This window comes from Malus sylvestris, chromosome 5 (assembly GCF_916048215.2).
Source record: "Malus sylvestris chromosome 5, drMalSylv7.2, whole genome shotgun sequence".
Lineage (NCBI taxonomy): Eukaryota > Viridiplantae > Streptophyta > Magnoliopsida > Rosales > Rosaceae > Malus > Malus sylvestris.
The window spans coordinates 22,698,020-22,770,108 of NC_062264.1; the positions used below are offsets into that span (position 1 = coordinate 22,698,020).

Below are 72,089 nucleotides of genomic sequence, written 5' to 3' on the forward strand. Positions count from 1 at the left end.
CTATAGCCTTGGCTTATAATCCAATTATGCACCAAAGGACAAAGCACATTGAAGTCGACATTCATTTTGTTCGAGAAAGGGTTGCCAAGAAGCTGCTTCAACTTCAGTTTGTTTCTTCCAATGAACAATTTGCCGATATTCTCACCAAGGGATTGTCTACTCCATTGTTTCAGACACATTGTTCCAATCTCAGGTTGAGTAAACCTCCTCCTGTGATTGAGGGGGGATGATAACAGTATATAAAGCAAGCTTAACAGCTTGTGACCGTGTGGTTGTAATAGTGACAAGTGTAGTCATCTTGTAATCATTGTGATAGCTTAGAAAGTAAGCAACCTAGTTAGATATATACTCTACATAACTATCATTGTAATGATGTGAAAAAATTAGTGAAGTATCAAATACATTCTCTGTATAAAATTCTCTCTCTCTCTCTTCGAATACTGATTTCTTCTTCTGCAAGAATACATCCCTTCTATACCTGTTGGTATCTTTACATAGGGTTGTGTTTACCTAATCTTTTGTTTGTAGAAAGTCTATTTCTTATAACTAACCAAGCAGAAAATTTAACTTTTTGTGGTATATTAAGTTTTCATACTTTGTGTAGCAAGTCTTTGAAAGGTGCACTGCGATCCTTATCAATTTGATTTAATAGACAAACATCCATTTGGAGAAGGTCTTTAAATAAACTCATCCTACTTATTCTGTAGCGGGATCGGGATAGCTAATAAACTCATCCTCCTCATCCTCCTTAGCCATTTTTTACTAACCTTTTCTTGTTATATTGTTGAGGAAAATTATAATTTTTTTTGTTGTGTATTGGTTATACTGATAGAAATGTGCTCTTATTTTATATGAAGGTTAGTTTATTTTGTCACTTTTTCTCACTATTTACGTGATTTCAAGAATATAGTTTTTATTATTCAATAAAGAAAACAATAAAAATTACGTATGTGTATATAAACCCGTAAGCACATGAGACTGTGAAGATATAATTAATAACTTAATAATTAATTGCAGTATTTGCAAAACGATCGCTACTATCACATGATAGAAGGCACGTTACAAACTTTTTTATAATTAATTGCAGAAACTGCAAAACCGTTATTACTGTCACACGATAGGCGACACATAACTAACTTTATTTAATTAATTGCAAGAACTGTAAAATGATTGCTGTTCTTTAGAGAAACCCTCCACCAAGACAAGGGTTCCAAGCACTGAAAGGCCAAGTAGAAGTGTTTTCATTCAACCCACCACCAGTGCTACTACTAGGCTGATTTGCATAAGTCTGCATCATCTGATCATAAGGCCCTGCAGCAGTATTTGAGGAAGAGCTCCCTACGAAAAAGTTATTATTATTATTAGCGGTCTCGAAAACTTGGGGCAAAAGCATTTTGCCTCTAGTCTCGTTCACTTTGCACCCGAGCTCCTCCATATAAGTTTTTAAAAACTCAAGCCTGTCGGTCTCAATCTCTTCTAGTGGGCACTCCCACCAGTTCTCTGACATACTCTCCTTCATTGTTTGGCTTAAGTTGACCCCGAGCTTTTTTTCGTTGTCGACTAGCACCATCACCTTCGTGAGGTCTTGGCTCAAAACATTCAAACTCACGTTCCGGTAAGCCTCAAGCATCTGTTGCATATCATGACCCATGGTCAGCTGGGCGAGTGAGAGTCTGCCCTCAAACCTATCAATTAACGTCTCAAAGCACGGGTGACCAAAGGAAAAGACTTTCTTGCCCGGTGAGAAGACCATGAGGGCAATCTCTACACCACACAGGGTGCAGAGCTCACTGGCCTTTTTGAAAAGGCCATTCCTCCTCTTGGAGAATGTGACTTGGAGACTAGCCTCATTCGTAATCTTTGTCATTGGCACTCTTTGGCGACCCCTACTCGTCCTAGCCATGGCTAACACACTCGATTGTTGGGTGTAGTTGGTGGTACTGAGGGAGGTATTTATTGTGTTTTGAGTACATCGAATTTGGGACTGAGGGAGATAGGTGTCTCTAGCCACCTAATAAGTTATTAGTCTTGGTTGTCATTGTTCTTTCTTAATTTGTCTTTAGCATAGATGGTAAATAAATAATTAATTTTTATTGGCTAATTATTGACTCATAGTCATTATGACTCATTACAGTAGGGAATATGATTGGAGTACAACTTTTTTAGAGAGCTCTTAAAGAAAAATTTGATAATTTTAACAAAAAAATTGCTATAAAATAGAGAACATAATTGGAGATGCTACAATGCTTTCTAGCACCCACCAAAAAAGGATTATAATTGATATTTATCTTGTATTGATAATGAAGTTATAATAATACGCTATTAAATATAAAAGCTTGTCATTAACAATTATAGCTTGTATCATCATAAATTAAAAATTAAAGTAATATTGTTTAAAAATTTTACCATTAATTTCTCTTAAACAAATCGAAATTTTACACTATAAACACATGGGTTAAGATTCCTGGACCGGCCCTTTTTCTAATTGCTCTTGGGGTGCCCACATTCTTCCAAAATTTGTCTGGGCCTGCAAGTTGAGTAATAGCCTAATCTGATCCAATTGCTTAAAATCTGCAATTTGAGTAGCAGCGTTTCGGCCTGTGGCGCCTTTTCGTGCGACGTGTTTGAAACAAACCGAACAAGACCTATAAATATGAGACGGTTTTTCCTTCCCCTACGAACCTTTCGTTCTGAAACTCACACTCACTTCAGTCTTCAGGGTCTTGATCCTCTTCTTGTTTTCAATTTGGTTAATTTCTTGACGAATTACTTCTTTTACGTCGCTGTAATTTCTTTTTTTTTTTCTTTTTTTTTCACACAAATGCAGATACAGAAGGTGCCAATTAATCTGTACATGCGATATCAGAGTCACAATGGTGGAATCTTTGCTTCCAAGGGTATTTGTGTAAGTAATCAAATGAACTCCGTTTAGGTTTGTTCCAACCCATGTGTACGTTCTTAGTTTCCTGGAAATTAATCAATTAGTAATATAAATTTGTTTCTGTTTACTACAGGATGGTGTTTGGTTACGCTTATCCGGCGTATGAGTGCTATAAGACTCTGGAGAACAATAAGCCAGAGATTGAGCAACTTGTATTTTGGTGCCAGTACTGGTATGTATGGATAATCACTTTTCATATTTTGAAATTATTTTGATCATTCATTTTTCTAATTGATATTAGGGTTTCTCGTTCGATATGGGTTTGTTTTGCAGGATACTAGTTGCTATGCTTACTGTATTGGAGAGAATTGGGGATGCCTTATTTGCATGGTAAAGAATTTGCTTACAAAACTCAGCAATATTTCTAGTAATTTTTTGTTACGTACAATGAAACTTTCATACACTTTTATACAGATGAATATCTCATATAATGCGTGTGGGGAATAGTTAAAATGAACGTAGCTAGTAAACCTATGTGTTGACTTGATATACATAATTGATGCTTTTCAGTTTTAAGCCTATTCATCTAATAATTATTTACATTGTCACATTAAGTCGAGTCTCATAATTATATATTTTAGTACATATATACGATATTATCTAAGGTGAAGACCATAACATAACTTTTTTATTATATAATTTTCTAGTTTTTGTGATGTGAATTTAGTGTTCCATAGGCGTTTAATTTCCCATTATTGACTCACTGTTCTCCATCTTTTTTTTCTTTTTTTTTTAAGGTTACCAATATACTGTGAAGCCAAATTGGCATTGTTTATATATCTCTGGTCTTCTAAAGCGAAAGTAAGCATCATCCTCAATCCACTGAAATTTATCGTAGAATTAATCATGCTTTTTTTTTTTATGAGAAACATGTCTTTGATGAGGTCGGGCTACTCTCTATATTGTCAGTTGGTTTTATGATACTGAATGTTTTAATTAACTTTGCAGGGAACGAGTTATCTTTACAATCACTTCTTCCGGAATTTTGTTTCACAACATGAGTTAGAGATTGATAGTAAAATATTAGAGTTAAGGGTTAAGACTGGGGATATTGCAAACTACTGTTGCCAAAAGGCTCTGAGCTATGGCCACAAAGGTGTTTCTGAGATTTTTCAGTATGTGTCTTCCCATTCGGCGTCACAGCCTCGTCGCGACCAGGTTTGTTGATGTTACCCTAGCTAGTGTTGTTTGTTAGGGTTTTGCTGTAAGAGAAAAAAATTTATGTTTAAAGACCACAGATACATGTTTCGTGTACATAATCAACATTCGCAAACAGTGTGGCAAATGAACATTTTTATATACCAAATAATATATATAATAATGTGAAGGTATATGGAAATTTCATGTAATCTTGTTGTCTCTGCAGAAGCAAGACGAGTGTACTGAAAGAGTAATTGCTTCCGGCCAGTCTGAAGCTGAAGCAACAGACCAAAGAACACGAGAAAGCAAATTTGAAGATAAACCAACTGAATCAGTGACATCGACTGGAAATGGAATGCCAATTCCCCCCAACAGAAAACGATGGTTAAGAAAGTTCATGAGATGATGCGTACGTGGGAATTAGGCATTGGAGGATATTCCAGTCTGCATCAGCCTTTACATATATATGATGTGTGTGAAGATAGAAGTGTAGACGTAATATGTACCTAATTGACAGCATCATTTTTTGTATGTATAGGTAATGATATTAATAGACATTATCATTACCAAGGTACATTTTATATAAAGAAATTAATCGGAAACTGCGTATGTCTATAATGTGTATAAACCATAAAAGTTTCAGATTGTGAAAAGCATTTGTAACTTAATAATTACCTTTATCATCGGCAAAGTGATTGTCACTGGCACATAATAGAAGACACGTGACTAGCTTTTATAATGAAGGGAATGTGTAATGTATAAACCATAAAGTGTCAGGATGTGAAAACATTAGTAACTTAATAATATTTCGTCCGCAAAACGATCGTTCCTATTACATGATTAAAGATACGTGAATAATTTTTATAATCAAATGCAGCATCTACAAAACGAACGATAGTTGTTGTCACTTGATAGAGGCATGTGAATTTTTATAATATGATCGTATTAATCTTTATGAGGATTCTTCCAATGTATGCTTGCAGTTGTAACCTATAATATGTCTCCAATACAGTGGGCTTGAAATCCAGATATTCTTCTTTATAGTTAAAAGTTAAACCATATATGCATGATTAACTGCGTGCGGTTGTCATACTTTTCAATGAAAACTAGTACTTGAATACTCTTTCTTGAAAAAAAAAAAAACAAAACAAAACAAAACAAAACAAACACCCACACACAAAGGAACTACACCGAATATCATTACACAAAACAGATATCATTAGATATGACATTATACTTAATATTGCAAACTCAAGAATAGTATGGTAAGTTGGTACTAGATAAATTAATTTTCTAATTAAATCAGATGCCAATTCTTATAAACCCAATACATCCAAGCACAATTTTTTAACCCAACTTTCACATACCCTTTTTTATATTTGTTTCTTTATTGGATCCAAACGAAAGTAGATCGGTTAACTTCATTTTACGCCACAAGATCTGGTGGTTATTTGCAAAATGAGTCACTAGATTTTAAATTTTGCATATCACATCACGTGGTTTCTGAATTGCACCAATTTAACTTCTCTGTCAATTTCATTGTCTAATTAGACGTTACGTGTTGATATGGCATAGACTTGCTAATTAGACGATGAAATTGACAGAGGTTAAATTTGTACAATTCAAAAATAAAGTGGTGTAAAATAAAAAATTCAAAACCTCGTGATTCATTTTGAAAATGACCCCTATATCTAATGGTGTAATTGTAAAATGAAGTTAACCCAAAGAGAGATGTTAAGGGGACTCTCTCAAAAGTGAGACTCCCAACCACTTCATGTTTTTGGCATAATTTTGTGTGCCAACATTATAAAACATTGTGCAAAAAACACGAGGTGACAGAGAGTCTATGAAAAGTTACTTTAAAAAAATTTCCTTAGCATTTCTCTAATTCAAAATAAATTTCCAAAAGAACAGTAGATGAAAGACATAATATTTCATTAACTTGACTAGCCAATAGGCTTATTTGACATCTGTTCTTCATAATTTGAAAGCAATAAACAAAAATAAGACCTAACAGGACAAAACAAACTAACAGAGAAGACATAACATAACTCTCTCAAATTGGAACTCTATGATGTCTCATGTTTTTCTGAAATAATATTTTATAATATCGGCACAAGAATTGTGCAAAAAATATGAGATGATGGACAGAGAATCCCACTTTTGAGAGAGTATCTTTAACATTTCTCTTAATCAAAATCATAACTCTCTGTTTTATGCCTCCGACTTAATATTTAAAACCATCATAACCTCTTCATGGAAAGCCTCCACCACGATTAGGGTTGCATGCATCGAGATGCCAACCAAGAAAGTTGTTATTTAACCCAGCATTGCTAGTGCTAGCCTGATCTACAGAAGCCTGTATCATATGATCATTGCCATTTAAAAGATCGAATCCAGCATTCTTAACATTAAAGTTAACCAAATCTTGGTGGCCTGAAGCCCAACAACTCGACTAGATGAAGTGCTTGTTGGGTTCTTGGTAGACCTGACATTCGTGTCGTGTTTTTCGTGTTCGTATCGTTTTTGTGTCATACCTGATATCTTAACAGATCGTGTCGTGTAACACCTGTTAAAATAAACAGGTAAAATGACCCGACCCGAAATCGACCCGATAATATTAACAAGTAATATGACCCGACTAGTTACTCGTTAAGGAAAATATATTTTAAACCAATAAATAATCAAATGAAAAACATAATACTAAATAAGTATATACATACTATATTATCACATTCAAAACATAAAAACGCATTTGTCTTTTAAGTATTACATATTTATATACCCAAAATAAGAGCATAATAATGACACACCCCGACCTGGAAAGTCCATTTGGACTCCAAATCGAGTTGTGTTGGCCGACACCAAGAGGGTGACGAAGCCATAAAGTATAGTGATGTGGGAAAAATGTGAATAAATTTAAATCTAAAAGTGTCTAAATACGAGAGTGCCTTGTGAGCATAAATGAACTCATTTCACAAGTGATGTCAAAGCATAAGTAAAGTACAGTAAAGTGGATTGTGAGTCATATCATTGAAGGTAATCTCCAATACCAAGATTTGCCCTGAATCCTCGTCGATAAGAAAGCTCAGCTAAAAAAACCTGGAGGGTGGAAACACAGCAAGGGTGAGTGGCCCTGGAAATAAAATTTTAATAAAAACCTTCTAAATCATTATAACCCCTGGTTGTAACACCTATATAGTTTAAAAGATCATACCACGTATCAATGTAAAATCAAAAGTATATCAACAGTAAATCCATAAATATACCACGACACAGCATCTCATGAGCAATATAAATAATTATGTGCTCAATAAATCAATGCTAATACATAAGTCAGAGTCACCTATAGTGACCTGTACGACTCACCCATATCTCATCAGCCAATGCTAGCACATAAGTTGGATTCACCTACAGTGACCTGTACGACTCATCCATATCTCATCAATCAATGCTAGAACATAAGTCGGAGTCACATATAATGACATGTACGACTCATCCATATCTCATCAAGCAATGCTAGCACATAAGTCAAAGTCACCTATAGTGACCTATACGACTCTTAGGCAACCTGTACAACAGTGTCGGAGTTGTCTATATAGCTCATCTACGCATATGAGTCGGAACCACTTAATTTGGTCTGTACAACAGGCTGGGTGTAAATAAATACGCTCAAGTGCTACGATCACGTCAAGGCTAGGCCCCGTCCTCGGGCGGAGCACTAACACCGAGGTGCAGGATAATGAGCATTAAATGCATAAAAACATAACCATACACATTGAAATCACTATCATCAACATGTATTCACTTGAAGCTTACCGAGGCATCCACAATGTCATATGGCATAACCACTTTAACATCCCAACATTCTTAATCAGAACTAAACCCAGTGATAGACGAGAATAAAATCATGGTTAATCTTTATGTTGTTAACCATCATAACTTCTTTCCTTAAAGAAACCAAGTACCATGTTAAATTTGGATTGTTTTATGGCTGCATCTAACTGTCTTGTTAGATTACCTACGTACCCTCAAACGGGATCAAGCCATTCGTGATAGGAGCATATTTATGCAACTTAGTTAGCTTGTTTTCTTGCATTTTCATAGTTAGTTTGTGTTTATTATAGTGGTTTAAGCTATTTTCGTGTGTTTGTAGGTCCCATATGACAAAGTTGGCAAGAAAGTGCAATTTGGAGCATTTTGAGGCAGTTTTGGGCATCAAATGGATAACTTATGAATGGAGCAAGATGGATGGATGAATTTGAAGTTCAAGAGGCTAGGAATGAGCTGAAAAGAGTGAAGAAATAAATCCAAGACAAAGAAGATAAGGAATTAGCTCAAAAGAAGGAACATTATCCAAAACCTTATCCAATCTTATCTTATCTTATCCTTGCCTAATCTAGCTTTATCTTATCCTATCTTATCCAAATCAGTTTGTGCCTTAATTCTAGCTATTTCTAAGGGATAATTATGCATTTAAACTATATATTTCAGATTCTAGAACCCTTATCCTTCTACAACCCCTAAATTGGTGCTAAAACATCTTTTCTAGAAGCACCTAAAAATATAGCACCTCCCCCTTTCTAGAAGCTCTAGAACCTGAAATCTCAGTCATTTTCCCTCTTGAATTAGGCCAAATGTATCCCTCTCCTTGTAGGAATTGATGCCGCACCCTTGCTATCCTCTTTCCCTTTGGTTTCTGATTGTTTTAACCCATTCCATTTGGGTTTTGGTTACACAATCCTTATCCCACTTTAATTTCAGAAACCTATCCAAATCCTTAGGGATTTTGACATGTATTCCAGCCTATAAATACACTTCCTTGCTGTCCAAATCATTCACCACCCTCTACCATATTTTTCTACACTCATACATCCCTCAAACACATTCACCCCTCATTGTGCCGTGAGATTGCAAGGAAGGAGAAAGAAGAGAAGCCTTTGTGCCGTGCCTATGCCCAAGCCTTTGGGAGTGCTAGAGCGTTCTTAGGTGTTTTCCATCTTTTACTTTCAATGTTTAATTTAAGCTATCTTTGTTTAATTGCGAACATGAGGAACTAATTTCTTTATAGTTGGAGGTGAATTCGAAGCCATGATTATATGTTTTATATGAATTGATTTCATCCAATTATTGTTTTATGAATCCTGGATGTGGTTTACTTATCTGTTTTATTAAGAACATGTTCTTGTGTGTTAATTGGGGATGCATACTTAGTTTGCATGCATGAATTTGATGCTAGAATATATGGGATTTTCACCTAATCGTTATGCACTTATATTCATGAGTAGTAAAAGTCGTTAGTCATGATTGTGTTAAGTAAATCCTAGGCAAGAGTAACATGTTTTTCATAGTTATGAATGCCTCGTCAATGCTTATGGTTTCCATTGAACTTAATGATCTTTGTTAAGTGTTTCTATCATGCGTATTCCATAGTTAGGGAACTTGATAAAGAATAATTTGGTTGTGATGCGTTTTCCATTCAATTCAATGAATCTAGGGAAATCTGAGAAATAATTAGTTTAATACAATTAATTTGGGGCATTGTCATTCATGGTTTGTCGAAAGAATAATTGGAAATCGATTCGTATGCATATGACATGTGTGGAGAAAGAACCCTCTAACTAGCCTTTCACCATTCTTTTTCATTCAAATTTGTTTTTCTTAAGTTTGTTTTCAAAGTTTATGTTTTCAATTTCAATTTCGTCAAAATAAAGCCCCTTTGTTTTAAGTCTTGTTTTTAGAGTCAAAACCAGTTTTCTTTTAGTTGTTTGAGTCTTTTAAGTTCTATTTTCGTTCAAATCACTTGTTAGGTCTAGAATTGAGTCTTTTTTATCGTTCCTTACTGTTTTGAGTGTTTTGAGTCTACAGAGTCTAGTTTAGTGTTTTTTAGTCTTATTTGTGTTGATTAGCATCCCTAGTTAATCCCCGGTCTAGAACGATCCCTACTTGCTTAATACTACAATTGTCATCAATAGGGTTTAATTTGTGTGTCAACTTAATTTTCACATCAATTCGTAGTTCAACTTAGTACTTCAAAGCATTCACAATGATTATATGCCGATAATATGCATATAGATATACCATAATGCAATCTAAAACTCAACCATACCATAGTATTTTAACATATATATATATATATATATATATATATATATATATAACATGGCATAAAATTCTTAGAACAATTTAAAAGTATTTGTGGAATTATCAGTCATATTTATATACGATAAAAGGAAAATACCCACTCACCTGAGGCCCACGCTACGACTCCCTAATACGAAAATCGAGACATCACGAACCATCGTCGCCTATAACAATTATCAAATCATATCTCAGAGTTCTCATCGATAAAATACGTAACTTACATAAAACATATCCCTAAGTACGTTCTAGAATGATTTGGGACCCATTGACCAAAAGTCAATCGTCGATCAAAGATCAATGGTAGGGTCCACAACCCTACGTAACTCTATCCAGAAGATCCGCATCTTAGATTTTCGATCCGTAACTTCCAAAGATACACATTGTGCTTCTAAAACATCATACTAAAGTTTCATTACGATCCAACGGTTGGATCTCCTCCAATTGCCAATTCAAGTAGTGGTCAACGTTTTATTTTACGAACTTACAATTCCAATTTGGGAAGATCCGTACGTCAAATTCTCAATCCGTAAGTTTCTAATATCCTCAAATATTACGTACTATAATGTATTAAATTTTTATGACGATCTAACGGTCGAATCGTCGGTTGCTGTAATAATCAAGTGGCGGATCATAATGGGACTAAGTTCAAACGACATAATTTTGTCAATCGGACTTCACAAACAGAACAAAGGTATTCAAATTTAGCCTAGGAAGGTCAGGGGACCCCTCGGCCCACGCGTCGCCGCAAGTGGCAGTTGGCCGCCCCGACTTGCCGAAAAATTCAACTATTTCTAAAAATTACCAAAATTCACAAAAATGAAGATCTCAAAGAGAGGAACAACTTTCATACATGACACAAAGTCCAAAAGTGAACAGAAGATAGTCAATTTTGCCCACAAAGCCGGTGGGTGCCTAAAGCTTCCCAGTGTCAATTCGTCATCTACGGTGGTCCAACAGGGTCAAGGTTGGTTGGATTTTCTCCTGAGATGATGAGCTACAAAGCCCAAGTGGTGGCATCGGCCATTGCTTTGCTGATTCGCCGGAAAATTGAAATGTGTGGCTACACATGGTTTTGACGCGTCGGATTTCATGGCTTCGCCCCGCCATATGTGGTGGTTTATAAAGGTGGTTTTGGTTTGGTTTTGTAGAGGGGAATGAGAGCTTCAAGACGGTGGTGGTGGCGTCGAAAAACTCCATCGGATTTGGCTGGAATCGACCTCGGAAAATGGGTGATCGCGCAGGTCGTTTTGCGTTGGGTCACAGTTTTGGGGGAGCTGAGAGCTTCTCTCTCTCTCCTCTCCTCAATTTCTGATTGGTCCCTTATTTTCTTACTTAAATCTGAATGGTTACCACTCCCACATGGTGGGAGTTTGAATTAATTTATAACTAAACTTTAAATAACCAATTTCGAACGTCTGTAACTATACCGTTATAATCCAGACTCGCAAATGGCTTTCGCCTATACGCTCGTAGTGACGAGTACTACAAGGATATGCTAAAAAAAAAAGTCCCACGTATTTCTAACCGATGGTCAACGAAGGTTAAAATCTTTGCCTCAAGGGGCATTTCCATAAAATCACTAATTTAAAATTTATAAAACTTAAAATTAGGGACGGGTTATCACAATAATAAATAAAATAATAATAAACATTAGAACATTACAAAATATCAAATGTTCAAAAGATTTGCAAAATTAAGGGAGTTATGTTTCAAGGTTTGGAACCTTGCACATTTTCTTACAATCAAACTCTTCAATTTTCATCAATCACCATGGGAAACGGTATTGGAACTTTGACTTGATATATTGTCTTCAAAAGTTATATTGATGATATTTTCAGTGAGGCTTTCTACATTAGCACTCTCTTCTCATTTTATCATATGGCTATTGTTTAAGTAAAGTCTTTAATAGTTTTTTAATTAATGTAGAAGTGTGAAAAATAAAGAAAAAATATATAAACGTTCGTAATGACAAACTTTACAACTTTCGTGAAGGGCTTAACTTTGAAATGTGCCACTATAATCATATAAATCATAGATCAAAATTTAACCGTCGATTGTTGTTTACATTTATGCTTCATTTTTCTCACCAAATTTTGTTTTTTTTTTTTCAGATTTTGTTTTTTGAAAACATGATCTATTAGAGGATACAGGAAGATGAATGGTTCGAATCGTTGATATTATGTTCAGAGTTTTACTGTTAATGAAAATATTGCTTGGTGTTTATAAAGTCTCGACCAACTATATAACATTGACTCATATTTCAATTAACCGTAAATATCTATCAAAGATCCGAACCGTTAGAAGATCATGTTTTCAAAAAATAAATTTTTAAAAATAAAATTCAAGATAAAGAATAAAGCGTAAATGACAATCGACAGTTAAATACAAATTTAAGGTTTATGGATTATAATGTCGGATTTCGAAGTTGACCCCTTCATGAAAGTTGTAAAGTTTTTCACTACAAGTGATTGTATACATACATATATATATATATATATATATATATATATATATATATATATATATATATATATATATATACATTTCTTACACATCTATAATAATTATTATTAATTTTATTACTTTTACACTCAAATAAAAAATAATATTTATGACTGTTTGAAGGGTTTTAAAAATTTAAACGATAATGTAAATGTAACCATTGTCTACTCATAGAGGAATGTTGAATCCCGAGTGTTTATATATTCTTTCACATTTTTCTTACTTGTAGGGATGTCTTATTGCCTATACTAATACTATACTAGTTGATTTTAATTTTGGATAACAACATGTTAAGTAAAATTTATCCTATTAATGATAATAAGAAACTCTCATAATAAAAATAAATAAATGAATAAAACTTAATTTTTTTAACTTATATAGAATAATAATACAAAAATATATATTTAACATAGAATATACCAATATATACAATATGGCTATTGTATTTTATAATAAATTTTTTAGTAATTAAACATTAAAATTATAATTTATTTTTCTTAACTGGTCGAAACGAATTACCCACGTGTTACCCGCGTGTATACCCTTCAACAGGTCACCCGATAATGACCCGATTAGTTATCGTGTTGACCTAAAGTCCGTTATTTTCGTGTCGTGTCACCATGTTGTGTAAGAAACTGTCATGTCTAGTTTTTGGGCCTTTTATTAGGATAAATTTAATTCAAATAATAATAATATGCAATAAAAATGATAATAAATATACAATATGTAATTCGATTATATATTTAGTTAGTCGTAATTAATAATGCTACAAGAACAAAGGAAAAAGAAATTAAATTAGTCGAATCCTCAGCCACTTGGGTACTGCTTTGTAGGATCATCCTTCTGTTTACATTAATCTTCTTCTTCATGACGATTCACGAGAAAACTCCTCAAATGTTGAGTTTGTAGGAGCTTTCACACTGATACACCAATAACGAAAGATGGAGTGAGGGATTCGATTGTGCTAGCAAGATCACTCATTTGGAATAATGTATTTGAGCGGCACACTATGGTGTTTTGGCATAGAATTTTTCTCTTTTTTTTTCTTTTTTTTTTTAATGAGGGACAAAACTAATTTCACTTAGCTTATGAGAAAAAAAGACAAAGGGTATATATAGACCCCTCGCTGCACCCCCTATGCTGTACCTCCTTTAGGATTTAACATTTGCTTCGTGCCTTGTGTCAAGCCCAATGACTTGCCCATTTTGGGCTTGGTACTTGGACCCCTTTTAATTAAGTAAACCCAAAGTTTATTTTAATTAAAACATGTCCAATATGCCCAAATAATAAATCCAATATAACTAACAATCAATTATATTTTATCATCATCCATGTAACGTCGTTAGTACTATCATAGGTGTGTGACCTCTTAGGTTCTAACTAAAGCCGACAATAAATTAATTTCATTCCACAAGTCAATAGTGACACCTAGCAACATGTTATGCCCATCCAGATTAGATAGAAGTAGTTGTGATACAATCAAGGTACTTTTTCGAACTTTGATTGTAGTTACAATGCAATACGATCCTTTTATCATTCATATCCCGATCAAGAATTATGTGATATGGATTTATGTCAAATCACATGTAGTCTTCTATGATCACCCTGATGTATCTCATGTTGAAGCAGTTCTTACAAGCATAGCTTGATCAATAAGGACTCTGCCTGGGCAGAGATTTCTGAGATGGATTTTCAAGTGTCTTTGAGAGATATCTCCTTTTATTGAACAATTACCAAAATGTGATAGATTTCTTATTGTGCATTCATATATCCCATATATGCTCATCTACATGAACCCAATCAACACATTATCACGCTCTACGAAGTAATGAGGGGCATTGAGGTGAAGTCAAAGTTCATATATATGAGCACAAGATATGCAATGATGCCTCATGTCTAAGAACTATTTGCATACTGCAACCAGAAGCTTTGTAACGTTTGACACGTGGTAAGCACCCATATGTTCAAGCTTCTTGGGTGGTCAATGATAAGTGAACTTGCTCAACAAACAATCACATGTATGTCCACCACGTGTCTAACACGCATAGTACGAGATCATACTAACCTTATGCCATATATCCTGACCTTTTTGGATAGTCAATGTCCAGTTGACTTTTCAAATAGCTAGGAACTTTACTTAAGGACGAAGTGACTATGGAATACAAATATCTTTGCCCTGAGCTTGTTTAGAACGTTGCTTCCATGCATACCTTAAATCCTACAAACTTATTCGCAGTATATTATCTCTACAATATAAAACCAAAACTCGTGAATTAATAATATGAAGTTATTGCATAATATCCAATATCAAAAATTGACATTCAGGGCACAACTCCAACAATATTCCCCACAAAAAAATTAATATTATTAGCACCGTTTAATGCTTGGCCAGCAAGCATTATGCATTTAGCCTCACCACTTTCTTTGCACCTCAGATCTTCCAAACAAGTTTTTAGAATTTCCAACTTGGCATTCTCGATCTCATCTAGCGGTCACTCCCACCAGTGATCCACCGTGCCCACATTCTTGGCCTGGTCATACGACCATTGAGCTTTTTTTGGTATCGACCAACCCAAACATCTTTGTGAGGTCATTGTTGAGCTTATTCAAGGTCACATTTCAAAACGCCTTGATCATTTGTTGCAAATTGAAACCATGGCAAGTTGACTGAGTGACGGTTTGCTCTCGAACCCATCAATCAACACCTCAAAGCATGGGTGGCCTAAGAAAATTAAAGAAAATTACCTTCTTGCTCTGTGTGAAGACCATAAGGGCCATCTGTATATCACATAGGGTGTATAGCTCACTAGCTTTTTTTTTTTAACAAACGATATTATCTACACTAAAGGGGAGGAGGGTGGGCTTAACCTCACAATATGCTAGCAATAATGTGGTTCAAATTTGCCTTTGGCGAGAATAGAACCTAAGACCTCTCACTTACAAGTAAAAATGAATACTACTAGACCATAGTACTAAGTGACAGCACACTAGCCTTTTTGAAAAGGTCATATCTCCTCTTGGAGAAGGTGACTTGGAGACTGGCTTCATTCGTTATCTTCCTCATCAACACCCTTTGGCGACCCCTAATATTTCTAGCCATGACTAACACTAGAAATTTATGGTTGAGGGGGCCGAATTTCCCTAACTAACCTAGATAATTATCATTCTTTGTTGTCATAATTTTACTAAATTCATATGTAGTTACTAATATACTAGTTTGGATGAAAATTGAATTCCTTTTTCTGTTAGCACACACGGTAGGCACTTCATGAATTTTCATTTTATTCATACCATGTTGAACCAATTATACCCATTTCTTACTAAGACAAAACATGGATGCATAGGGAATTAAAGTGCTAGATAATATTTTCCTAGAAAACCTAATCTTATCTTCTTAATTAATTCTTATCTAGGACGAATATGCTTTTAATTTAAGGCATATTCGTCCAATAAGGAGTAAAGGAAATAATTGAGAAAATTGTAGTAATGATCCTTCAACTTTAATTCAATTGAGCAATGGTCCCTCAACTAAAAATACATGACCATTGGTCCCTTAACTCATAAAAAAGAGCATCTATGATCTTTTTCGTTAACTCCATCATAATTTCATCAAAATAAGTTATGTTAGAAGAACCATTGCTACAGTTAGGTTAAAGTTGAGGGACCATTGCTACAATTTTTCTCATTTGGTTTTCCATATTTGCCCCTCAATTCAGTCTCATGTGTGTGACATGTGACTCATTTTCACAGAAGTTCTAACTATTGGTGGGTACAGGCCGAGCCGGGCCCAAAATTGAAGGAACCGGACCGGACCCGTTTGTAAATAAAACGGGGCGGGGTAGGGCGGGTTTTGGATTTTTCAAAATGGGATTCGGACCTAACCGGACCTTTGAAACGGGCCGGTTCCTACGGGTCCCCACGGGTCTTCGTCATCCTCTTCGTTCCTCAGCGTCTCCGCCGACGCCTTGAGAAATTCCTCCAGAGACTGTAACCCATCTGTTGATCCCCTGCTCCGCAGAACACCAAACTCCCCAACCCCTCACCTTCCCACAAAAACCCACCCTGTTTCCCTGCCTATTCAATTTCTGTATGCATTTCCATCATTTCAACAATATTATTGTGCAAATTCTCAGCAACAAAATATGCAGCCTTCTTCCCACCATGTCCATCATACACCCAAAAAAATGCCTACAGATTTGCACCAAAAACAAAATCAATTAAAACATAAAAATAAAGTAATACAAAAAAATTATTTACAGCAAAACCCATAAATGATTAGTACCTATATCTGTGAAATCCCACCGAAGCAGACGACTCCGTTTTGCAAGGTGAAATCCCGGAGCAAGAAACATAGACCGACGATTTTACAACTCAATCAAACAAACACACTCTCATACAACCTGTTAGTACCCATATCTGTGATTAATTTCAACATGTTCAGACGGTAATAACTAAATCAGAACCAACCTTCATTGGTTTGGGCATTGGCAGAGTCGAGCTCAAGAAGACCTCGGTCCAGTGACAGAGTCGAGCTCAAGGTGGTGGAGGAGATGACGAGGCGAGACGGCGAGAGAGAATCGAGTCCGAGTTCGAGGACCAGTAACAGAGCTGAGAGTTGAGCTTGAGGAGGATACCTAGTCCTAGGGTAAAACACTAAAACAAACGATTCAGATGTGAAACTAGGTTCCTCTTCGATCTTTTCCGTCCATTGCAATTACAAACGGACAGGTCCAGGTACCCGTTTTTCTATACTTTTGGAACCGGCCAGAACTTAAAATTTTAAAGCCCCGGCCCACCTTGCCCCGTTTCATTTTTTTAAAATTAGGAACCGGCCTGTACCCGTCTCGACCCGTGGTTCCTATACCCGTTTGCCCACCCCTAGTTTTAACGGAGTTGATGAAAATGACCATGCACGTTTTAAGGAGTTAAGGGACCAATGATCATGAATTTTTAGTAGAGGGACCATTAGTCCAATTGGATTAAAGTTGAATGACTATTGCTATAATTTCCTCGAAATAATTTGGCTGAAATTTTTAAAGAAAGCAATTTTAAGAAAACATTATAAATCTTGAAATTTAAGGTGTTTAGGGAGGATATAACAATTAAACCTAAACTTAATTGTGATGGGGCATGGAATGGGAAGAAAGGAAGAGGGGCGGCGCCGGGGAAAGGGGTGGGGGGGGGGGGTGGAGCAGCAAGGGATTTTGCTGGGTTACTGAAATTTGCAGGGGGCACGCTGCAGTGTGACTCAGTGAAGATGGCAAAGATGGCAACAATTCGCGAAGGTCTCCGGGCATGCTGTAGGGAAGAAGTGCATGACTTAATCATTACTAAATAAGGAAATGAAACTTGATGCTAGTGCGGAGAGTTTAGTTTATGATATTTGTATGTTGAGTGAATGTGTTTGTTCCGTGAAGTTTTTGTTCTCGCCGGGAGAAGGCAATAAAGCGGCACACTCCGTGTTGGTGTTTGTTCTTAAAGAGGGAGGCTCGTCCGAGTGGGATTGTATTGGTCTTTTTTTCTGTTTAATACTTTAGCCGAGGATGTAAACCCTTCGATTCGAATTTAATATTATTTATCTCTTGGACAAAAACAATTAAACATCATATTCTTGTTAAAAATTTAATTAACTGAATGGTACTTTGAATACAACTAGGGACAAATGTTTTAGGTGGCACACCGCCTTGATGACTTTGCAGTCAAAGGCAGATGCACACTGCCTGAAATCTGAAAAATATACATGAGAAGTTCTTTTGAAGATCTCCGAATGTTTTATACGGGTCTCTTTTGTACCTATTAAATGTTTGATGTAATACCTGTTAAGCATATTTCAACAAGTTGGGTCAACAACACCCAACAAATTCTATCAATATCACTCATTAAATTGTTTCAGCATATGTCAAGATTTATTGACATGTGCACAATATAGTCTGACTAACGACAACAAGCTAACCAACTGTTCGACAAAATGCCTTAGCTTATAAACTGAATTTTTTTTACGCGCTTCGCGCTTTGTTTGTATTTAAAAAAACTTGGACCTTTTACCAAAAAAAAAAAACTTGGACCTTTATTATTGGGATCCCCAAAATTTGAACTTGGATCTGCCACTCCTCGCAGTAGTATTCTAATACATACATGAATAGAGGACTTAATTATGTGTTTTTTTTTTTTTTTGAATGGAAGATGATATCATTAACTTGGGAAACTTACAAAGTGTTTTGGATTTGGAGATTCTGAATAACACTAGGAGGCTCCTCAACCCAAACTACTCTTGTGTCTCGATGGACAACGCTACCTTTGCCAAACAATGAGCAATGCTGTTATTATTCCTTTAAACGAAAATAAACTTAGAAATAGTAAACAAATCTGCAATATGAAGGACATCCCCCACTAACAAATCCATCTCCGAAGCACAATCCACACAAGTATTAATGATGGAAATTGCTTGAGATGAGTCACTGTGAACTAAAACCTTCTGTATGCCTCTATACGTGTTGGGTCCAACGGTCACAAGTGATCTCAATTGTTTTTAACTTGAAATACCACATTTTATAATCAATTTTCAATGAGAGCATTAATTTTGTTTAAACGTACGCAGTTTTAAGTCATCAACTTATGCAATCTCTTGAACAATGAACATCTCGAATATATTTTTGTCAACTTTCTTATTAGAAAATTTTAATTGGATTTCTTTAAGTGACCTACAGCATTTCATAATTAATTTTACATATAAGAGCATAAATTGTATAGTTAGTAGGTTAAGAATTACTAGCAAGGCTGGGCCAAAGGATAGCTGAGGTAGACTTGGCAGTTTTTGACACGACACGATGACACGACACGAAAACGACACGAAAATAACGGGTTTCGGGTCAACACGATAACTTATCGGGTCACTATCGGGTGACCCGTTAAGAACCCGTTAATAACGGGTTCTTAACAGGTATACACGCGGGTAACACATGGGTAACCCGTTTCGACCCGTTAAGAAAAAAATTATTTTAATAATTTTAAAGTTTAATTACTAAAAGATTTATTATAAAATACAATAGTCATATTAATATATACAATATATTCTATATTAAATATATAGTTTTGTATTATTGTTCTATATAAATTATAAAAAAATTAAAAAAAAAGTTTTAGTCATTATTTATTTTTATTATGAGAGTTCCTTATTATCATTACTAGGATAAATTTTACATAACATATTCTTGTCCAAAATTAAAATATACTGGTATAGTATTTGTATATGCAAGAACTAAGAAGACATACATACAAGTATGAAAAATGTGAAAGAATATATAAACACTCGTGATTTATCATTATTCCTCCACGAATAGATAATTGTTACACTTATATTATCGTTTAGATTTTTACAATCCTTCAAACCCTCATGAATAATGTTTTTTATTTGAGGGCAAAATTAATAAAATTAATAATAATTATTGTAGAAGTGTAAAAAATGTAAAAATATATATATACAATCACTCATATATAAAAAATGTAAATTCTTTAAATTAAAGATCAAATTTATTCATTACATTCTTATAGGGTCGAGGAGTGTATCTGTAAAAAATCATCAAAATCAGAGATAAAATAACCGTTAAATTGTGATTTTTCGTTTATAACCGCCGAAAACTTTTGTTCCATTACGTAATCTCTGAATGTTTGTTTTTTTACAATTTTATACATATGCGATCTCGGAATGTGTACAAATAAGTTTGACGGTTGGATCGTTGAAAAAAGTTTCATAGAATGCATATTGCGTCAAAACGGTAGATTAAGCAAACACTTAGAGTTAATATTATACTTCTATTAAGTATACACTAGTGTAAATACTTTAAATTAAAGATCAAATTTATTCATTACATTCTTATAGGGTCGAGGAGTGTATCTGTAAAAAATCATCAAAATCGGAGCTAAAATAACCGTTAAATTGTGATTTTTCGTTTATAACCGTCGAAAACTTTTGTTCCGTTACGTAATCTCTGAATGTTTATTTTTTATGATTTTTTACGTATGCGATCTTGGAATGTGTACAAATAAGTTTGACGGTTGGATCGTTGAAAAAAGTTTTGTAGAATGCATATTGCGTCAAAACAGTACATTAAACAAACACTTAGAGTTAATATTATACTTCTATTAAGTATAAAATAAGTTTTTGTGGTATCCACTAGTGTAAATACTTTAAATTAAAGATCAAATTTATTCATTACAATCTTATAGGGTCGAGGAGTGTATCTGTAAAAAATCATCAAAATCAGAGATAAAATAACCGTTAAATTGTGATTTTTCATTTATAACCGCCGAAAACTTTTGTTCCATTACGTAATCTCTGAATGTTTGTTTTTTACGATTTTTTACGTATGCAATCTCGGAATGTGTACAAATAAGTTTGACGGTTGGATCGTTGAAAAAAGTTTCATAGAATGCATATTGCATCAAAATGGTAGATTAAGCAAACACTTAGAGTTAATATTATACTTCTATTAAGTATAAAATAAGTTTTTGTGGTATCCACTAGTGTAAATACTTTAAATTAAAGATCAAATTTATTCATTACATTCTTATAGGGTCGAGGATTGTATCTGTAAAAAATCATCAAAATCGGAGCTAAAATAACCGTTAAATTGTTATTTTTCGTTTATAACCGTCGAAAAATTTTGTTCCGTTACGTAATCTCTGAATGTTTGTTTTTTATGATTTTTTACGTATGCGATCTCGGAATGTGTACAAATAAGTTTAACAGTTGGATCGTTGAAAAAAGTTTTGTAGAATGCATATTGCGTCAAAACAGTACATTAAACAAACACTTAGAGTTAATATTATACTTCTATTAAGTATAAAATAAGTTTTTGTGGTATCCACTAGTGTAAATACTTTAAATTAAAGATCAAATTTATTCATTACATTATTATAGGGTCGAGGAGTGTATCTGTAAAAAATCATCAAAATCAGAGATAAAATAACCGTTAAATTGTGATTTTTCGTTTATAACCGTCGAAAACTTTTGTTCCATTACGTAATCTCTGAATGTATGTTTTTTATGATTTTTTACGTATGCGATCTTGGAATGTGTATAAATAATTTTTACGGTTGGATCGTTGAAATTTTTTTTTGTAGAACGCATATTGCGTCAAAACAGTACATTAAACAAACACTTAGAGTTAATATTATACTTCTATTAAGTATACACTAGTGTAAATACTTTAAATTAAAGATCAAATTTATTCATTACATTCTTATAGGGTCGAGGAGTGTATCTGTAAAAAATCATCAAAATCGGAGCTAAAATAACCGTTAAATTGTGATTTTTCGTTTATAACCGTCGAAAACTTTTGTTCCGTTACGTAATCTCTGAATGTTTATTTTTTATGATTTTTTACGTATGCGATCTTGGAATGTGTACAAATAAGTTTGACGGTTGGATCGTTGAAAAAAGTTTTGTAGAATGCATATTGCGTCAAAACAGTACATTAAACAAACACTTAGAGTTAATATTATACTTCTATTAAGTATAAAATAAGTTTTTGTGGTATCCACTAGTGTAAATATTTTAAATTAAAGATCAAATTTATTCATTACATTCTTATAGGGTCGAGGACTGTATCTGTAAAAAATCATCAAAATCGGAGCTAAAATAACCGTTAAATTGTGATTTTTCGTTTATAACCGTCGAAAACTTTTGTTCCGTTACGTAATCTCTGAATGTTTGTTTTTTATGATTTTTTACGTATGCGATCTCGGAATGTGTAAAAATAAGTTTGACGGTTGGATCGTTGAAAAAAGTTTTGTAGAATGCATATTGCGTCAAAACAGTACATTAAACAAACACTTAGAGTTAATATTATACTTCTATTAAGTATAAAATAAGTTTTTATGGTATCCACTAGTGTAAATACTTTAAATTAAAGATCAAATTTATTCATTACATTCTTATAGGGTCGAGGAGTGTATCTGTAAAAAATCATCAAAATCAGAGATAAAATAACCGTTAAATTGTGATTTTTCGTTTATAACCGTCGAAAACTTTTGTTCCATTACGTAATCTCTGAATGTTTGTTTTTTATGATTTTTTACGTATGCGATCTTGGAATGTGTACAAATAATTTTTACGGTTGGATCGTTGAAAAAAGCTTTGTAGAATGCATATTGCGTCAAAACAGTACATTAAACAAACACTTAAAGTTAATATTATACTTCTATTAAGTATAAAATACGTTTTTGTGGTATCCACTAGTGTAAATACTTTAAATTAAAGATCAAATTTATTCATTACATTCTTATAGGGTCGAGGACTGTATCTGCAAAAAATCATCAAAATCGGAGCTAAAATAACCGTTAAATTGTGATTTTTCGTTTATAACCGTCGAAAACTTTTGTTCCGTTACGTAATCTCTGAATGTTTGTTTTTTATGATTTTTTACGTATGCGATCTCGGAATGTGTAAAAATAAGTTTGACGGTTGGATCGTTGAAAAAAGTTTCGTAGAATGTATATTGCGTCAAAACAGTACATTAAACAAACATTTAGAGTTAATATTATACTTCTATTAAGTATAAAATAAGTTTTTGTGGTATCCACTAGTGTAAATACTTTAAATTAAAGATCAAATTTTTCATTACATTCTTATAGGGTCGAGGAGTGTATTTGTAAAAAATCATCAAGATCGGAGCTAAAATAACCGTTAAATTGTGATTTTTCGTTTATAACCGTCGAAAACTTTTGTTCCGTTACGTAATCTCTGAATGTTTGTTTTTTAAAGATTTTTTACGTATGCAATCTTGGAATGTGTACAAATAAGTTTGACAGTTGGATCGTTGAAAAAAGTTTTTGGACCGTCATCAATAGATAATTTTGTAGTAGTGAAACCTTAAATTTATTTAACCGTCAATTGTTATTTACACTTTATTCTTCTGACTGAATTTTATTTTTTGAAAACATGATCATCTGGTGGATGTAAGAAGATGATATCACGTTTCGATATTTACGATTAACTGAAATATGAGTCAATGTCATATAATTTGTAGAAACTTTATAAACATCAAACAATATTTTCACTAACCGTAGAACTCTAAATATAATATCAACGATCCAAACCGTTCATCTACCTGCACCCTCTAATAGATCATGTTTTCAAAAAAGAAAATCTAAAAAAACGAAATTTGATGAGAACAATGAAGCATAAATGTAAACAACAATCAACGGTTAAATTTTGATCTATGATTTATATGATTATAGTGGCGAATTTCGAAGTTAAGCTCTTCATGAAAGTTATAAAGCTTGTCATTACTAGTGTTTATATATTTTTTTCTATATTTTTTTACACTTCTATAGTAATTAAAAAACTATTAAAGACTTTAGGTAAGCGAAAATATACTTAAAACAAAATTGCGTTTTTATGTTTTGGATGTGATAATATGGAATGTATATACTTATTTAGTATTATGTTTTTCATTTGATTATTTATTGGTTTAAAATATATTTTCCTTAACGGGTAACGGGTCGGGTCATATTACCTGTTAATATTATCGGGTCGATTTCGGGTCGGGTCATTTTACCCGTTTATTTTAACGGGTGTTACACGACACGACCCGTTAAGATATCGGGTATGACACGAAAACGACACGAACACGGAAAACACGACACGAATGCCAAGTCTAAGCTGAGGTATGCGCCGGCCTAGGGCCCTCACTTTGGAGGGTCCCTCAATTTTTATTTTTTTTACTATGTACAATTCAAATTCAATAAAAATATGAAAATAAAATAAAATAAAACAATATACAATTGAAAAAGAATTTATTGAAAAATTAGATTATCTGAACTTAATTATTACATTTGCGTTTAAAAATGCTAGACGTGTGATATTTAAGTAATGTTTGTATACCTTTTTTTTTCATATTAGTTTTTAATGATATTTAATGTAGAAATAAACTTTTTCATGTATTTATAGAATTTTTTTTTATACATATCAATGTACAAAAGGTTAGAAGTTAGAGAACTTTAAGGCTTCACTTTGAAGGCTTACCTTAGGCCTTCAAATTCTCAGGATTGGCCATAGAGTTTATGTTATTCCAAGTTGAACCATAAATTTAAATCATGACCCCAACCACAAATCCAAATTGCGTGGTTATATAACTCACTACATCCAACATATAAGAATCTATTAAATAATGAGTGGATATGGAAAAACAATGATCCAACTGCACATAACAAATAATAATCAGCGTGTAATACCGACCTCGACTTTTGACGTGACAAAGTTGTCCCATAGCAGATTGGCAAAATCTTTCGGGATGAAGCGAAAACTATTAAACTGAAAGAAAGGATTTATGAGGAAAAATTGGATTGAGAGACAATCATAAATTAAGCAATTGTCTACTTAAAAACTAAAGGAAAACTAACGAAAAGTTCAAAAAAACTTTAGTTTTAATGAAAAATGACAAATAAAGGTGTATCGAATAGTACCAGAAAAGAGATAAAAATATGGTTTTTCAATAAAAATGAACAGTACCAAAAGTGTTTCGTTAAAATTCCAAATTAAAGGAAAGCATCACCCAGACCAAATTGCCACAAAAAAACTTGCACTCACTAATAACAAAGTATGTGATGGTTGTTTGCAACCCACACCGTATTAATAAAAAAAATCATAATGTAATAAGAATGTAACATAATTCATGTATTATAATATAACTAAATTACTTACAATATCTTTCCCACCACCTGTGAGGCATATATTTGAGGAAAATCGAACTCATCATAATATTTGAACAAAATCCTACCACATAAACTGTAGTGTGATATTTTTTTATTAAACGATAAATCTTATTAAATTGCAGTGTAATATCTCCCAACAGTAACTCACTCGCAGTGCATCTCGTCCAACCTCATGAAATCCACCTATCATCGCTGCGCCATCACATTGTGAATTAGCCCCTAGCTTATTTGATACCCACCACATTGAAAAAAAAAAAAATTTGGTACCCACCACGTGTCGAGTAGGAGTACATGACACGCAATCCAAGTAGATTAACTGGCAGACCGACGTGTTGGGCCAATAGTAGTCGACAAAAGTAAGCAGAAAGCGAAAATCTCATCCCCGTGGGCTCCACATAGTCCGTCAGTCCCTGGGTTTTGGTCGGTTGAGTTTAGTCTCCCAAACCTCCCCACGTGTCGAATCCACACACATCTGAATTTGCGACCACAGACCACCCTATCCGTCTTTTTTCTTAGTTCTTGTTTGCTTCTGTTTCATACGTGTACCTGTTTTTCTAATTTACTTTTTTTTTTGGTGGCTTTTTGGTCCCCCATAAAAAAATGAACTCCACCGACCAAAACAAAAGTTGATGCGGAGGACGTGGGAGAAACTAAGAGAGACCATTTCCAATATTTTATTTTGGTAATAACAAGTTACAAAATGATTAGTGGAGGAACGGTCTTTTATGCCGACATAGTTTGTAAGATTTTCATCTTTTGTTTTTTTTAACCAATATTAAATTGGTAGGAGATAACTATGTGACAATTTGGATAAATATACCCAATTCTATACTCGAGGTGTAATTCAATGGATTTATTTATATATTTTTATTCATTTTTTAAAATAAATCAGTTAATGGCTTGTCACGACAATCCATTCTTACAAAGAAGAAAGACTTACATAGACATTTTAACCTCTTCCTCATCACCATCATACGATTCACTAGCGTTATAAATTCAACTCAGAACATGATGTATGGAATACGATTTGAAATTCGTGCCCAACCAGTTGCTTGAAATACTAACATTTAAATCCAAAGACGGCAAGCATAATGTTATCAATTTGCATGTAACGAGAGGAATATGCTAATATTTCTAATATGTGAATGGAATAAAAGTGAAATGTAACACGAAAGAAAGAAGTGGAAGTTGTGGAATCCATCTCTTGTAGGATATTCAAGAACTAAAACACCATATATGTATATAAGATTATTGGTCCTGTGTTTAATTAATAATAGAATTATCAGAATTACTCGTAACTAAGAGGTCTTAGGTTTGATTCTAATCAAAAGTAAATTTGAACAACTTTATTGCTAACCTATTGTGAGGTTAAGCCCAACCCCTCCCTCTTAGTATAGATAATATCGTTTTTTTTAAAAAAAAAAATCATAATTACTTATTGCACAAATGAAACTTTTATGTGTCACACATATTTGGCGTTACTTCAGTAAGTATGCAATTACTCAATCAATTAGGAGTTTAGGTTGGTATAAATGAGGAAGAAAATCAACTTGATTTTTATAGAGAACCAAATCAGCTAGAATTAAGATATAAACAAGGGATAATGCTAGGGAAACCAAATTTGCAAATCAAATAACATGGTGATTGATGATTGAATTATTACTTAAGTGTTGATTAACGTACTTATTATCTTATTATCTATTGGTGACAAATGTATTTGCAAATTTAGTTTTATTTCAGACATACATTTGAAAATGTTTCTGGTTTAAATGCCGTACAATCTCTCTTATATTTAAGCCTAAGCCAGAACTCAGAAGAGTAATCCCTGAAAAAGCTAAAGCAGAAAGAAGAAGCTCTTTTGGCAAAAGCACTTCCAACTCGTGTGAGTCACGAGAGTCGCAACAGGGGGGAGGAAGAAAAGAAGGCTCACAAGAAAGAGAGGAGAGGAGGGGAATGGAGAAAAAAAGTGAGAGTGGGAGTGGTGGTGGACAGGTGGTGGACGGTTCGAATATAATGGAGTTGGTTGGGAACGAGGAGGTGTTTAGTAACTTTGTGGAGCATAAGTTTAAGGAGCTCGACAGGAACAGAGACGGCCACCTCTCTTTGAACGAGCTCCACCCTGCTGTCGCCGATATTGGCCTTGCCCTTGGCTTGCCGGCTCAGGGTTCTTCCCGGGACTCCGATCACATCTATTCCGAGGTACCTACTAACTTAGTTTCCCCTCCTTAAGATTTCGGCTTTCGCTGCCGAATTTTAATTGATTTTGAGTTGGACGCTCTAAATATGTTGTGGTTTGTCGACCGTTGAGAGTATTCTTAAGTAAAAGCTCCCTTTAGTTCAATGAAAATCATTTTCTTTTTCTATACAATATAACTAGGAATGCGGAAAATATTTCCTTTATTATTATTTAAAAAAATTTGGTTCGCTCAAATGATTCCCAATTGATTTTGTGTTAGACACAGTAATTTTAATATGTTATCTAATTATTTAGGGGAAATATTGTTTGGGGGAAGAATATTTGCCTTACCATTTTCTTTGATCTTGCGTTGAATTGTTGTCTAATTATGTAGGAGTTGAATTAATCAGATGATAGTTAATTCTTGGCAGGATAGCCTAAGCATACTGTATTGTCAATATCTACTAATCTTTTTTATGGTCAGGCTATTCTCTACTAATCTACTAAATCCTCATATGATACTGCAAACTTACGACAGATAATCAAAGTTAGAGTTCTAATATGAAATGCAGCAATCGTAATTACATCAGATATTATATGACTTTACTCTTCCGTTCCACCTCCCTTTCCTACTTTTTTTTTCTTTTTTTTTTGCTTAGAATTTTCTTCTCCCTTTGTCCTCCTCTTCTAAGAGGAATCTGGTGACGAACTATGTCGAAAATTTATATTATTCAAGAAGATTTAGCGTGACAAAGGCCGTAATAATATGTCATAATGTTCCGTGATGGAGCCGGTGCCTGCCTAACTTTCAAAAGGCAGTGGTTCTGTGGGGGAGGGAGTAGAAGTCAAAAAAGATTTGTTTGAGGGGCTTGCTTTTGAACAAAGTAACAACCTTACCTAATCAGCTCATAATATAGCTTCACTTTATATTAATACAAGTACATGACATCTTACTAAAGTAATGCCGCCCCTGTTCAGCGCGTGAATGATTGAGGAATCGGAACAATTCTAAAGTCAATACAATGTTACATTGCAGAAAAGTTTTTGATAAAAGTAATAGTTAACATCTAAGGGTTGGCAAGTCTGGATCAGATTTAGACATAACAATTGAGAGTATTATCCTACTTTGGAAATGGAAGCGTTGTATTAGTAGTATGCCTCTATACGTGTTGGGTCCAACGGTCACAGGTGCTCTCATGTCCACATGTTTGATTTGAGTGATGCCATTGCCACACGTTAGTGTTGTACCGCATTGAAAATGAAAGCTGACTAATCAGCCGATAATCCGTACTAGAAAACTTATTGGTAGATTGTATAAACATTTACCGAACAAAACCAGTTAAACTAGATTTCTTTGAAAAACATTAATGGCTTTGTTCCATTGTTCTTAGGTATTGAATGAGTTCACTCATGGGAAACAACAAAAGGTGAGCAAGACTGAGTTCAAAGAGGTTCTTTCGGATATTCTAATAGGCATGGCTGCTGGTCTCAAGCGAGACCCTATTGTGATCCTCCGTATTGATGGAGAAGACCTCCTTGAATTCATCGATGGGCCAATTTTTGAACCAGAGCTGGTGGCTACATATTCTGAGGTAAAGTCAGCTGATGGAACTCTCCGTGACGGTATAACCAAAGCTTTGGAAAAACTCACAGTTGACCAAGGGATGCCCCCTTCATCGGATTCTTGGGTGATTCATCTTCTCTAATTTAAGACTTTTCAGTACTAACAGTTCGTCCTATAAATTTTCATGTTGAATTGAACATATACATTCTTGACGGCTTTTTTCCGTCTTTTCCTCTTTGTTGGTTTCTTTTGTTCTTTAGGTTGTAAGCAATATTGTGGAACCTGCTCTGCAATCATGCACTGGCCATGATTTGGACAAGCCGGTCTCTCAAGATGCGTTCCTAGAAGAATTCAAAAAAGTGGCAGAGTTTGTGGCTCATCGTCTTCAGGAGCAGCCTGTGATTGTAGCCCACAGTGAGAATGACTTTGATGGAAGTGACATCAAGAGATTGTTGTCCAACAAGTTTGAATTAGACAAGGTTTGCCTCATTAAGATGCTTCATCCTTTTGTCTCAGACCAATTATACTTATAAATGTTGTTGGAATCGATGCCCTTTAAAGCATTCCCTATTTTTCTTAAGAGTGCCCTGACTCATCAAAATCGCTTATTACAATCTCTTGTGAAATGCAGACACTGAATGCAGCTATTGAAACTGTTCCAAAAGACCGCAGTGGGAAATTATCCAAGGAATATTTGCGTGTGGCACTGGATGCGGTGGCTCCAACAGCTGGTCTGCCACCACTTGGTGCAGTTGAGCAGGTTCTCTTTAAATTGAAATTTGAACTCAGACAGCGTTTTCCTTCTGTGCTTCCCAAGCTGGATCATTTTTACCTTCAGCAGATGTTCATAAATTTTTTACAATGAAAATCTGCAGATGGACAAGGTTGTGCAGGATGTGTTCAACATGCTTAACGAAGATGACGGAAAGCAGCTTAAAGAAGACGAGTTCAAGAAGACACTGACTGAAATCCTGGGGAGTATCATGTTGCAATTGGAGGGAAACCCAATCTCAGTTCACTCTAATGCGGTTGTGCACGAGCCCCTCACCGCTGCTTCTACTCTACTGCAGCCAAGTCCCGAGTTATAGATCATAGCTCTCCTGGATATATCAAGCGTAACAAAGATAAAAACGGCAATAAATTTTTTGATGAAGGAAATGGTTGCTACCACAAGTTTGTGTTGCTTAGGTATCATAATCACGTTAATGAAATGCTCTTACTGTGCAAATTTAGATAGGCAATGTCCACTATGTTGTTACTGATTTCTGATGTTTGAACTTGGAATGCATCAAGGGTTTGAGCTAATTAGTGAAATTGGTACTAAAGCATATCGAGCCAGAAACTGCTAAAGTGTTCATGCATGGTAACTCTACTTGGTGTAATTGGTCTGTGCCAGATATAAAAGAAGCTTGTGGTAATTTATTTACCCTTTTATCATACTGCTGTGTTTTTACCGTGCGTAGATTGTGTAACTAACTGCATAACACTAATCAAATAATTTTCCCCAGAACATAGAAAGTTCTTGGGTTTCTCTTAATTCGTGTTGCAATTGCATTTGACAAGAAAAGGTGCAGAGAATTGGGTGTGTGTTGTGGTGGCCGGAACCATGGCGCTTGCTGTTTTTGTCGACGATTATAACCAGGAGGGCCAGGCACCCGGTAAAGAAGACAGACAAGTAGTGCAAAACCGATGTAGCTTATATATAGGTCTCATTGTCTCAACATATAAATTCAAAATGTTGATTTTCTACTACTAGATGGGTTTCATATCCACAAATCCGTGCTTTAAGGATTTCTCATGCACCACAGTAGTACCAGTAGGCAGTAGCTTATTCAAATCAATGCAAATCCTTCATATAATTCTTGGAGAAAAAATAATTGTCCCATAAAACACATAACTTATCTTGCATGATTGCATCTTATTATAGGCATGTGAGCCCCCCTTTAATTTTTGTTCGAGCCCCTGAAATCTGAGGACCGGCCTTGTATGTAAGTGATTCAAAGTATCTTTCGATTTTGATTTGTAATATGCTTAAGCTAGCTTAAGCTCTACTCTTAGTAAAAATCCAGACAGACAATATACCAACCTATGATCTACTAACATTGGTGATCAAAACACCACTTAGGTAGAGCTCAAGGTAGAATGTTTTTACGTGTTTAATTTCAAGCCCTTCATACATTTCTTTCTCCTTTCATAATCTCACACTCTTCTTCTACTGACGTTAAATCCTGCTTTGGCAAGTTCAAGGACAAACAATGGTACACACTACAAGCCAAAATTGGTCCAACCCAAAAAACCCAATGACCATCCCACAATATCCCTCCTTGCAACAGTGCTGCCCCTAAGCACCTTGCCGGATTCAGTCCTACCCCGGCGTACCCAGCACGCCCGGTTACCGTTACCGACACAAAAACTGCAATTGCCATAGACCCAGCCACCACAACGCACACCATTGGTAACCCTAATTCTTTGCTTCTTCTCTTGTCAAATGCCACTGTGACTCCAACAAAGAGAACCACAAAAGTGCAAGTAACTTCTAGTACCAAAGCTGTTTGTGTCTCCACCCCAGATGTGGGCCCACTTCCTTGGATTGTGCAGCCACCTAAGGAGTACTTTTGTACTGCATGTTGGTCCATCACAGTCTTCATTATGAGAAACCCTAAAACTGAGCCAAAACATTGTGCCAAAATGTAGATGGAAGCACGAGCTAGGGTTATGGCACCCTTGAGGGTAGCTATAAATGTGAAAACTGGGCTCATGTGGCCGCCCGATAACGGAACTGTCACAAGGAGAAGGAGGAAGGCTATGATGAAGACGGAAATGGGGACAAGCAGTTTCGGATCAACTTCACCTGAATCCAAGCATGATATGATGGAAGAGGTTAGGCTGAATACTAGAGAAGCCGTTGCTACTAATTCTGTCAGAGCTGCTCTCCACATCTGAAACAATTTGAATCAAGAGGGACATTAAAGTTTATAACAATGACAAAACATTGAACTTTTGAGATCCTAATAGAACTGTACTTCCCTAGACATGAGAGTTCGTTCTTTATCAAGGACGGATTGTCGATATGGTGTTGATAATCCGTCGATTACACGTTGGTAGATATAACATGTCAATAACAAAATTTACCGACGTGTTATCATTACATCATCAACATTATCGACACAAATATTGAAATTGTTGATACAATGCTTTTTATAAAGAGAGCAAAAGGAGTAATTGTTAGACATTATATGTTGCATATGAAATTATAAATCAAGCTGACCTCTGGTGAAAAGTATTCATGGGCACCAATTGCAGCAAGAAACTTTGGCCCCAAGGAATTTCGGGCACCGATTGTGTCACAACTTCCTCCAACTGATTTGGGCAATTTTTGATCAGCTTCAGTTTGGATTATGACAAACTCCGCCATCGCCTCAAATTGATGATGAAAAGAAAAGGGTTGAAGGGTTTATATTTAAAGAAACACAGAAGAACATAAGACGATATATATTGTGAGTCCGAACTCCTAATTAGGGTCACTGAAACAAAATGGGGTGAACAGAATGTTTTTCCATTACATAAGTTGTAGGGAAGTTGCCAAAGAGTTTTGTATTTAGTATTTATCCAAAACCTTGTGAAAGATTTTGATCTGTAAAAATTCCATAACTCTTAGGTTTTTGCTCTTCAAAGAAGACAGGCAGCGGCCGTATGCATGTCTTTTAATATGTAAATTAGACTGAAATTTTTGCTAATACCTTGGTCGTGGAAGTCGAAATATATGAGGATGATTTTTAAGCAATATAATTGCAGGCATATTCACTCTGCATAAACCAAGATTCTGAGCTTAAATCGATGAACATTAGAGTCAGATAAAACTATATATATATATATATATATATATATATATATATATATATACACACACACACACGCACGCACACATGCAGTGGACTAGAAAACAAAGCTAGAATTTGCGAGTTGGGATGGTGCCAAATTAATGACAATCTCTTGCAATTGGAACTGATCCCCTCCGGACCCAAATGAACTGAGCTAACTCATCAAATGATTCGGATCATTGAAATTTGAGTCAACCGCTACAAACATAGAACTCCTCTAAAAGTTTTAATAATTGTAACCATTAGATCGAATTTCAATAATCTGGATCATTTGATCTTTGGACTTAGTTCCTTTGAGTCTGGAGGGCATCTGGATTTAAATAAAGTTAATTGTTATCTAGTCGTCAATTAAGGATAACCGATTCATCATATAAACACATTATCTTAGTTAACCAATCCCAACATCTCATCACATTTTTACTCGTCAATCGAATTAACAAGTTCTTTCTCAACCGTGATTGGTATTTAATCCATGAAGGCGATTAATTTAGAATTGTTGGTTAGTGTGGGTCCCGTTTCCTAAGAAATATTTTATAGACAACATGATATCATTATGACAGTATCTCAAACAAATCATGCACTATCAAGCGTTTTAAGTTTTATATGTGATAGTGCATGATTGTGATACTACCACGATAGTATCTCGTTGAATGAAAGTCCATTTCAGCCTTCGATGTGCACCAATCAACAATTAGGAATTTATGAGTCACTCACATTGACAACTTTTGCTAACATTTTCCCTAGGAATCAAACTCACTACTTTAATTGTGAGGAAACTACATTTGATAACAAACAAGAGTCATACTCACAAATTTAATACACAAGATCCTCCAAAAATTGATTTAACGAGAAAATATGCCTGCGTGTTGCTGCGGGACTTGAATGTATTAGTCGCAATAGGCATGAATAGTTTTCACACAAAGCAACTAAGAAGTAGCACCTAAAGAATCAATGAACAATTGGGACATCTTACTCATATGTGAGTCTCAATCCCTATTTCAAATCCCTATCGAACAAAAGTCATATTTCTTCAAATTGAATCGACATCATTGATCAAGCAATTAAACATTCAATAATTGACCCAAGAGTTGAGCAAATATATAGGGATTGGAAAAATACAAAGTGAGCACCAATGATACCACACCAGTACAAAGAGCATCACTCACCAGATAATCTAGCTTGAAATGATAAGGAAAGAACCTTGATTGAGATCTTCAATCACTGAGACAACCCAAATGAATAGAGAACAACACAATTAATAAACAGGGGGACAAAGAACCTGAGAAGCAGAAACAAACTTCTATGCACAAAAAATTTGTGCAAGTAAACAAACATCCAGTTATACTGAGACTTGAATGATCCGTGTTTTATAATATAACTTAAACCCAACCATGAATTTACAAAAAATTTTGGTAGAATTATTAACATAACTCAGAAAAAAAAAAACTCAACTTTGCATTTAAATTTCTTAAATAACTTAAACCCGACAAATTTAACTAATTAGATTCATCCACAAAATAGATTTTAACATAACCTCAAAGAGTTTCTTCTAACCAAGTAAACCATTACTCAACAAAAAACATGTAGACAAAGCTCTTATCAAAATCACAATATTGTAATGAACAGGAACTTCAAAATAATCTCAGCTACGCACTTTTCCAAAACGAAGGAAAAATATACTCTGTAACTTAACTTAATATATGAAACCACCAATTTAGTCACCTAAAATTTATAACCAACACAGAAAACAACTCCAAATCCTTAGGTTTACACATGTATGAGCCAAAGGTCAAGTTTTTACAAAACACTCATCCCACAATATGAAAAAGCAGATCGAAAAATTAAATTTTTGTATAGAAATGAGCCAAAGGTTCAATTTTTACAGACACGGTCATTTTATACACAATAAGCATACATAAAAACATAAAACTTGACAAATTTTCATTAACTTCTCAACCAAGACAAAGAACTTAAGTGGGTGCTGATGAATGAAAAATAATTCAGAATTGTTTTTACATTTTTATTATTTTCTAAGTTTTTCACGGAGCCAAATTAAACCAACATGCCTACAAAAAATTTATACCTGTAAGGCCGGAGACTGCTTTCAAGGCCTTTTTCTTTTCTTTGTCGTTATGTAAATCCAATTTCACTACCACCTTCTGTAAAAAAAAAAAAAAACAATTTTCAATTAACAAATTGTTTTGGGAGAGAAAATGGAAATTCATTAATACAAATACCAATACCGATTTCTGGGATTTAAGGGTTTTCTGTTACCCTTGCAACTGAAAGCCTAAAAATCCCAGAAAAATGCCAAGAAGCTTAAGTAGAAAAAATCATTTTTCAACAACCAAAACCCAACATCGATTTAATCATAAACGAAAGAAGAAATTAAAATCTAAACACAGTCACAAATTAACGAATTGAAAACCCACAAAAAAAAAACATAAAATAAAAATAAAAATAGGCAACTGGCCTTAAAACAAAGAATAAATACACATAACAGAGAGAAGAGTACCCAAAATGAGAGAAAATGAAAAAAATATATAGAGAGACAACCATCCCCCAAAACCTGACCTAACTGTACTAAAAAATTTGAAAATAATCAATAGCCTTTTAATCACTACATGTAGGGGACAATATTGAAATCCAATACAAAACTAAGGATTTTCAAATGCCACAATATTTAACAACTACCATACATAGTTCTTTAAAAATGAGCATAAACTAACCTGTAATCACAACAGCAAACAGCAAAAAAAAAAAAAAAAAAAAATCAGAGAACGCAGTATTCTTTCATATTTTCTAATAAATTTTAAACCCAGAAATGGTTACATCTACCTTTTATTTACACCCCACCTGTTGCTCTACCCTTGCATCTATTAATCCAAATTCATTCAAGAAACAATGCAGAGGAGAAAGGCACTCAAAATCAAAAGATAATGGTGAATTGGTGATGCAGATGCTAAGATTAGCAATTGGATTAGCTTTTGTTATACAATTGGGGATGCAGATGCTAAGATGGCTTTGGAAAACAAAACAATTGGCGTTGTACCTTTCCAAATCAAGAGAAGCAACAACAACAACAACAACAACAACAACAAAGCCTTTTCCCACTAAGTGGGGCCGGCTATTCCAAATCAAGAGAAGCAAACTGGCAAAATTTATCATAAATTAGAGGCATACATTTTTGAAGTGTGAAATCAGAGCCAGTAGAAAACTGGTAATACCCTGAAATTAACAATAAATTTAACATATTGGATGATGAAAATCAAAACAAAGAAGCCTAAGAAGCAATTAAGAGGGAAAGAGAGTACGTCTACAATGAAGTTCAGATTAAGAGGGTGTGATTTTAGCTTTTGGATTACTCAGGGCCAGGGTTGTAATCTATATTCATATTAGAGATGAGAGTAGAATTGAAAGCACTTCCCAAATTATACACTGTATTTTCCTTCAACCTAAAAATAGAATTAACCCTTCACATGTTGGGTTCCAAAAACCACATAAGGAGTAAAGTCTAAAATATCAATTTCAATTTAATACTGACCAGATCTCAATAAAAATAAAAGTAAATCAAAGAAGAAAAACGTACACACCATGCCTATGCATGTACATTGGCTTATGCACATGAAAAAGAATACACATGTGAATAAAATTAGACAATTTTAAACCTTTACCATCCTGACCACTATGAAAAGCTTTTCAATTAATAATTGAGCTTGAAATGAAGAAGGCCTTTCTCACCTTGATGCAGGGCGGACAACAAAAACATTATGCATGGATTAATGCATAATATCTGAGATCCTATATGTTTTTTATTGACTGATGCTTCAACATCAGTCACCTAATTCATATCACACATCCATACATACCTAAGAATGATTATTCCCACCACCATAACATTGTTGCTTTATTATGTTTTTTCACTGAGAAGAAAACGAAAGAGCATCATGAAAAATTTAGTCCAATATACCTGAGAACAATTCACATGTTATTACCTTAAACTGGAGTTAAAATTACTCACCCATTTTTTTTTTCATCACACCAAGACAAAAATAAAGGAAGACTTCTAATCCTGTAAATTAGCAAATACTCTACTATCCTAAATTCCTAATCCCACTTGACTTCGCTGCCCCACACCTTTGTCCCCTGTCTCCCATTAACCAAAAACACTCCCAAATCACATCAGCCAGCCATACAACAAAGCCACTGGCCACATCAAATATTAGGCATGATTTAGGTAACCAATTCAAAGAATAAAGTTCGGATAACGAAATGCAAAGAACACGATACATATTGTAAAATTCAAGAACATGATTCAAAGGATTTGAACTATATTGTGTTGAAAACTTACCGAAGAGCGACGATTCCAGGGCGGTAGCGGTCAGGCTTCTTGACTCCTCCAGTTGTGGGTGCTGATTTTATTGAAGCCTCAAAATCAAAACAATTAGCAACTTAGATTCAATAACTGATTGTTTATTGGAAAAAAATAGCTTGCAATTATTGACCCAACACAGATTTTGCAGCATTAATTAAGAGAGAATTATAGTTTTATTTACTTGTGACTAAATCTTTCTTGTTTTGTGGTAATTTGTATAGCAGACAGCCAAACAATATATATAATTATTCAAACAGATTAAGACTCCTAATCAAATCAAATCGTTTCTGGTGCAGCTGCTGAACAATTGAGAGCTGAAGCGACTCCTGCTTTTGAGTGACAGAAAACTCTGCAGTAATAGTCTAATCGCCGCTCTTGCAGACGTCGGTGCTATCGCCATCTTGACGCTCGACATGCTTCTAGCCGTACTCGTCTGGTTGATGGTGCAGTCGTCTTCCACCATCTGCTTGATGGTGTGCGACTCCATAGCAATCGTCTCATCGACCTCGAACACTTCGCGGCTGGTGAGACTGAGAATAGCGAGAGAGAATCAGTGAGGGATTTTAGGGAAATTACTGAGTGAGAAAAGGGAGGGATGAGGGGATTTGATGGATGGTTAGAGAGAAAGGGGACAGAAAAAGAGGAAAAGAAAAGGGAATAAAATTAATAGAAATAAATTACTGAAATTAAAACCCAAAATCTAGAAATGAAGAAAAATGGAACCCCAATATGGAAATTAATCACCTTGGGGAACATCTTCGTGTGATGGATGTCCAAGGCCCTATTTGGCACACCGTATAAAACATCGGATAGTACTAATAATACGGTGTACTGTGTTTGGTGCCGTTTGGATTAAATAAGCACCGGATTAAATAATCCGGGCCCACCTTTTTTACCCGGTGTATACCTGCTTCCTAATCCCGTCCAATTTCTCTGTATAACTTAGTCAGCCTTCTGCTCGTTCTCGCTCTCGCTCTCTGCTCGCTCTCCGCTCGTTCTCACTCTCACTCTCTGCTCGCTCTCCGCTCCTTCTCACTCTCGCTCTCCGCTTCTTCTGCCATCGCCTGCAACTGGCAGGTGAGGAACCTGGGAACTTCCGCTCGTTCTCACTCTCGCTCTCCGCTCCTTCTACCATCGCCTGCAATTGGCAGGTGAGGAACCTGGGAACTTTGAATCAGGAGATTGTGAAGGTAGCAAGAAATTTGGACTTAGAATTGCAGGGCTTTACCCCGAAGGGAGCCTTTCCAGAAATTCTCAGAGGCCAAGGCTGAGCCCAGGCCAGTGAGGGGGTTTGGGATTCTTTTGCAGTCGGGGAAGGAGAAGAAGAAGAGAGATAGGGAAGGAGTTTGGGGGTGCAGCAGAGAGATCTGGGTTTCATTATTTGGGATTCTTCTGTTCTGTAGTCGGGGAAGAAGAAGGGAGAGAGGGAGGGAGTTTGGGGTGCGGCGGAGAGATATGGGTTTCATTTTTTTTTTTTAAGTTTAATTTTATTTTAAGTTTTCCTCCTATCCGATATAATACCAAACACTGTATAAATAATACGGTCATTAATCCGATACTGCACCAAACGCTCGACTAATTTAGTCAGTACTATCCGGTGACTATTTATCCTATCCGACAGATATAGTCAGTACAGTCCGAGCTGCCAAACGAGGCCCAATTGTCCATGGCGTAGTCGACCGTGTTGGTCATGTTAAGGAGCTCGATCTTGGACTTGAGGATCTGCTCATCTGGATACAGCCCATTTCCTTAGGAAGTGTCTTCACAATGTTCAAGCTATCATGCTTGTAGCCCTCCGGGTGAAAATGCTGACGTGAGATGATCTTAATGTACAAATAAAACACCATGCAAGCAATAATGGGCCCAACCCAAATTACCCAATGCCCATTCTAAAGGCGGCCCTGCGAATAAGTATAGGGCCGAAGCATCTAGCCGGGTACATCCAACTCCGGCATACCCCTTTGCGACTGTAACGGTAGTTGAACAAGGAGGCCGACAACTATTCCGACGATGAGAAGACTACAACTCGGCCCAAATTATGGACTTGGCGGTGGTGGTCAAATGCTATCCAAATCGAAGCAAAGAGAAACACAAAACGTGCAAATTATCTCAAGCCGAAGGCCTTGGGTGGTCTCAATGTCCATGATGATGGGCCCATTTGGGCCTGGGGCAATGACAGCGAGGGTGCAACCTCCAAGTGAAAATGTTCCTTCAATGCTGTTGTTTACCACTACCTTGAGTGCTAGAACACCTAGTACCGCCCCGGCGCATTGGCTCAAGATGTAGACCACAGCCGTGAGAGGGAGATGAGGCCAACAAGTGTCTGGATAAGGTTACAACGGGGTTGATGTGACCGCCGGAAATGGGATTGGTGGCGTGGAGAAGAATTTCGACTGTTATGAAGTTTGGTATTGTGGTTTTGGTCTCATAGGAGGAGATCACTACTGTGTCTATAGTAAAAACAAGCACTGCCGTGCCAACTAGCTCTGCCTGAGATGCTATCCACACCTGCCAATAATTTGGTGGATTCAAAGTCTCAAATAGGTGTAACCTACCCTTTAGTGGTGCATCTGAACGTTACCAAGTTAGCTAGAGCAGCGTGCTCTCCTCTGAATTTAAGTTTGAATTTCTCGCGTCATATTTTAGGTTAATTAGAATATCTCATATGAATTCACTGATACATGTTGCAAGAACCATTTAATTATAGTTAACTAATCCATAATCATAAAGTTAATTAGGAACATGAATCCACTAAAGTTATATGGTTGCAATTAAATTGCTTAAAAATTTCCTATGAAGTGATCACTAATGTAAATATTAATTCCCAATATATGCTAATCTTCATAGAAAATAACTCGTGGAAGCCCGACTTTTGACTCAAGGTGAGAGGACGGAGCTTCTTCCCTTCACATTCGAATGCTCTGACCAGAAGAATCCATGGCACACTAGATAATTGTTTTAATTATATTTTTTTATAAAATGATATTCTATTCTTGGCTATTTTAATATACAGTGTTGGAACCCATTGTCCCACATCGGCTAGAGGGCCAAAGAGAAAGTAGTTTAAATAGAAATGCCCATCTCTAACTAACATCGAGACTTTTGTGATAAAACCTCACACCTAAGGATTGTGTAGATCGTAAAATGAGGACAATATCGGTGTTGTTAGAGTGGGCTCTTGGCCCGTCGACCTAAAATATTCTACATACGGAAACAAAGACTTGAACTCGGATGCAAAGACGGTAAATACACACAACCTTGACCAATTGGCCTAACCCATGTGCTCAAATTAGAGAATTAGAAGGGAAAAAAAAGAAAAACTAATTAAAAAGACTTGAAAACCTTGAGTTTTAACGATAAGGACAAAATAAAGCATAAAATGAATAGTACTAGGATTGACTTTTTAGTATAAAAATGTGATTTTTTTTGTTAAGGTGAACAATACTAGAAGCTTTTAGTTAAAGTTCCCTTTAAACAGATTATTGGGAAGAATGTGGTACTTGCATTAGTGAGGAAGAAAGGGGATGAACTCTCTCATCTTCAGCTAATGGCATATTTGCTCCATTTGTTTTAAGATTGAAATAATGGATTACGTTTGAGGTCATTAATGTGTCTATATATAGTCAGTTCAGAGAACTTTTTTTGATAAAAACATCGATGGCTTCATTCAATCATAAAAGGGTAGAACAACGAAGACAATTTACAAGGAGGATTCCTCCAAAATCAAATCTGAAATGAGGTCTGGGGTCTCTCAAACCAGTTGCAATTAGATCCCGAAAAGATACCAAAACGGCTAGTCGATGAGTCACATTGTTAGCTTGGCGATGGACATGGATAGAATAAACTCCAGTGATTGAAGCCATAAGTCTTCAATAATAATCCCACATCGGAGAGGCAAGGAGAAGTATCTCGAAGGGCAACAACAATCTGGAGCGAATGACACTCAAGAATGAAATTTTGAAATCCCCTTTACATCGCCAGTAACAGGCCCGCCCTAGCAACCACAGGCTCCACAAGAAGAGGAGAACCCTTTGCAGCAGCAGCTGCCACAAAAAAGAAAAAGAAAAAAAAAAAAAGAGTACATTGTAGTAATGGACTCTCAACTAAAAATCTATTATCATTGGTCCTTCAACTCATTAAAATCTGTAGCTATGGTTATTTTAGTCGATTTCGTCAGAATTTTGTCAAAATAAGTTATTTGGAAGGACCATTGCTACAATTAGGATCCCTCAACTCATCAAAATGTGTAGTTATAATTATTTCCATCTGAATTTTGTCAAAATGAGTTATGTTGGAAAGACTATTGCTACAATTGGGTTAAAATTGAGGGACCATTGCTCCAATTAGGATTAAAGTTGAGTGACCACTTCTCTAGTTAGATTAAAGTTGAGGGATCAATGATAATTAATTTTTAGTTGAGAGACCATAGTTTCACGTTTTGATGAGTTAAGGGACCAATGATAATTAATTTTTAGTTGATAGACCATTGCTCTAATTGAATTAAAGTTAAATGACTATTGCTACAATTACTTAAAAAAAAAAAGTCAATTCGGAGATGTGTGTATCTATACATAACGGATTTAATTTTGCTACCCCCTACTTATTTATTATGTGATGTACACTACTTTCTAATACCAAATTATCGATAGTCCCCAAAATTTCAATATGCGCTCCTTTTTAGTGGAAAAATGAACAAAAAAAAAGTGCATAATATATTTTGAAGTGTTAATAATAATTCTTGTTTGTTTATATGAATTTGAAATTCATGTATAATGTTTTGTTGTACTTATGGGTACTTCTATCATCACTACACTTGTTTTCTTGAAGTCTTTCTATCTTAGAACAATTAGACAAACTCTTATCAAGGAGACATATGTCTAAGGGCTGGTTTGATATTGCTTGTTTTGAAAAAATAATTGATTCTGCTATGTTGCGAGAATAAGCTTATTTTTGCTGCTTCACGTTTTCAATTTGTTTTCACAAAAAACTGTGAAAATAAACTGTTTTTAAATGTTTACCAAACACATTTTTGAGTTCAGCTTTTTATGATACTCACTTTTTATAAAAGCATATAAGTATCAAACCAGTACTAACTAAACTGAAGTTAGTTGGATATTATAAGTTATTATATTTAATGAGTAAATTTAATATTTGAATGGAAAATACAGTTGTAAGCGTATCGCATCAAACGGCGAAGTTTGTTTGAATCAATTGGTGCCATGCCACCGTTTTTAAAGTCGCTTAGAATCTTTCCAAATGGGAAAGGATATATTCTATATTACCGGTCGGATTTATGTATTATAATTTATATCCCGTAGCCGGTCCAATGCTTTAGGAAATCCCCGTGTAAGATTAAAATAGATATCCTGTCAAAGTTACTAAATAGGATATTGTGATCGCTTCTTTATAAATGACTAGTTTTCATGCATGTGCTTACGTGCAAAAAATATTTTTTTAAATTAGGGTGTGCTATTATAAATTTTTTTAAATAAAATTATTGCTAACTTATTGTGAGGCTCAACCCATCCTCATCTTCCTTAGTGTAGATAATATTGTTTGTTAAAAAAAAATCATTTGACAACTAATTGAATCACATTATTATGTGCGTGCGAAAGACCTTTTCGCCTTTTAAGATGTATTGAACGTGTTTAAAAATAGAAAAAAAATAATATTTAATAAACAATTGATTGAATCATATTATGGCTAGCCCATTGTGAGGTCTAATTATAAAAAAAAAAAACAACAAAAGAAACTGCACAAAAAAAATTATGTGACGATCCGTCCCTAATTTTTCTATGTAATTTCTCACCGAGTATGTGTATTGACGATTATACCCTTATTGGCAAGAGACCTGGACTTATTCTTATAGCTTTCCTTTTGATTTCTCGCTATCGCATTTAAATTGTACATGCTAGTACGAGTAGACGTAGATTTTAAAGTGTAAAAATATCTACTTTGGATAGATTTCGATTTCCTTTTACTGTAGGAAATCTAAAAACCTATCTATTGGATTCCTTTTTATCCCATCCTGTGCACCTCATTTTAAAGTGTAAAAATATCTACTTTGGATAGATTTCGATTTCCTTTTACTGTAGGAAATCTAAAAACCTATCTATTAGATTCCTTTTTATCCCATCCTGTGCACCTCTCTTCATTATTTCACTCTCACCTATCCTATCTCTTCTTTATTTTCTGTCCCCCTCTATCAGAAAAGGTTTTCTCTCTTTTCTCTCCCTTTCTCTCCCCGTATTCTCTCTTCCTCTGCAACGCCATGAACGAACATCAAAGCTCATAGATCGAGCTTGAAACCAACCCCATTTTACTCCTCTCATCCTCACGAACACAACCATACCAACCAAACCAAGAATGGACGAGTTTTGACTCGCCAACTTGAAAGGTCCGAATTCGGACGAGTTGAGTTCGACGTGTTTTCAACCGAGTCACGATGTTTTAGGACTCGGGAAAGCCTCTAAGCAATTCCCTAGGGTCCCTAGTCAAGGTTTGAGGAAGCTTTGACGTGAAACAACTCGGTTTCGAGAAATTCAAGTTTGACCCGTGCCTTTCGAGCCAATTTCCGGCCAAACCACGACGAGTTGGCTGGTGTGAAAGATATCATTCTCTTCATCATGCTGAGTACTATAATTTTCCTTTTTTTTTTCACCCAATTTCGTTGAGTATTGAAGAAGTTATACTCATTTGCATCTTACCCAGTTTCCGGCGAGTCCGACAGCTTTCAAGGCGTTTTCCGGCCAAACCAAGGTGAGTTAGATGTCGTGCGAGGTACCATTCTCTTCGTCTCTTCGATAAATACAACTTTCGTTTTTGTTTCACTCGATTTCGTTGGGTAACGAGGAAGTTATTAACGTTTAAAGGTTGTTCAGTTTTCTGGCCGAATCCGGCCTTCCCTTTCGTTTAACTCCTGCGAGCAGCAACCCAAACCCAGGCCCTTCGGGCCGTTCTTGCGAAGCCCAAAACCCTGGGCAGCCCAACCTAACCCTTTATTATTTTTTTAATTATTATTTGGTTAATTAAAGGCCTTTGGCCATTTCCTTTTAGGGCTTTAAGCTCATGCATTTTAAAATCCTAAACCCTTTTAGTTTAGGCCTTTAGGCCTAGAATCCTTAAGTCCAACCTATTAATCTAACCTAACCTTATAACCCTTAACCTAGATGAAATATTCCGTTAGGGAATTTTCTATTCGTCAGAGAATATTTCGTCTTTCAGGGAATATTCATCCTGTTGACTTTTGTTGACTTTTCGGAAATTTAAGCAGGACCTTTCTTAGAGTAATTCGACGTTCTGAATCTGTTTTTTATGTCCATTTTTCCAAATTCAATTGTTATAGTATAGTTTTATTAATTGTACCTTTATGTGCTTAGGGACAATTATTAGTGGCGTTTCATCTTTGCTAGGTTGCGTGGCTCGTCAACGGCTAAGTATCTGTGAGTGGGCAGTTTGTTTTTATACATATACATATTATAGTTTCCATAAATGCGTATTTACTTCAATTTATGCTTATATTGCCAAGTATTCGATATTGTGATATGAAATGTGATAAATGCTGCTATATGGTTGAGATATTATTGTCATGACATTCATACTTGTGTACATGCTCATCTTGCTACACCCGGTGTTAGTACTCGCCTCAGGGTCAGGGCCAGTCCTTCACGTGTATGTTCACATCTGCACCGTTCGCTCACCTTGGATCCAAGTTTAGGTGCTAGTCTTGTCAGGTATATTGCATTAGGCAATCCGACTTGTATGTGATGTGCTTTTGCACCAGTCTTTACATGATTGTAGTACTAGAGCATATTGATTACACCCAGTCATGTTCGTGTCAGAAACCATTTGTTCGAACTTGTGTGTTAGCTTAGATGATGAGCAAATTGCTTATAATTGATTATCACATGATTATATTACTTTGGCATTTGATATATCATGACTTGGCATATTTCTAGTTATATTGCTGTTATATTTGATTACATACTTACGTAGTATGTTTTGAGGAAACTATACTTGTTTTACGGTGAGGGGTTAGTATATTCAAAAATAAAGGTTTTCGTATAAGTATTGTTTTACTGACCCACTCAATTTGTTTTCGCCCCTCCAGGTTTAGTAGTAGTGTTTACGCGTATACGAGGATTCTGGCAAATCTCAGGAGATGGTTACCTTCAGTGGTGTAACCCTCAACCTATGTACTATACTGTCTTATGCTCAGACATCACGTGTGAATAGGGTTCAAACCCGCTCATCTGCACACTCTCTTGATTAGGCACTTTAGGTTTAAATTTACCCATACCTTCCACATCACTACACTTTATGGCTTCGTCACCCTCCAGGTGTCGGCCAGCACAACTCGATTCGGAGTCCAAGTGGACATTCCGGGTCGTGGTGTGTCAAATTAATTATAAAGAAACATTGTTTATAATAACGAAAATACCCTTGCATTATTATTATTATTATTTTGGTAGAAAAGGAAATACATTAAAGAGAAAAGCCCCAAGGGCAACCCGTCTAAGTACAATAAAAAAGAAAAGCTGGGTGTGCAACCAAAATGATAGTTCCATCCCAAACATCATCCGCTAAAAAATTGGCTTCCCTAAAAACATGCTACCAGCAAATGACCTCAAAGTAGTCTGCCAACTGACGTATGTCTGTAAGAATGGTCTTCAATCTCCAGAGGGCATGATAAGCACCGCGAATAACCTCAATAACTAGCTTAGAGTCACCTTCAATGATGATACGCTTAAGACCTTTCGCATTTGCCATCCATATGCCATCACGGAAAGCCAAGCATTCCGACACATTAATGGTATTCCGACCAACCCTTCGCGCCCCAAAATTGATAAGGGAACCATTTTCATTTCTAATCACAAATCCCGAAGCAGCCTGCTGGTTAGTTACCAATCTGTCAAAATTAAGTTTGACAAAGCCAACCTCCGAGGGAGACCACCGAATTGTGCCAGCCTTGGCCAACTGGCCGTCAAATAGTCCATTATGTCCCTGCATATTAGCTGCTTGATACTTTCTGCCCAAACTAAATGCTGAGCAGACGAGAATAGTATAATCCGGATTCTTATTTTGAAAAATGACATGGTTTCTGTACTTCCAAATCTGCCAACAAACCAAGAGTACCATACTCAACTCACACAACTCTTCACTATTTCTGGTGTCCAAGGAGTTTAACCAATCATTGAAATTAAGGATTTGATTCATTTTTAAAGAGTTAGAAATAGCAGGATTATTCCACACTTGTTTAGCAAAACTACAATAAAAAAAAACATGGCTAATGCTTTCATTTTCTAAGTTACACATAGGATATGAAGTAGGCATATTATTAATGTGAAATCCCATTCCTGGATTTCATTATTATAATCTAAGTAATGGTATTATTGAGTTTTTATATTATTTTTTGGGAAATTAATTATTTAAAATCTGTAGACCATTCGAGGTCACAATTGATATTGTTGATTAGATTTTGAGATCACGAACGCATAGGCGAAAGCCGTTTGCGAATCCGGGTTATAACGGTATAGTTATAGGCGTTTAAAGTTGTGATACTATGGATTTTAGGAATTATTTAGACTCCCACTTTGTGGGAAAGGGGCGCAATCAGATATTTGGGTTAAGGGACCAATCAGTTAGAAGAGGGAGGGAACTAATCAATTTTTTAAAAGGTTAGGAGCTGCCCAATCAGGAGAAGGAGAAGGAGGGGAAATGACGGACTTGAAATGGGTCATTTTTGACTCGCGAACCACCATTTTTGACCCGGCCATATCTCCTTCATACGAACTCCGTTTTGGGATCTTGGTGTCCATGGAAAGCCCTTGATGAGCCCTACATCTTGGTAGTGTTAGATTTCCCAATTTCTTTCCCATTTTTCCAGTTCGAAGCTACAAACCCACAGGTGTTCCGGCAGCTTTATCCCTTTTCCCGGTGGCTTCGAAAAGTTTCACCGTCCATGACCACTACCAAAAGACTTCCCTCAACCCCAGGAACAAAGCCCAAGCAGTGTTGGAGGCGTCAGAGTTCGATTGGAAGCCGAATCAAAGCACACATTTTTCTAAGGTTTCGGCGGGTTTGAGTGAAATTGAAGTGTTTCCCGGCCAAATTGTACTTGGCCATAGGTATAAAGTTTTCTCTACTCTTTGAGATCTTTATTTCTGTAATTTTTGGTAATTTTTAAAAATAGTTGAATTTTCGGCAAGTCGGGGCGGCCGACCGCCATCCGCGGCGGCGGCCTGGCCAGTGGGCCGACAATGTCCTTTTAAGTTCAATTAGATGCCCTGATTTCATAATTGATATCCTTATGATATGGTTTGATTGTTTGAACCTAATTTCATTACGATATGTGGTTAGGTCAAAAATATGATTCGACGATCCGACCATTGGATCGTCACCAAACCTTAATGCATGATAGAAAATAATATTTTTGGATCATAGAAACTTACAGATTGAGAATCCGACGTACGGATCTTCCTTAATTGGATTTCTAAGTTTGTAAAATTAAATGTCGACCGCAACTTGAATTTTGAAATTGGCGGAGATCTGACGGTTGGATCGGGTTGATATTTTAGTATGTTATTATTTGAGCATAATGTGTACTTTTGGAAAGTTACGGATCCGAAATCCAATGTGTGGATCTTCCGGATTGAATTGTGTAGAATTGTGGACCCTACCTTTGACCGAAAGTTGACTTTTGATCAACATGTATCGAAACATCCTAATTACTAAAATTAGTACTACGGGGGACTAAGTGAAGTCTAGTGGGCCTACATTGGTTAGATAGCGACTTGAATATATGAAATATGATTATTATCTTAATTTCTTATATTAGTATCATTTGTGAATATGAATTGGTCTTATAAATATGATTTTTATTGAAATGTGAATTTTATATATTTAGCCATAGACCTATGCTACTTAAATATGATTTGGCTTGTGTATTGATGATGTTTGTGATATATATGTGTTTAATTAATTTTTAATAATGTGAATGATAATTATGAAGAATGTTATGACAATTATGGGATCTAAATATTGTTTGATAATTATTTGGATATGATTGCCAACTAAATACTTATTTGAACTTGGCATTATTCCCTAGCATGAGATGGAGATGAAAGTCAGGAGATGAGTTAGGTACTTTATTAGATTTTTAGTAGAATTAGTAATTGAGGGAATTCCTTGTGTTGTGCTCCATATGACTAGATGCTGGTTGATATGTGGAATCGATAGCATGTATGCATATAATCATGTATAAGGTGTGATGATGAGACTGCACCATGTAGATGTGGTGCATGGTTGGTCTTGCTTGGTTTATCTGCATTAGGGGACCATACTATTTATGGATCGCGCTTGGTTAATCCGCGTTGGGCGATCCTTATGGCCATTTATACTTAGGGCTGATCATGCTTGGTTAATCCGCATTGGGTGATCACTGCCTAATAGTTTTGTAGGTATGACTGTGCTTGGTTAATTCACGTTGGGGGACCATATGCATTCTAGAAGTGAGGAGGATTAGTTGTACTTGGTACATTTGGTGGGGGAATCATATGCTTGTTTGGATTCCGTTGAGTGATGGTCCGGAATCCCTTCTATTCTACGATTCCGTTGAGTGATGGTCCGGAATTGTATCCAGCTTGTATTTCATCGAATGGTTCGATTCTATATGCATGGTACTTTGAGATTCCGTTGAGTGGTCTGGAATCCCTTTGGTGTCTTGGTCCCTTGGATTTGTTTTCAGCTTCAGAGATGTAGGCTTCGGCCGAACTGTGTCGCTCATGCTTACTTTTCATGGTGTTGTATGAGATTATGATATGAGCTGTTATGATTTGTTTCAGACGAACCGTTGGATGTCTGGGTGACTCATTTGGAGTTGTTAGAGTTCCTTGGTTAAATTTGTGAAATGATATGCTACTGCATTCATTAATTAAACAATTAAATGCTAAGATCATGTATCTTTGATTCATGATTAATTAATTGATGTGATTGTGGAATGACGTTGGGTATGATTGAGATTATTATGATTAGAGTAATTGATTAATGTGACTTGAGAATAACATTGTGCTTCGTTGGTCCTTTGATATGTTACATACTATGATTTGCGGTATTCTGTGAAACAGAGTGATCTATATGATGGATGAATTGGAAAGTATCTGTGTGAGAATGGGTTACATGCGTGTAAGAAAGATGATAATTGTTGTTTGACGTAAGGTTGATGTGTAATATGGTGCATTATGATTTTCTGTTAGAAGTATTTTACGGAAAGATTAGAGTTGACGATTGGTGAACTACGAATGGTTTGATCCCTTTTAAGGGTACGTAGGCAGTCTAATGAGGAGGTTAAATGCAGCCATAAAGTATAAGAAAAATTATCACGAAATTTGAATCTTGAGTTGTGCATTGTCCATATCCCGAAGGCGGGGTATGCGAGTGATACGGGTATTTGGTAATGTCACGTGTCAATCCTGGACGTATGTCGGGATCGGGGCGTGACAATTAATATATCTCGCCAACCTGTCTCTGGTTTGGATTTTTCCCAGAATGAGAAGCCAACTAAATTTTTTTACTCTGTGAGGTACGATAAGGTTCCACATTCTTTTCAGAATCTTGCAAGAATTCACATTATTAATAACGGAATTCTGTATCCAAGTTGTGGATTGGATAGAGAATTTACCATTTGCATTTGGACCCCAATAGCTCGAATCAACTTGAGGGCTTAAAGGCAGGAGACTACTACAAATCTTATTAACCACCTTAACATCAACCATATTATATAACAATTGTCTATTCCATTGCCCATTAACAATAACCTGGCTTACTTTCATTTCAAGATCAACATGGGTAATCTGGTTGCTAGATAAGAGATTGGTAAGTGGGAAAGGAAAAACCCAATTATGGTTCCAGAAAAGAATGTTTTCTCCATTTCCCACCACCCACCTCAAACCCATCTTAATAACATCCCTCGTCTTGAGGATACCCTTCCACACACAAGAATAGTTCTATCTAACTTTATTACTTAGAAATTATTCCTTCTTCAGGTACTTATTCTTAACAATTTGGACCCACCAATTTTGCTCCTCAGTCAAGACTTTCCACCCCAACTTTGCCAAGCAAGCATTGTTGAAGTGAGCACTCTTTCTAATGCCCAACCCCCCATTCTCTTTAGGGCAGCAAACTTTGTCCCAAGCAACAGGGTTAAGTTTGGAGTCTTTTCCCCACAGAAATTTTTTGTTCTCTCTATCAATAGCCTTAGCCAGCTTTTCAGGACATTTAAAACAAGCCATAGTATGATTAGGAACACCATAGAGGTTTGCTTTAATAAGAGTAAGTCCCCCTACCTTAGAAAGCGTATTGGCCTTCCAACCAGAAAGTTTGTTCTGGATCTTGATAATAAGTTCCTTAGCATTAGTTGGATCCTTCCAAAAAATTATATTATGAATCCCTAAATGTTTGCCAATAGTGGTTTTATGCTGGATTTGCAGAATATTAACAATATCATTCCTGGATTGATTTCGAGTGTTATTGGAAAAATAAAGCGACGACTTATGGACATTTATTTTTTGTCCAGAAGCATTAGAAAAATCATTAAGCACTTCGGCTATATTTCTGGTTGCATTATTGGTAGCTTTAGCAAAGACCAAACAATCATCTGCAAACATTAGGTTTGTGACTCTAAAACCTCTAGGGGCAGTTACACCCCTGCATTATTTGATGAATTATTTTGGGTTGCTTTTGAACTTTTTTGCTTGTGAGGCATTTTTGTCTTATTATTTTGGGTGAAGCCCGTGACCCCAAATAGGGTTGCTGGCTCTATATAGTAGTATAGATTTTATTTTTTTAATTAAAAGCCTAAACTTTTTAAAATCAGTCAATTGACTAACGCCAACATATCGTCATATCAACAACATGCACCAATAAAAATATTCCATGTGGAAATTAATAAAATAAATTAAACTACATATATTTAGAAAGGAAGAAAAAAAAAAACCTAGCTCAATTATTCATCCACTAAAAGGCCCCACAATAATATGACCCCCGCACGTGCCCAATGTAAGGAAAGAGACCCTTAATACCTTAGTTGGAAAACAAAAATAACAAAGATGAAGGTGTGCAGGTATTCGAAACCATGCAGAAATGGATGGAAAAATAAAATAAAGTAATGCTACACTTACCATATATTTTAGTATTATTTCAATAAAGGTAGAATCTACCAACACATATGAGTCTCATATCTCTCAGAAACATGATACAAATGGTGGTAAAAATATATGTGGTAAAAATAATATAATTGAAAAAAAATAACGCTTGACAACTCCTCTAAGCACTACCTTGTTTAACAGTCTCGTTTCATTAACATGTACTACTTGCACAAAAGGTTATTAACACTGGGAGGGCCTTAAAAATTCGGGCCCCTTGTGCAATCTCACAACTCACACATCCTCAGGATCGGCCTTGCTTCTAATTAATGTACATAGATTCTATAAAACCTAAATATCATTATCATTTAGGCATAGAAATCGGATAGTTACTTTAGATTCCTGATAAATAGAGTATTCTCCTACGTATTTTCACACGTTGTTAATTCTTCGAGTTGTGGCTTGAGTGTACAGAATATATAAAGTTCGTCGGAGCCCAAAAATTATAGTGCTTAGACTTTGGATTATAAATTGTTGAATCCTATGAGACAAAACACCTACCGAATTGCAAGCACAAGAGCATAGGTAAAATTCTATCTTTAAAACATTACATTTATGCAAGCTTTAATCTCTAAATTTGATAATTTTTTACCACTCTAAAAATAAAATTTTCCTTAATTAGAAAGTAAGAGCAATTCCAGAGCCTAGAGCTTTAGACATTGGCAACAAAAGATGTTGCATTTGACGTGGAGCCTAGCCCTCTTCTTGAAGAAAGAAGCATCATTGCAAGAATTTGATGCAATTGTGGCATGAATCTCTCCAATTTCTATGAAAAGATTTGGTTTGATCATTGGGCTAGATGATCTGTTGTACATATAGTATATAAAACAACATCAGAGTTATGAAAATTATCTATTCTATTAAGAGAAGAGGGCATGTCAACTTTTTGCCCCATTTTCTTCCAATTTTGTCATCATTTTTGAATACACAATGTTGACATGAGGATGGTAAAATAGTAATTTTGTATATTTTGATCTTTTCCCCCTTTTTTTCCTATTTTGCCCTCACTTTTGATACAAAATATTTACATAAGAAGGGCAAAATAGTAATTTTATATCGAAATATTTACATAAGATAAAAAATATGCACTTACTAAGAGAAATTGTCCCACCATCATTTTTTCATACACGTAAGTGAAATTATGATGTTTTTTGGATAGTTGGAATGAACTGAAGCAGTTGCGCTTGAGGAGAATATAGGAGGAGGTGGGCAATTGTTCACACACACAGAGTGTGTGCTCATCTGCTAGTTGATGATAATTAGAGGACGGCATTGCAAACAATAACAATTTTCTACTTTTTATGGATCCCAAATCTAAACAATATGATTTCTATTTGGTTTTTTTTAGCTAAAATGATATTTGAGATTGGTATAACTCCTCATTTTGGTCCTTGAGTTTTGAAATCAATAAAAGTGGTCACTAAATTTGTTCACCATCAATCATTTCGGTTATTTTGTGAAAAATTCTGTTAAATAAGGATCAAAGTGCAAAAAATATCCTCAATTTAATAAACAATGAGCAAAAATGATTTGACACAAATTGAGGGTATTTTTTTGTCATTTTATCTTTATTTAATAAAGATTTTTCATGGAATGACCAAAATGATTGATGGTGGACAAATTAAAGGACCACTTCTATCGATTTCAATTCTCAAGGATTCAAAGTACGGAATTATGCTAATCTCAATGACCATTTTGACTAAAAAGTCTTTTATTCTTCTAATTAAACACACCATAAAAGAAGAGTTTTACTATTTGAACATCATCACCTATTTAAGTTCACTCTAAATTCTATTTATACCCCATTAAACTTCAATTTTAACTTTTTTAAAAACACCACTTTGTTACCAAATTGCCCTTAAACATACACACAACACCCACAAACCCTAATCTTAATTTAACCTCAAATGTAATTAAGCTTGTTTTAATTTGATTCGAAACTACAAAGATATTTTTAATTGTGAAAATAATGATTGGACTACTTACTTTTGCACAGGCTATGCATGTGACACAAGGGGTTATTGGAGTAGAAGTTCCAAAAGAGGAGATAAATAGGTGTGAGTATATATATGTAAGAGTATAATTACTATTTCATCCTTAATTATGAAAAGTACTATAAACTCACATAATTTGTTTTGTCGGATTTAAGCTCACATAATTAAAAATGTGCATGATGATCATTTTACTCAACCAAAGAGAGTTTTCTTAATTAATAGTATAGATGTGTATAGTTTCATAATTAAACATTTTTCAGAAGAAAAAAAAACAGAAATTTCGTCAGGAAAAATAAGGTTTTCATCGCCTAAATCTTTGCCTAACAGATATTTGTGGGGGCAAAGATCGTAGTATGAATGTTTGCCTGAAGACTTAAAAGTTTTGTTGGGCAAACTATGTTTTCAGACAAAAAGTTTCATCGGGCAAAATGTGTTGACCAACTTGGCTTGACGAACCGAACTTGCCCGACAACTGTATTTCGTCGAGTTTTGAAATTAAAAATATTAAAAACACATTTGCCCAATAAAATAGTCATCGGGCAAGGAATTTAAAGGCAAAAAAAAAAAAAAAAACAAAGTACATGATCGACCAAAGAATTTGTCGAGCAAAAATTTAATTGTTATTTTTAAATTGTAATTTAAATTATATTAATCTCAAAAGAAATCACTGTATTACAAAAAATTATTTAACTATATTAGAAATGAAATAATCATACAAACGTATATGTAAAATATCCTAAACTAACTACTCTTAGTGTGGTGGTTGAAGGTCGCTCGGATGACAAAGGAGGCAAATGCTAGAGCCTACCATTATCTGTGCCATCCCAGTAATGTTCAGCAGAAACTCATCATTCCGCTGGTGCACAGCTTCTTCCCGAGTTCTTCTCGCTGGCACTCTTCTTTTTCTAGGTGTCGTATAACCTTTAACATCATCTCCAACTGCTGTAGTTTGGAAGACGTCCCACTTGGAAGCTGAGAGTCAGATGAAAAAGATCCCCGAGGTCCCGAACTTAATCCGCTTCTATGCCGCGAAGCTCTCGGCCTTTCTGTTGCCCAACCTTTTCCATCAGCAACTGTAGAGACACATCTGGATCAAGTGTTAGCTGCCCTAGTTGCGTGTTCAATTGATGCTGAGAGAGGTTGGCGAGGTACTCGTCTTTGTTCAGAGACTTATAAAGCTTCAAAAAAGAAAACCAATTAAATTATCGATCATAATTTAATTTTTTTTAAGTGTAATGAAATTTGAAATTAAAATTTTGAACAAAATACTTACATAAATGTCATCTTGCCATAATTTGCATGCGTATCCCCCATGCGTTGACTTCTGGGAAAAGCAATTCGCATACCACCTTAGTGGTGGAGATGCACAAATCTAAGTAACTTGTAAAATGGCAAATAGTCGTAAGCAAGCTAAAGATTGGGATAGGGGATAAGCTGGTCAGAGGCTCTTTAACGGTGAATTAGTAACCAATATTAAGACTCAAGTAATGGGTAAGAGAATAAGTACACGAGAATTGCATTACCCGAGATGAACCATAGAATAATGCATTTATACTAGTCGATGAGAGGACCTTTTAAGATATTAGGATCCTTATTAAACCAAGAGAATCCCAGAGGATATTTTGGAAATAGATATTGCATCCTCTTAGAAGTGTAATTACTTGCGGCGCACGCTAATCCTTAGATTGTAAGAACTCTAAAATCATCTGAAACCCTATGATTCCTTGTTGGATTAGGTTTCATATATTGTGGAATAAGCATGGTAAATTTCAACGAACTTCGCACACTAATTCCAGAACGGGATGATGGTAGCATTGCTACTCCGTTTATTCAGGTCTACAGTGTATGCTGTTAAGTCTATCATCGGACTTCTAAGGTATGCATATTTAGTCGTCTTGCTCCAGCCCTAGAAAACCATGGTCTCACAATTGCCCCAACTATGTATCTTAAAGGATTTGTTCCCCTTGAGGATAGATAGTTACCCAAAGACTATGCTTTTCGGAGTAAGTTGGAATACATACCGTTTTGATTCATTTGAAAGGTATTTTGGCTTCAAACCTTGTGAACTTTGTGAACGTTGAGTTGTTCTATATTCGGGCACATTACCTCGTTAACCATGTTGTTGGAACCAAATTCGCGCACCAGAGACCGAGGGGAGGAATATGCTAATCAGGCTTTCCGTCAGTCAAGTTAGCAAGCAATAATAAGACTTAAATAGTGGGCACGAGAGTTAGAGTGCGATGATTGTGTTACAATAGATGAATCCAGAATGATGTATTTATACTAGTCGGGAAAGAAACATTTTTAGGATAGAATCCTGTATTCAACTGGGAGAATCCAGAAGTAGATATTGCATTTTCTTGGGAGTGTGATTACTTACGGCGCATGCCAATTTCTAGATTGTAGAAACTCTAAGAACATAGGAAACCCAAATGATTCCATGTTGGATCAGGTTCCCGTATCTTGCAGAACAAGCATGGCCAATCTCAGCAAAGTCGTTCAGACTAAGCCTACTACTCTGGAACAGGATAATGAGGGCACCACTGCTCTGTTAATCCAACTCTGCTCGGAGCTGTTGAGTTTATAACAAGACTTTTGAGGCACTTGTATTCTTACTTGCCTTACTCTGGCCTTAGAAAATCATGGCCACACAATTGTTCCTAACTATGTATTAGAGGAACTTGTTCCCATTGAGGATGAATAATTATCCAAAGACCATGTATTTCAGAGTAAGTTGAATAGATACTGATTATTCTTCAATTTTCACATAATGATCCGGTTTTGCAAAATAGACGAAACGTTCTGAATTCAGACGTGCTATCTCGAGAGCTGTGCCATAAAAATTATGCCTCTGAAATAAGTGAGGTCACGATTTGCAGGCTACGAACACAGGAACATGGCTCCTTGCCTGGAAATTTAGTGCACCATCATGCTTCCGAAAAGTCAATACAACTAGTAAAATTATGTGTTATAACATTCAAACCTAGGCTTTACACCATTCAAAAGAATAGTTGAAAATGTTGATTTGGAAATCATCTAAGGGTGGCTTTGAACTCTGCCTCTGAGTACGACTAATTCTATCTCGAACCAATATACTACGACAAGTATACTCTGTGACACCATGTGTTCAGCAGGTTCAAAGAGGAGGGGCATCTAGACTAAGCAATTCCCAAAAGGATCTTGTTTCAATGGAGTTCTAATACACAGAAATGCTTTGGCCAAGTCAACCAAGGTAGTCTAATAAAAAACACTCAAGTACGACACATAAGGTCTAACAAAAGGATTCTAAAGGTGTTTTCGACCTAAATACAGGCGACCAAATCCTCAAAGAACATTTTTTTAAGACTCATTGGGGATGAACATGCAATTCAAACTAAGGAATAAATCTTCTCTAGGTATCACGTTGTATATATCAAGACCTTTAACCAAAAAATGGGGGCAAGAGAATAGAAGAAAAAAGATAAAGACTGGCAGTCATTTCAAACGCAAGACGACACTTTCCCATCCTTAATCCGATCAATGCACCAAGTGCAGAGCAAAAGAATTTCCATGGGTTTCATGCCTCATACTTAAGTAAGGTGGTCCTCCGGCTATCGTGATGAGAATTTTTAAAGGCACTAAGTTTGGGAGATAGTATTTTTTCGGATCAACGTTACCGTGTGAGGGTGGTTTGAGCTCGTTCCTAGGCCCACAAACTTACTCATATCCTGCCCTGTCACTTACTACTTCAAAGTTGGAAAATCATTTTTTCTTTCTTATAAGGTACTTTAACGGTTAGGTCTGGTTCTTCAATCAAGTATCGAATGACTTTCCAGTTAGATCGTTCTTGGATTTCGGCCGTACTTTTGATGGTTCTCAATGATCCAATATGACCACTTAGGTCTACGTTGCCATGATATTGTTTTATGGAAGTGGGTTGGCAGAAGTTCGGCCTGACTTCGCTAACTCGAAAAGCCTCGCTATGAGAATCTAGCAGAGTGTTAGCTTACTTAAAAAAGATTGTTAGATTAAACTATATTCTACAATGTAGAAGCAAAATATGGGATGTCCCAAGCACTTAATTGTTTGGGAAAGAACTACTCAGAAAAGCTAAACATTGTTCGACAAAATCATGCATTTGTAACATAAAGTTTGGCAAAAAGAAAGCCCAAATCCCATGATTGGGGCAGATAAGTTCAAATTATGGATAAGACAGACCTTTATCCTAGCGAAATTGCAGGACCACAAGATAGATGTGGCAATTATAGCTCATTACCAGCAGCCACATCTGTAGCACCCGCTGTATCTGTGGCAGAAGGGTTGACAAGATCAACATTGGAACCAACCAGGTTAGCTCAGTGGCCTTTCGAAGGTAGAAGACAATTCACTTTTTTTTCTTCAGAGGTAGCGAGCTCCACAACTTCTGTCGCAAACGAAGAAGGTATAGACAAGCCGACTTCTCGAATTTTTTTTCAACAAACGGCTTGAATTGTTGGAAATATGCCTTGAAAGTCAATCTTTGGAAGAAACCTTTAAGGACAATGAATGTGTGTATAGATGACTCTTATACATCAAAATGCAAAAATACTAATTAGGACTATCTCAATAAACGATATACGTCCTAAATAGTGAATCCATGGACAATGGATCGATGGAAGAAGTAATCTAATGATGTTAGACTACAGAGACCTTCTTCACATAACCATCATGTCCAAAAGGTTCCTGGTCATATGATTGTCAGAGGGATACTGACAATACAAAGACCAGTACATACTCTGTCCCCTTCAATTGGAAGGATGGAAAGTCTCATCCCATTCGTGTAGTGACACTAAGACAAGTATGTAGGTGCTCATTAAGGGAATGAGTTCACTGAAAACAATCGAACGAGAGTACTTGCATGGAGGTCTACTCACATGTCAAGCAAGTAAATCTAATGGTTGGAATAATGTAAGTAGTCATTTGACCTGAGGCATCATGGTTGTCTTATGGTTAGGTCCTTGATCTTTGATTATGTCAAACTCACTCCATTCGCGGGTGTCCACGGCATAGTTGGGGTTAAGCCACTTAGCCATGGAGGCAAGTGAATGCGCAACAAGGGATCTCTAATCCTCGTTATGAGAGGATGAATGCTCTAAGATATGATTCGGGAATCTTCGGCCGAAGTATCGAGTGTAATAATGGAAAGCGTTCCTATACGACTCAATTGAATCATATAACATGAAATAATCACATTAGGGGTTTGACATAATAAATCCATACCCTAATAGTGTGATTGAGAGTATTGTTTTAGAGAAGGATCGAATTACATTGTAATTCCAATTGAATAGGTTCTCCGAACAAATTCTACATTAGCTTGGGTAGCCATGATATATGGTTAGATGTCACTCATGGCTTATGAGTTCTTCTAGATGGTTAAATAAGTAGTCGTCAAAGAAGAAGGAGAATTGAAAGTAAGTTTTAATTCACTAAGTGATTGGATTAAATACAATCAATTGGATTGGTGTCAATCACCTCACTGCCTTGCTAATTAGAACCTAAAATGATTGTACACCGATACACTCTTGTAGTGAGACCACTAATGGATGAAGGAAATAATTAATTGGATTAATTAAGTGTTGTGATTAATTAGAAAGTCTAAAGAAATCATAAAAGCGATAAAAGATCGTTTTGGGCTTAAAGAAAAGTTCGGGTTAATATGGACCCATTAAGCCCAAACCCATTGGGCTTTTATTTAAGCATAGGGTGACTTGAAATAATAAAAGCCCAAAGCCCAAACAACACTAAAGGGGGCTGGCCAAAGGAGAGAGAGAGTGAGTCAAGTTGTTGACTTATTTCTTTGTGTTATAAAAGGAACTTTATAGCAAAAGTTTCATTAGGGTTTTGTGTGTTGATTTTTCACAAAAGAAGAAAACATCTCTCTCTCTAAAACTACACACAAGGCCGGCCACCATAAGGGTTTTTTAGCTAATCATCTTCTCACCCTTTTGGTTATTCCTCCATCCATCTCACTACACTAGTGGGTGTGGATCTTTAGAGGTCTTCTACCTTGGAGACTAAAGGAGAACCAAGGAGCACTCATTCTAGCAAAGTGGAGGAGGCAAGGAGGGAGGCTAGGCTCAAGGAGTTCCAAGAGCAAAGAACTTGGAGGTGGTCCATCCTTGGTCTCAAGTCTAGATCAAGAGGTATAAATCTACTCCTACACTTTGTTCTTCAATAAAATGTTTAGATGCATTAAATATAGACCTATGCTTCTTGAAGGGGATTTGCATGACTATAGCTTTGATATTATATGATAACATGCTTCCGTTGCTTATGTATATAAATTTTGAATTGTTTATGCATGCTAGTCACTAGAAATCCCACATAAATCTCATTATTTCCCTTCATGAATCCCATTTGTCATGATGGTCCTAACCTGTTTAGTCAGCAGGATAACTTGGCTATACTCACACTCAATTGCGTCTTTAAATAGCCTTATGATCTCCGCTAAGTCCACCTCGTTCTCTGTTGTGGTCTGTTGGAAGGCCTCTGCGTGAGACTCCTCGCTTTGGTCTGCTTCTCGTTGAACCGTGTCTAAGTTTGATTGAAGGATGGCATGATTAACATCTAATAAGCTTTGTTCTGTTGTTAGTCTCTGTTCTGCCTCATCTTTAGTCTTTAACACTTGAATTGACATTGCTTTTACATTTTGCAACCACTCTTTCAAAGCATTTTTTCAGCATCCCATGAGCGCTCTACATTTAAGAGCTCATCCAACTTAGGACCTTTTCCTTGTAGACTTCTCTTAAGTTTGATCATACTGCCTGATTCACTCTTTTAAGTAGTTTCAAACTTTATCATTTTATCTATTTGACTTTGAAGAAGGGCCTCAGTCCAAGCATTTTCCTTTAAGAAAATATTCACCACAATATTCAAAAAGCCAGAAAAAGAGAAAAAAAGATATCATGTTAGAAAGAAAGAAGAACTAACCATGTATCTACGATATGATAATATTTCTCTGCTAGGTGATCAACATCAGTGGCTATCTCACTAAAATCGGCGGAGGAGATATTCAAGTAGACCAAAGCTTGAGCGTACCTGGTGTTATAAAGACTGACTGCGTTGATGGGAAACATCTTGGAACCACTTGTAGGTTTGGTTGTAAAAAACTGCCCTCCTACTGTAACCACTTTGGGAGGGATAAACAGAGCAAGTGATGGTCCATGGGGATTGATAAGTGCCCCCTTATCTACTAAGTCTGAAGCATGAACTCGTTCAAGTATCAGATCGTGAACAACTAAAGTAAAGACCCGTTCTTGAAAACATTGGTGTTGTTGCTGTTGTAGCTCTTTCTATGACTATTCTTATGCCATAGTTAGAGAGGCTTGATCCAAATGAACCTTGGTGGAATTCTCATCCTCCCCAAAAAGGAGTTTGCATCCTTCTTCTCCATCAGCTGCTGGAGAGGGCCCTCTCCAGCCAACTTTGATTTAAGGGGAGTGGGGTTGCCGATTTCTAACACTTTATTTATCTCTTTTCGACAACTCCCAGAACTGCTTGTCGATTTGGGTTTTTTTTTGGGAGCCTTGTGTTTGGGTTAATATTTAAACCTTAGGCTTTCAAGAAGGAAAACCCAAGAGAGTTCAATAAAGAACGTTCTACCCAAAGCCCATAATCAAGCCCAGTTCATCCATTTCAAGATATTATGGCAGCTCCCCATTAATGCAAAGGCCAATTGCTTACAAGAAGTAACAACCGATGAAAGATCACCAACTATTGGCCCAAAAGTACTTTTTGGATGACAAACACGTAAAAAGGCTTGTGACTCACTAACCTTCAGTTGTTTTCGGGCAAGAACAGAAATGACACAGCTGGGCTAATTTGTTTATAAAAGGAGGAAGAGGGCCCAGAGGTAAGGACACTCATCCAAACAAACAAACAAACAAACATATATAACTTGTTTCTTAGCCAAGCAAATACCCAGAAAGTCTTGATTTGTCTAGACTTTGCACCCTTTTTTAGCCTTAGACTTCTTTAGAAAGACATCTTTTGTCTATGTAAAAGCTCTGCTACCTTTTCCCTAAATGTTGTAGTATCGATCTCTTATGTGTAAACTCCTTTTCAGTCATCCCCTTTAGTACTCAATCCTTTTTGTAAACTGCCAAGGGAAGATAATGCAAGACGTTTTAACCTTGCCCGACTTTCTTTGTTTTTGCCTTCTCATTAATAGATATGGTATTATAATGTATCCTTAAGTAGATATGCAAGTCATTTTCGGTCTCTTAATGATCCGAAGTTCCATTAACTCTCAGATCTGGTTCACTTAGTATTTTTACTCTCTTGAAAGTAAATGAAACTGATGTTTTGATTAAGATCTGGATCTCCACCCTTTGAAGCATACAAGATAAATAAAAGTCCTTGATCTCAAGGCATAAAAAAGAACTTAATGTGGACTTAACCCATCCACGACAATCCTTTGATAATGAGAAGTTAGAGTAACTTGGGGTGCAAGTAATCGACTTAAATACACTCATTCTACATCTGCCATATAGAGATGGTCGTGGCAAGCCTCATCGCTTAGTTAATTTTGATTGCAAGCCTCACGGCCTACACCTAAGGCCCGACAAAGGCACATTTCAGAACTAACTCTGTTCTCTTTTTGCAGCCCGACAAGCAAGTGAGAGCTCGACAGCCAACCAAAGTGCCAACTCCTCAAGGAGATGTGTGCTCGAGCCAGGGACCCTTCCCAGGGAAATTCCTGCCCGAACATAGTTTTGGCACGACCGGTGGGATTCAAAGATATTGTATGCTAAGAAGACGAAGGAAAGAACAAACCTTCAGGTGGAAAAAAGAACAAAAATCCACCAGGATCTAGTATGGCAAATCTCCCTGGCAAGGATCCATCTTGACCGAAAGCCCGACCCCTTCTGAGAAATTAGGAGGAAAGGTCATGAATGAAGATTTGCAGGCTACTATGATAGTTGTGATGAAGAGTATGGAGAGAAACTCTTTACAAACAAAAGAGGAAGTAAGCAGGCTTTGTTCCTTAACAGGATATTCGTAAAGGAGGCTGGGTCGGGAGTACTCTACCCCAGAAAATAATCATGCTAGAGAAACCATGAAGGAAACTAGCTCGGTGGAGGAACCAGGTATTCCTTTGTTTCCGTTACTTGAGGAAAAAAGAGGTAGAGAGAAAAACGAGGAAGAATCCGGAAATAGTCAGCCAGTGTTGAAGACAATTAAGGAGCCAGAGTTGCCCGACCCTGTGTTATCTTTATTGAATAACAAGGGGCAGTGCGGGTCAGAAATAAAACGGTTACTGAAAGAACTGCAGGCTAATGTAACGGTAAATGCTAACTCCTTTCTGCAAGCCCCAATAAACATAATCAACCTAACATGGAAAGAAAAGGGGAAAGAAAAAGCTACCTGGGAGGTAAAAGCTGAAAGGTGACAAGTTGATAAGCCAATTGAAGTAGCTATTAAGTTGCCTGAAAAGCCTAGAGCAGCGATAATCAAAGGGGTGGTTTTGTGCAGCAAATGTCAATGTGAGTACGAGCTAGAAGTACCAGTGGCAGGGGCTATCTTTGATCATGAGTTGATCAAAAGAAGGGAGAAAGAAGAACAGGAGTCCTGCAAAAGCATTATGCGGGCAACTAAGAATGAGACATCTCAGAACGCCTTCCAAAGGTTGGGAGGAGACTCTCAGCCTAAAAACTTGTCAGAAGTATTTAGAAACTATGAAGCTTTAGAGGAATGGGAGGATAAGAAAGCCAAGGTGGATAGATGTAGGGCCACCCCAACCAAGTTATGATGGTGGAGATGTTATAATGAAGGAAATAATTGTAAAACCGGTCGTTAAGAAAAGTTTTGCCCAACTCGGACGGAGATGGTATGTAGTCGGAAGGGATGGAAGACCTGTTAAAGAAATGGGAGCCTCTATGATTAGAAGAGTCTAAAGGCAACATAAAGCTCGTATGAACTCATTGAAGGTCCCCACCACTTCAGAGACCTCTGAGAATGTAAAGATGGATAAGGCACCTGATGAAGGAAGAAATCAACCTCGTTAGAGGAGTAAAAAAGAGGTAAAAAAGGCAAACAGCAAAAATGAAGGGGAAGGAGACCACGTACCACCAAATCCCCATCCCGGGAAATACAGAATCTTGAGGAGAGCTCAAGAGGACATAATGATGATGCCTACCCCAAGATGGATCCCATAATCGATCTGCTTTGGAACCATTTCACTTGAGAGAGAGTTGCCCACACTATTATTGATATATACTATCTACGGAATTCCAGAACAACTGCCAAACTTTGGCATAGCCCAGGAAGAAAGGTTGCCTGAGCTAATGCTACCCGAGGAGGCACATGCTTGGTTAGACGAGTTTATGAACCACATCTGGGGCAAGGAGAAATATTTACTTGGACCCGACAACTTCCATGTAAACATGACATATGTTTTATCAGCCATGTTTCGTGTTAAACATGATCAACCTCCTATGATGGAAGGTGATTACTTGGCGACAGAACCAATGATGACGCATGTTAATGTTGAGGATGCGGGACAAGGATAATCCAGCCATGTAGGATTGACCGAGCAATCAATAAAAAAGCCTGAGAGGGTATACTCAGACAAAATGGTCTTTGTTCGCTCAAATTTAACCCTGTCCAGCCATCTCAAACCCATATATGTAACTGCACACCTGGAAGGAGTACCCTTCAAGAGGGTCTTGATTGATGGAAGGGCCGCGGTTAATGTGCTGCCATACAAACAATGAAAAGAATGTGTAAGAATGAAGAGAATCTTATCCCCACTGATCTTACAGTGTCTAGTTTCTCGGGGGCTATCACCAGAACGCATGGAATACTGCCATTAGAAGTGGACTTGGGTTTGAAACAAATCATGCTGGCCTTTTTTGTTGTGGACAGTACTTCCACATATGAGGCTTTACTGGGCAGATATTGGATTCACCAAAGTCTCTCTGTACCATCTACCTTACATCAACAAGTGGCTGTCTACCATGAAGAAGGGGAAATAGGGCCGGGGTTCTGGGAGATGGTAGAGGTTGAATCACGACCATTCCTCCCTACAGCCAATGTCGCAGAAGCTATCTTCTACAATCCCAATATTGGGATTCTTCAATGTTCGGGAGCTGATAAGAATGGCCACCCAACTAAGGTGAAGACCCAAAAGCTTCTAGAGTAAGGGATAACTTTTATAAGGGAAAAATGAGACCGACCTCATATCATCCCAACTCCCTAACACCAATAATGTCAGAACAAAAAAAGAAGGACCAAGTGGTTGCAATCAAGTCCTTAATGAAAAGATTGCTGGTGTATGGGAGGGAAAAAAACAAGAAAGAGGAAGTTTGGCCGAAGAAGAAAAGGGTTGGAGCATAGAAGCCTCAGGTAGCCAAATGAATAAGGAAGAATTTTTTGGGAAGGAGTTAGAAGCAGCCATCCAAATGGCTGAGTGTATATATGACTTGGATGGGCCAGAGGATTTGCCCGAAAATCCAGAACTAGTTGAGTTTTTGTGTGCAGAGCTTGACAAACCAGCCCCAGAAGTACAAGACCTCTTGGAGACCATTGATTTGGGGACTGAGGGGGATCCAAGACCTATACAGGTTAGCGGTATGTTGGAAGCCAAGGATTGGGCAAAAATTATCGACTTTTTGCATGAATTTAAGGATTGTTTTGCCTGACATTACACCGAAATGCCGGGTTTAGATCCAACCTTAGTAGAACACATAATACCTATTAAGGAGGGGTTTAAACCTGTCAAGCCAGCACCACGAATGATGTCAAAAGAGATCTAGGAGAAGGTCAAAGAAGAGATCAAGAGGTTGGTAAGGGTTGGATTTATTAGGCTTGCCAAATATGTTGAGTGGTTAGCCAACATTGTACCTGTGTTAAAAGCTATAACTAAAGCGGTTAGATGTTATGTTGACTATAGAAACATCAATGTAGCCACGCCTAAAGATGAATACCTCATGCCCATGGCTAACCTATCCATAGATGCAGTTGCCAATCACAAAGTTCTATCTTTTATGGATGGAAATGCTGGATACAATCAGATCAGATATACATAAAACGACTTTTAGATGCCCAGGTCATGTTGGGGCATATGAATATTTGGTAATGCCATTCGGACTAAAAAATGCGGGTGTAACTTATCAAAGAGCGATGAATGCCATTTTTCATGACTTAATTGGCCATAGCATGGAAGTATATATCGATGATATAGTGGTAAAATCCAAGACTGAAGAGCAACATTTAATAGATCTCAGACAAGCCTTAACAAGAATGAGGATCCACAAGCTAAAAATGAATCCAAAAAAGTGTGCTTTTAGTGTAAGATTGGGCAACGTTTTGGGATTCCTTGTTCATCAAAGGGGTGTAGAGGTTGATAAGAACAAAGCTCGGGCAATCATGGAATCACCTCATCCTACCAATAAACTTCAACTTCAAAGGCTGCTAGGGGAAATCAACTTATTGAGAAGATTTATTGCTAATTTAGCGGGCAAGATTCAGCCGCTACTCATCTGCTAAGACTAAAAGACAAAGAAGAATTTGAATGTGGCCCACTACACCAAGAGGCTTTTGACAACATAAAAGCTTACTTAGTTTCTCCGCCAGTGCTCATGCCACCTCAGAAAGGAAAACCATTAAAATTTTATATTCTTGCCTCAGATAGATCAATTGGGAGCTTGCTGGCCCAAAACAATGAAGGTGGGATGGAACAAGCCGTGTATTACCTTAGTATAATCTTGACTGAGGGAGAAACAAGATATACTCCAGTGGAAAAACTATGTTTAGCTTTGTACTTTACAGCTTGCAAGCTAAGGCATTACATGTTGCCTTGCCACATCCATATCATTGCCAAGACCGATGTAATCAAGTATATGCTGTTAAAACCAATGCTAACTGGGAGGATCGGAAAGTGGATCCTAACACTTTCAGAATACAACTTCCAGTATGTACCTCAAAGAGCAATCAAGGGGCAAGCAATTGCAGACTTTTTGGTTGATCATCAAGAGTCTCAAAATAAGATTGTCAACATCCCAGGAACTCTGGAGGCAGCCAGTATATGGGTCTCGCCAGGAAGGGCCTCAATGGGCAAGGAAAAGTGGATCTAGTAAGAGATAGAGAGAGTAACTAGCCTTTGGATTACTCATTGGAGACTATATTTTGATGGATCTTGCATTCAGAATGCTGCGAGAGCTGGGATTGTCATCGTCAAGACTACCAACAATCGGGCAGAGTATGAAGCATTGATAATTGGCTTGGAGATTCTAATGGAATTGGGGGCAACCGAAGTAGAGGTGTTTGGCGACTCAAAATTGGTGATTAATCAGTTAAGTGGGGAATATAAATGTAGACACATCACCATGGCCGGTTATTACCTGGCATCCATTTAGCTGTTAGGTTATTGGGGCACCGAAATATCAGTCGGCTACATCCACAGGGAATCAAATAGAATGGCCAATGAGATAGCCCAATTGGCTTCATGAGGCCATATTCGAGAAAAAAGATGTGAGGGGGAAGTAGAGGTACAAAGGAGAAATCTCCCTTTTATCTTTGATAGAGGATTCAACTTGGATATGATGGCCGAATAGCCCAAGATAGAAGATTGGAGATCCCTTATTATTTAATACATGGAAGATCCTTCTTTTCCCACGAGTAAGAAGAATAGGCAACAAGCAACTAAATATATGTGGTGGGAAAAGAATATGCTAAGGAAGACCCCGAATGGATTGTTACTGAAATGCTTAGGCCAAGAATAATCGATGAGAGTCATGGCTAAAGTACATGGGGGAATCTGTGGAGCTCATCAAGATGGGACCAAGATGAGGTGGCTGCTTAGGAGATATGGTTGTTTCTGGCCCAAAATGGAGAAAGATTGCAAAGCTTATGCCCGAGGGTATGAAGAATGCCAAAGGTATAGACCCCTCCAACATATGCCCTCTATGCCCTTAAACCCTATGGTCAAGCCTTGGCCTTTCAAAGGGTGGGCCATGGACTTCATCGGGCAAATTCACCCAACCTCTAGCAAAGAGCACATATTCATAATTATGGCAACATATTACTTCACCAAATGGGTAGAAGCTTTAGTAGTGAAAGTTATAACTTCAACTATTGTTAAAAAGTTCATCGAAACCAAGATCTTACACATATTTGGAGTGCCCGAGACAATTGTCACAGACAGCTGGCCATCTTTCATTTCAAAGGAAGTCGAAGAATTCGTTGATAGGTTCAAGATAAAGTTGATTCAATCAAGTATTTACTACCCCCAGTCAAATGGTCAGGCGGAGGCCAGCAACAAGATCTTGGTAAACATCATTAAAAGAATGATAGCCGGGGATCCAGAGAAATGGCATGAAAGGTTATAAGCCACTTTGTGGGCTTATAGAACTTCTAAGAGGGCAGTAACTGGAACTACTCTTTATGCTCTAACCTTCGGGCAAGATGCCGTAATTTCGATAGAAATTAATGTGAGTTTGATTAGAATTCAGAACCAGTTCAGGCTACATAGTGAATAATACATTTAGGCTATGTGTCAGGAAGTGGAAGACCTTGATGTAGTTTGTATCGAAGCTCTAAATACAATTCAAGAAGGAAAAAGAGCTGTTGCCTGAGCTTACAACAAGAGGGTAAAAATGAAGACTTTCGAGGCGGGAGACTTAGTATGGAAGGCAATCTTGCCCCTGGGAACCCAAGTAAGGGGTTTTGGGAAATGGAGCCCGACTTGGGAATGCCTTTTCATTATTCATCAAGCATTGGATAGGGGATGATATTATTTAGCTAATTTTAAAAGGAGATCCACAGAAACATCCGGTTAATGCTAAATTTTTGAAAAAGTATCGTCCAACTCTATGGGTTATTAGGGATTGTTACATTAAGCATGTTGCTCGGGCTGATGATGAAATTTTGATGTTGATCCCAAAGCACACACCTATGATGATGAAGTGACCAAGAATGCAGAGGCTAAGATTTGCCTTAAGCATGTTGCTTTTTGCGGCCATTGAAACATGTGATATCCATGTAGGTCCCAAGAAAAGCACTATGCCCTCATCGAAGAAAAACTCAGTGCGCAAACCAGCCCGAAGACGATGAAGGCTATAAAGCAAGTGGCGCATGGTGGAAATCTCCTCACTAATCTCATAAGAAGGCTGAGTTCAAACCTCTAGTTGATATAAACGCCATGAAGGATTTTTTGAAAATTTTGAGAAGTTCAGAAAATATTGAAAGCTCGAGGGCATTGGAATGTTTCACCAAGTAGTCAAGGGGGGAATTAATAGTAAAGAGTCACTTGGAGGTTGGATTCGTGGGTTAGCGCATGAGTCTAAAGTGAAATGGCTGTTTTAATTAACGCAAGTTCCGAGAAAAGGCGTGCGCATGCAACGACCGTTCAATCATTATTTACGCCTCGATCTGCAGGCTTAACAGCGATTGAATGGGGCACTGTTTGGGTTAATATTTAAACCTTGGGCTTTCAGGAAGGAAAGCCAAAGAGAGTTCAATAAATAAGGTTCTGCTCGAAGCCCAGAATCAAGCCCAGCTCATTCATTTCAAGATATTATGAAAGCTCCCCATTAATGCAAAGGCCAGTTGCTTACAAGAAGTGACAACCGATGGAAGATCACCAACTCTCGGCCCAAAAGTACTCTTTGGATGGCAAACATGTAAAAAGGCTGGTGACTCACTACCTTTCAGTTGCTTTCGGGCAAGAACAGAAACGGCACATCTGGGATAATTCGTCTATAAAAGGAGGAAGAAGGCCCAGAGGCAAGGAACTCAACCAATCAAACAAACAAACATACAACTTGTCTCTCAGCCAAGCAAATACCCAGAAAGTCTTGCCTTGTCAAGACTTTGCACACTTTTTTAGCCTTAGACTTCTTTAGAAAGACATCTTTTGTTTATATAAAAGCTTTGCTACCTTTTCCCTAAATGCTGTAGTATCGATCTCTCATGTGTAAACTCTTTTCTAGTCATCCCCTTTAGTATTCAATCCTTTTTGTAAGCTGCCAAGGGAAGATACCGCAAGACGTTTTAACCTTGCCCAACAAGGTGAAATCTTGCTTGACTCTCTTTGTTTTTGCCTTCTCATTAATAGATATGGTATTATAATGTATCCTTCAGTAGATATGCAAGTCATTTTCGATTTCTTAATGATATGAAGTTCCATTAAATCTTAGATCTGGTTCATTTAGTACTTTTACTATCGTGAAAGTAAATGAAACTGATGTTTTGATTAAGATTTGGATCTCCACCCTTTGAAGCACACAAGATAAACAAAAGTCTTTGATCTCAAGGCATAAAAAAGAACTTAATGTGGACTTAACTTATCCACGACAATCCTTTGATAATGAGAAGTTAGAGTAACTTGGGGCACAAGTAATCGGCTTATATACACTCATTCTACATCTGCCATATAGAGATGGTAGTGACACGCCTCATCACTTAGTTAGTTTTGATTGCGAGCCTCACGGCCTGCACATAAGGCTCGACAAAGGCACTTTTTATAACTAACTCTGTCCTCTTCTTGCAGCTCGACAAGCAAGCGAGAGCTCGATAGCCAACCAAAGTGCCAACTCCTCGAGGAGTTGTGTGCTCGAGCCAAGGACCCTTCATAGTGAAATTCCTGCTTGAACACCTTGATATGATTCTCTTTTTGCTCAACACATTCAGGTTTCTTTTTCTACTTTCGCACTAACCCATTATGGGTCCTGAATGGGATGATTGAAGCAATGGTTCACAATTGTATTTCTCTCGTGCTCCCTCTCTTTCGGGAGCGATGAGCCATCTCTAACTCCGATGCTCAAGAGAAATCTCTTGGAATGCTCTATTAATGAGCTCAGGCGACATTGTCTAATGCTTCCGACATTATTGTTTCAGTTGAGATTGGCAATAGGCATATTGGGGACTCTAGCTCCGGAGATGTCTCCCTCCCAATTCCTGTCAACAAGAAAGATATCCTTATACTAGCCTTTGTCCTGACCAGGGAGATCGGTGATGTATACAGGCCACCAAAGGTTTAACCTGGATTGGAAAAAAAATATCAAGTTTCAGTGTTCTTCCGTATTGTATAGAGCATACAAAATTTTTGAAGACCAAGTTCAGTGCCATACCAGTCATTTAAGTGCAATTTTTGAAGACCAAGTTCAGTGCCATACCAGTCATTTAAGTGCTTAAAATAGGTAATGATGCGAATGGAGGTGGGAATGAGATTGCAGAAAGCAATCTTAAAGCAAATCAAAATCTATTTCAGCAAAGGTGACAACAAGAATTTTGGCCCTAAATCCAAGTACCAAGGATGGATCCTGCTACAAGGACGAGTGGGGTTAGAGGGTTTAGGAAGAAGCCTTCTAACGTCATGCCTGACCTCCCACCAGACTTTGCAGCTGCCCAATAGGTGACTGCGCTGTTTAGAAATTGTCACGCTCGGACCCCGGGTCGACAGAAAACTCAGACCTCTCGCCCGACGCAAAAATAGAATAAAATAAAATAAATAAAAAGAAGCTGAAACGGTGTGAAAAATAACATTTCTCTTCTAAAAAGAAACTTAGAATTCTTTACGAGGCCCAATAAATAAATACAACTTTCTAGCCTCACATCTAATATCCATCTCCGGTTTCCCACCTTATCTCAACTTAGAGGCGAATGCAAGACCTATAAATCTATTGGGTACTAAACCTATGCTCTGATACCAACTTGTCACACCCTGATTTCTTGTTCTTCCTTCTTCGATTAAGGGCGTGATGAAAAAAAAAAAAATAATAAAACTACAACTTAAGTAGAACTAGATGAGAAAAATCCGAAATGAAACTTTTATTCAAACAAAAGTAATTTACAAGGTAATATTACAAGAGAGTAAAGAAAAAGAAACAACACATTCTCAACTTATTTTTTTTCACAAGACAAGTCCAAACATCTACAAGAGGACCTCGACGTTTCTGGATCACATATTAAACTTTTGGTTGGAACCCTACAACAAATTCATAAAAGGTGAGCCCTAAAAGCTTAGTAGGGATCCTATGTCTAACATGTTTTATTACTACATAAAAGATAAGATCGAAACACATATACAAATGAATGAGATATATGTATGAATTTAATTCTCCTTCATTTCTGCCTCACCCATTAATCCACATAATAGAGCAAGTAGCCTGCATGTCCCACGCCATGCATTCTACGTACCATAGAGACCCCGTATGCCCTATTGCATGAACTAACCCCCGTAACACAATCAACCCAAAAATACCACTTTTGTTGGTCGTCTTGTTCGCCTCTCGGTCGCCAGATTCCCCACTACTTCAAGCCATTCTTATAAATTCCAATTTTCCTCCCTGACTAGTCCATACGAGAGTTGAACTCAACCGCATAAAAGATATTTCCATTCCATAACACAAGCCTTAAATATAACCACAAACTCCATCACTCCAATATGTAATGAAATGCAAAAATTCAAAATAGAAACATTGTATGCCAACGC

At 36.5% G+C, this 72,089-nt stretch overlaps 4 protein-coding genes, 1 long non-coding RNA gene and 1 pseudogene across 5 annotated transcripts; 2 read left to right on the forward strand and 4 right to left on the reverse strand.

Moving 5' to 3' along the window:
• Positions 1-1,180: 1,180 nt before the first annotated feature.
• LOC126622662 (agamous-like MADS-box protein AGL62) lies at positions 1,181-1,903 on the reverse strand. The gene has a single exon (XM_050291413.1). It carries the CDS (start codon positions 1,901-1,903, stop codon positions 1,181-1,183), a length of 723 nt encoding a protein of 240 aa, XP_050147370.1.
• A 793-nt stretch (positions 1,904-2,696) lies between these two features.
• On the forward strand, positions 2,697-4,612 carry LOC126621048 (putative HVA22-like protein g). Its single transcript, XM_050289410.1, has 7 exons — positions 2,697-2,720; positions 2,828-2,905; positions 3,015-3,113; positions 3,215-3,271; positions 3,679-3,742; positions 3,890-4,099; positions 4,308-4,612. Exons 2-7 carry the CDS (start codon positions 2,874-2,876, stop codon positions 4,485-4,487), a joined length of 642 nt encoding a protein of 213 aa, XP_050145367.1. The 5' UTR covers positions 2,697-2,720; positions 2,828-2,873; the 3' UTR covers positions 4,488-4,612.
• Positions 4,613-16,309: 11,697 nt separating this feature from the next.
• Positions 16,310-18,045, reverse strand: LOC126621052 (uncharacterized). Its single transcript, XR_007622779.1, has 2 exons — positions 17,010-18,045; positions 16,310-16,915 (listed from the first exon to the last, which is right to left on the reverse strand). It is a non-coding gene; the product is annotated as an uncharacterized LOC126621052 (long non-coding RNA).
• Positions 18,046-27,246: 9,201 nt separating this feature from the next.
• Positions 27,247-30,621, forward strand: LOC126621047 (uncharacterized). The gene is made up of 5 exons (XM_050289409.1): positions 27,247-27,643; positions 29,012-29,308; positions 29,445-29,663; positions 29,816-29,944; positions 30,060-30,621. Exons 1-5 carry the CDS (start codon positions 27,398-27,400, stop codon positions 30,270-30,272), a joined length of 1,104 nt encoding a protein of 367 aa, XP_050145366.1. The 5' UTR covers positions 27,247-27,397; the 3' UTR covers positions 30,273-30,621.
• A 734-nt stretch (positions 30,622-31,355) lies between these two features.
• LOC126622663 (aquaporin TIP1-2-like) lies at positions 31,356-32,599 on the reverse strand. Its single transcript, XM_050291414.1, has 2 exons — positions 32,453-32,599; positions 31,356-32,123 (listed from the first exon to the last, which is right to left on the reverse strand). The coding sequence occupies exons 1-2, from the start codon at positions 32,597-32,599 to the stop codon at positions 31,356-31,358; spliced, it is 915 nt and encodes a 304-aa protein (XP_050147371.1).
• A 6,529-nt stretch (positions 32,600-39,128) lies between these two features.
• On the reverse strand, positions 39,129-40,476 carry LOC126622664 (uncharacterized; annotated as a pseudogene).
• Between the last annotated feature and the right edge of the window lie 31,613 nt (positions 40,477-72,089).

Coding starts and splice junctions, on each gene's coding strand:
- LOC126622663 (XM_050291414.1), bottom strand. CDS start 32,599: ATGGCGGAGTTTGTCATAATCCAAACTGAAGCTGATCAAAAATTGCCC. Junction 32,124..32,452: donor ATGAATACTTTTCACCAGAG/GTCAGCTTGATT, acceptor AAATTGTTTCAG/ATGTGGAGAGCAGCTCTGAC.
- LOC126621048 (XM_050289410.1), top strand. CDS start 2,874: ATGGTGGAATCTTTGCTTCCAAGGGTATTTGT. Junction 3,114..3,214: donor GTATTTTGGTGCCAGTACTG/GTATGTATGGAT, acceptor TTTGTTTTGCAG/GATACTAGTTGCTATGCTTA. Junction 4,100..4,307: donor CACAGCCTCGTCGCGACCAG/GTTTGTTGATGT, acceptor TTGTCTCTGCAG/AAGCAAGACGAGTGTACTGA.
- LOC126622662 (XM_050291413.1), bottom strand. CDS start 1,903: ATGGCTAGGACGAGTAGGGGTCGCCAAAGAGTGCCAATGACAAAGATT.
- LOC126621047 (XM_050289409.1), top strand. CDS start 27,398: ATGGAGAAAAAAAGTGAGAGTGGGAGTGGTGGTGGACAGGTGGTGGAC. Junction 29,309..29,444: donor CCCCTTCATCGGATTCTTGG/GTGATTCATCTT, acceptor TTTGTTCTTTAG/GTTGTAAGCAATATTGTGGA. Junction 29,664..29,815: donor ACAAGTTTGAATTAGACAAG/GTTTGCCTCATT, acceptor TGTGAAATGCAG/ACACTGAATGCAGCTATTGA.